This window comes from Pseudonaja textilis, chromosome 1, assembly GCF_049901715.1.
Source record: "Pseudonaja textilis isolate UNSWEBS1 chromosome 1, rPseTex1.2, whole genome shotgun sequence".
NCBI lineage: Eukaryota > Metazoa > Chordata > Lepidosauria > Squamata > Elapidae > Pseudonaja > Pseudonaja textilis.
The window spans coordinates 151,247,464-151,319,552 of NC_141990.1; the positions used below are offsets into that span (position 1 = coordinate 151,247,464).

Here is a 72,089-nt window from a genome sequence, read left to right on the forward strand (position 1 = left end):
TCCAGAAATATTTCACAAGAAGAGTTCTCCACTCCTCTACTCATTGCAGAATGCCTTATGCCACCAGACTTGAAATTCTAGACCTAGACAACCTAGAACTATGCCACCTTCGGTCCGAACTAAGTATAGTATATAAAATCATACATTGCAATGTCCTACCTGTCAATGAATACTTCAGCTTCAACCATAACAATACAAGAGCAAACAATAGATACAAACTCAAGGTTAATCGCATCAAACTTGATTGCAGGAAATACGACTTCAGCAACAGAGTGATCAATGTCTGGAATACTCTACCTGACTCTGTGGTTTCTTCCCCAAACCCCCAAAACTTTAACCTTAGACTTTCTACTATTAACCTCACCCCTTTCCTAAGAGGTCTGTAGGGGGCATACATAAGCTCACCAACATGCCTACTGTCCCTGTCCTATTGTTTCTTTTATTTTTCTTATATGTATCCATACATTCATAACTATGTTTTTACTTATACCTATTATCTTGTAAGCAATTGACAAACCAAATAAAATAAATTTAAAAAAAATTAAATAAATAAACATATGGTCTGATTGCCCCAATTGTGGTAATTGTACAATCTTATAGCCATGTTTGATGTTGGTACATACTTTGTACAATATGTTTGCTCCTCTAGTCGCACACTTAACATTCTGATACAATTTAGGGAGCACTACTTTTAAATCAGCTTGATTAAAGTCCCCCGCTATGAGATGCACAGCATCAGGATACTTATTCTGCTGATTACTAACAATGTTATACAAGAATCCCAAAGCTATGGTAGTACTGGCACAAGGTGGGATATAGACTGCGGTAATCAAAACCACGCTGAATTCCTGTGGAAGATATATGGGTCTACATTTAAGAGTCATATACCCAGATCCATGGAGCAGTGACTATCTACAGTCTTTGTGTTGATATACCAGCTTTTATTCACATAAAGGCTTAAACCTCCCCCTTGGCTCTTGCCAGAATCTCTATTCCTGTCCTGCCGGTGTAGCCTCCAGCTCAATAGCTGCATCTGGAATGAATGAATGAAGACAAGTTTCTGTGATTAGCAAAATACAGCAGTTCTTGAGGAATTTAGTCTTTTGCAATCTGTAGCCTTAATTCATCCATTTTGTTAGTCAGAGATCTTGCATTGGTGAGGAATATACTTGGAATTGAAGGCTTATGTGAAAACTTAGCCTAAAGAAAACCCCAGCATGGCATCTTCTCTATCTCTTCCTGTTCTTTCTCTGCCTCTTCCTCCTTCCTACAGGGATATTGATCCATGGCTCCCCCAGGGTCTTAGCTGCCTCCTTCAGTATGTTATGAGAATGTATAAAATTGTCCATAATAGCCTTTTCACATTTCAGTCCAATTTCTGGCAAGGCTTGCTGACTATAGATGACCCTTGTCTCACAGGATTCAATCAAGGAAAGAACCCAACACACACATCTGCCTCAAACAATCAGCCAATTCAAATAGGATAATTGTAGTCAGTATTTAACACTCAGAGGTACAATACTTCTGCGTCCGGAGTTTTGAGTAAAATGGTGATAGCTTGCATGGTTCTTCCTTTTACTCCAGGAGATATGAATGGACAACTAAGAGTTCCTTTTCTTAATATTTTTTATATGTTTGAGATTTAAACCCTAACCTGATGAAGCAGATTAAGACATCTATACTGACCTTAATGACCAAAATTCAAGAGGCGAAGACAGTCTTTTGGAATCACAAAAGTGGTGGTGGTTCCCAGAATATGGAGTTTGCTCCTTGGGTTGCAGATAGTACAATGTGAGGAAGTCAAATACCAAGCATATAAATGAAAATCTTTATGTATGCTTATTAGTAGATTCTACAGCTGTCTTTATGGGATCTGACTTTCAGCAGGGTTTTCAGTGTCATTTGCAGATGGCTACATAGACCTCACTTTAACATCAATGGCTGACAACTGTGTTTTCTTTCAGAAGTCTGTTTTATATGATTCAAAGGGTCTGAACGGCCTTAATCTCCATAATTCACACCTTTATGTCAATGTTCCATTTAAAGGCAGCTTGCTTGAACAGAAAAGGTGCTGGAGAAAATCTGCTCTTGTTTTCCATGGGGCTTGTCAAGGCAAATACTTGTTATGATTTTAAATACTTTTGCAAATATTAAAGATTAATCCCACACCCGTGATCAGAACACAAGCCTTTAGTTGACCTGCAAAGCCCAAAGGATTAGTCGGATTTCTGAAACAGATGCTGATATAATTACACAGGAAGAAACATGACTCGTTGGTTTGGAAAGATACCTTCAGGTAATATATTGACGTTCAAGTAGGCATGTTGTAATGCTGGAATCTGACAAAGTAGCTTAGAGATTCAATTGGCTGATTGTCTTTTGTTTAGTTTCTCCTATCAAGGAGGAACTTCCAGCTTTGCAATGATATTAGCATGAGAGGAACCCTAAAAATAAATAAATTACAACTGTTTAAATGAGAGATTGGTAACTGAAACTTCTCTAGTCTGATCGGAGTTGCTCTTCATTTTCCTATATAGCACGATTACATGATTTACTATTATGCATGGATTCGAATAACTCATGGTATTGAATGATGCATTCTCTGAACAGAACATTAAACCTTATGATAAAATGGAATGGCTAACACTTAACTATTATCTTTGATAGAGTGGACCAGGAGAGATGGAGTACAATGCTTCTAAGTTATGGAAAGTTTTTTCCCCCCTTTGTTTTACTTGGCTGGCTTGAATGAGAACATTATAAATAACACTTTGTTCCTCCTCGTTAATAAAATAGTATTTGTATTACTCAGCAGAAGCATGATAGATTGCTGATCACTGTTAAAAGTGGGAGATTAAGACCTGACACATGAAAATAATTGTGTGCCTGCAAGCCAGGTCTTGCACAAAACTGTATAAACAACCTGGCAGAACATTTCACTTCTTGATGTCCAAGGGAGGGGTAGTGAGGATAGAAGGGGAGGGGGTACATCTTTGAATAACTTGATAATGCATTTATTCTTCAGATTTCTTATTAGTTTAGGACCTAAAGTTACTGCTGTACATAGGAAATCAAGTTTGATTTTGTAATATAGTCAACTGAATGCTTTGAAGTGCTATGCTTGTGATCAATAAGAAAGCAGTAACTACATTTGCTTGTCATATGATGATATTGATGTAAAAACATAATGGTCAGAATTATAAAATCAATTCCATAATTTAATCAGAAATGTTTATTGTTACCATTAAAGTTGAATTCAATACCTCATGGTATCCAGTTAATTTCCTACCTGTCAGGGAAAAAAATGTATTGAAGTGTTCTGCCTTTGAACTGATCTGAGTTAATTTGATGTCAGAGGGGTGGATTAACAAACTCTCATTATTTTAATAGACACTCATTTGTTTTAAGTGAGCATTGCCAAAGGGGCCCTTGGATGTTGAAAAGATGTTTGTTACCTTGATAGCTAAAAGGGCAGACTTAGCTTTTCTAAGGATCAATTTAGCTTTCTTCCAAATTGGGGTGGTAAATGTTTCTTTTTTAAATCTTTTGCAGATATTTTAAACAAAATACTATAGCTCTGTTACTACCTTGTTATGAAAAGCAGTGTTCTGCTTTTGACTTTCCTACAGCCTGGTGACTGGGACTGAAGTGAGGCAGGAATTACTCTGTATCCAAATTACTTAATACTGAACCTGAAGTCCTATCTTTCAGAACAATGGAATCGGTTGTGAGTGAACTGAACTTTAGGCAGTGTTGCAGATCTAATGAATAATAGAATAACTGAATAACTGAATTGGAAGGATTTTGGAGGTCTACTAGTCCAACCTTCTGCTCAAGTAAGAAACCCTATATCATTTCAGACAAATGGACAGAGTCCCTATCAGAGTCTGAATCTAAGGAGGAAGATGAACAGCTGACAGGGAATGGGGGTGTGGCTCCATTGGCTGTGGAGGAGGCTGGGGAAGGGTAAAGTCTGGCTGGGCAGAGCAGGGAAGAGATAGAACAAAGGAGAGGGAGTTCAGAGGAAGACCCAGGCCCACCCCCTCTTCATCCTATGGCATGCAGGGTGTAATGGAGAAGAGAGCAACATGGGTTGATTGGCTTATGGGGGAGGAAAGGGCCCCGATTCCCTTCATTAGCCACACCTGGGATGAAAGTTTGTTAGAACTGAATGTTGAGTGAAGCAGCTTCTGGGAGCAAACATGGCTTTTTCATGTGTTGTCATTGCTTATCTGTGTTCTTGGTGTCTTCCCAACCATGTGAGTTTTGCCATGCCTTCATGTCTGGAATTCTTGCTCCTGCCCTGCCAAATTAATTGCCTCAGTTTGTTTTGTTTGGACTTAAAATTACAGTTTGTGTTGACCATGTTTTGGACTTAATTCTCTGGAGAATTTTTCTCCAGCCAGAAGGTAACCTGGACATCGGGGGCAAAGTTGGAGCTAATAAAGGGACTCTTATTGATTATCTGACTGTGTTGCCTTTGTGCCACTCCCTGGGTCATCACAGGTTGTTCAATCTTTTCTTAAAAACCTCACAACTTCTGGAGAAAAGTCATTTCACTGTTAAATTGTTCTAGTTTTCAGAAAATTTCTCCTTTGTTCTAGGTTGGTTTTCTCCTTGATTAGTTCTCATCCATTGCTTCTTGTCCTTCCTTCAGTTGCTTTGAAAAATAGGTTTACTCCCTCTTCTTTGTGGCAGCCCCTCAAGTATTGGAACACTGCTATCATGTCAATCCTAGTCCTTCTTTTCATTAAACTAGACATACCCAATTGCTGCAATTGTTCTTTGTGTTTTAGCCTCCGGTCCCCTAATCATCTATGTTGCTCTTCTCTGCACTCTTTCTAGAGTCTTAACAACTTTTTTATATTGTGGTGACCAAAACTTGATTCAATATCCTATGTAGTATTACCAAGATATTATAAAGTGGTATTAACACTTTACTCAATCTTGATTCTATCCCTCTTTTAATTCAGCCTAGTACTATGTTAGCTTTTTTGGCAGCTGCAGCACAATGCTGGATCATATTTAAGTTAGTTAATTTATTTTATTGATTAGTCTTTGGGTCATATCAAAGTGCAGAGTTCTAGACACAAATTATTACTAAAATCTGATAAAAACAATTAAAAATGGAATTGGATGAAATATGATTTAAAATAAAATTGGAATAAAATACAATAATTTATATATACATAGATAAATAAAATATGATAAAATTATATTTCGGTATCACCCCTACAATCTACCCCAATCAGTCTGACATATGCCAATCTCAACCAAATCATTTTGGTTAAGTACTGTGCTGTGTTAAATGTTATTTTCAGATTCTGGCCACATATAAGGTAAGTTGTTTTGATATGGCAATCCTAATGGGTGATCTGTTTAGTATATAGACCAGGGTATCTGTCTCTCACCCTCTTATACAGGCAACAATCAAATAGGATGTGAGCCAGGTCTTCCACCTCTGCCAGTCTGCAAATGCATAGGTGACCATTGTGTCAATTTGTTTGAACCTTGCTCATGTAAATATCTTCCTAAGATGTTTTGGCAGTTGTAACTTTAAATAGCTGTCTATTTGAAAAGTACATTTATATTTGCTCAGCCATTTCAAGTTACCCACCTTATTAAGGATAGCGATATCATTTTGTGCTTCTATATCCTTAATTCTTTGGGCAGCTCTTTTCTTAAATCATTTTCCTGTTATGCAAGAGACAGGAAGGCCACAGCTTCTTACAAAATTTGTCAGTTTGGTGATCCAAGAGATTTGTGATTGTGATTTTATTTGCTCTAGTTAACATAACTTAGGGATTCTATCAGGATCATATTTAAGTGATTGCCATTAGGACTCCAAGATCCCTCTCACAGTTATTACTACTGAGTCAGGTACTATACCATTTGATTTGGTTTGGCCAAAATGTAAAATCCTACTTTTCTCACCAGTGAATTTTATTTTGTTAGATAGGGTACAATGTTTAGGTCTGATAAGATCCTTCTGTATGTTCTGAAATGCTGGCTATTCCTGCCAGCTTGGTGTCATCTGCAAATTTGTTGAGTCTCCTTTTATCCCCTCATCTAAATCACTGATGAATACATTGAAGAGTACTGGGCCTAACACAGAGCCTTGGGGTACCCCACTGCTCACTTCCCTCTGTATAAAATAGAAGACCACACATTGACTGCATTTAGTCAGCCAGGTACGAATCCATCTGGTGGCAATGTTACCTAACCAATATTTTTCTATCTTATCAAATAGTAGGTTGTGGTCAATTTTATTAAATGACTTACTAGTGTCCAAATAAATTATAGCCACAGCACTTTGCTGGTCCATTAATGTTGTCACTCTGTCAAAGAATGCAATAAGTTTTGTCTGGCATGATCTGCTTTTGACAAACCCATGTTGGCTTCTGGTTATGACATTGTTTGCCTCTAGATGTTCACAGATTCATTGCTTATTATCTTTTCCAGAATCTTCCCAGATATTGATGTCAGGCCAATAGGTCTGTAGTTTCCTGAAACCATTTTTTCTCTTTTTTTAAGATGGGAACTACATCAGTCATTATTACATAATGCTAGATGATGCACAAGGGTTGGGGATTCCAATGTCTTCTAGAGCCTAGTCTTCTAGAGGTATAGTCATGTAATTTTTGCCCTTTATACCATACTGGAAATCGTAGCTCTAAACAGCCACACATTGCATGAGAATTTTTCACAGTTCTTTGGGTCAGGTAATTGTATCCACTTCTATATGAATAGCCATGCTTTGGTCCCTTCAGTTAAACAGGGTTATCTGGTGAGATCTCTCTGTTACAATGCCTGCCCTATGGAATACTATAGTATAGTCCTGGTCTTGCTTGATTTTTGCAGAACCACAAAGACCTGGCTGCTTCCATTTCCAGGATGTTAAGTTAAAGTATCTTATATATCTCGTGTTAAATAGTTATCACCTTGGTCAATTTGATTTCTGTTTTCAATGACTGTGACTCACCCAATCATACATGTGTGGGAATTATATCAATTGAATGAATGAATGAATAGCACTAGTGCCATTATGGGTGTTAGAAGTGAGGCAGAAATGTTCCATCTCAATGTTTGAAGTCGATTTCAAACCTGAGGTCCTTGAGATTGTCAGATATACCTCCTTATTTGAAGATTGTGGGAATTCATTTCCAACACTTTTATATTCAATTCTGATGCAAGTGCATTTTCAAATTACACAGCTCTAGTTTCATAATTTTAAAACATGCGTAATTCTGGAATATTATACATAGGGAAAACCTTATCATAAAGATCTCAGAAGAAAACTAAGTACTAGAAGCTGGAAAGAAAACCAGGTGGCTCTATACCCTGTAGTCATTTTTTAAATGATGCTTGATGATATTCTGCTTTATCTGTTCACAGATTTTCTCTGCTGAACAAAATGCATCTGACGAATGCACAAAGCAATGGGCTTAAAACATATGGATCTGTGATATAAATGGAATGCTACTATAACCTTTTGGGACATATTTTAGCAATATGGAGAAGCACTCAAAGAATCAAACAAAGGCTGGTGCAGTCAACCCCAAAGCAAACTGGAAACTCATGGAGAAGATGATGAATTATCTGGTATTTTATTACATGCCTTCCACTGTTTTCTATTGTGGTTATCACCATTTTCCAGAGAAAACAGTACTAACTGAAAGGACAAAGAAGAGCAATGAAAGAAAAGAGGGCGGAGCTGGTGTCACGATGATACGGCATGCGAACTTGGAGGTCTGAGATCGCTGCTGATATCTTTGCTCCTGGACGGTCCAACCGGATCTAAACCGTCCCAAAGAGCCGATGAATGTAAAGAGCGCATCCTGTTGATCCCAGGGACACCGCAAAGTCCCTGGTAGATCCAGGAGAAGCTCTTTTTGCCAGCGGCAAAGAGGCAGCCATTAAAGCTGCTGAAGTTGGGACAGCTCCGAAACGAAAGAGAATGGAAAGAGAAAGTGTGCCAGTTTGGTGAGAACTTTTTCTTTACTTTAAGATTTGAAAGGACACCCTAAAGAAAAGAAAAAATCTATGAAAGTTTTGACAGAAGTGATTAAGCAGTGATTTTAAACAGGAAGTAAAAGTAATATTTTTATTTTTATTTTTCTCAATGCTGGATTTTCTACACATGATTTTATATTTTGAAACTGGACTGGTTTTTTTTTTTCTTCTTCCACATATTCTTTCTCTCCTTTTTGACTTTATAATATTCTAGGCTAGAGATTCCCTTTTAGTCATCTTTTTAAATATCTTTTCCCCTTTTTAATTAATTTTTATTATATCTTGTTTGGAAAAGGAGGGGGAAAGTGAAAGCAGAAGAAACTTTGTAACACTGCCAACTAGAGGCTTGGAAATATTCTATCTTTTTTTTTTTTCTTGACCAGAAAAGCTGAGAAAGAACTGAGACTTCTTGTCAAGGACATTGCTGTTTGATAAGATAGAGGGAAGAGCATGGGAGAGTATTATTGCAGGTGCTCTTCTAGGTTTCTGTCAATAGCGGGAGTCTGGTGTTGAAGTTTATAGAAAAAAAGGTGACATGACTCTGGAGAAGAGAGTTATAAATTTTAACAAAAGCCTTGGATAACCAAACAAGGTGCAGTGTGTTCTTTTTATTTTTTTTAAGCTGGGCTATTTCTTACTTTAACAAACCCCCTTCTTACTAGCTTACTTTTCTAATAGCTATTTGGATTTTTGGCCTTTTGGAACTTGTTTTTGTTTTTGTTTTTGAAGTCTAATTTTTATGTTTGCATTTTATTTTAAAGGAAAAGCTTTAGTATTAATGATTTCCTTCCTTTTTTTTTTTTTTAAGGGAGTAGTCTCTTTTATTTTTTCTCTCCCCCTCCCTTATATCTTTTTTTTTTTGCTATTTACCTTCCATATTGGGTTTTTTTGTGGCTTTCTTTTTTTTCTTATGCATCCTTTTATACCTGAGACTTTTTAATTATATTAAGGTGTTGCAGAACCCGAAGAACTTTTCTTTTCTCTTCTTTAGTTTCTTATTTTTTACTTTTCTGCCTTTTTCAGGATTTAACAATTTTTTCTTTTTTGTGTGTGTTTATGGTCTTTTCTTCCATTTTTGAGTTTTTACTGCTATCTAACCAATCAATTGGATTAAGGTATACAAGAACCTGAAGAAATAATAATAATAATAATAATAATAATAATAATAATAATAATAATAATAATAGGTTTCTTTTTTCCCACTATTTTTACTTGGAATTACAATTGGTTATTTCACAAGTGGATTAAGGTCTAGAAGAACCTGAAGATTTTGAAGTGTCCGAAATGAGTAGGAAACTAACAGCCCCTGGTTCCTCAACCTCTATTTCTTCCTCTTCACCATCTGGAGGACAACGCTCAATACAGACGATATTACAGCAAGAAAAAGAAAAGGAAAAAGTCACCCTACAGTTGTCTATGCAAGGAATTCAAAATATTCAAATAAGAACAGAGAATATTGAAAAGAGAACAGAGAACATTCAACAAAGAACAGGAAAAACTGATGAAAAGGTGGAGAACATTCAACAAATGATGATGAAGTATGATGAGAGATTCCAAAAAATTGAAGAAGATAAACAAAGAGATAAGAAAATTGGAGATATTGATACCAGATTAACTGTGGTTGAACAAGATAAAAGTGGGATGTTGAGATGGAGAGATGGTCATATTAGAATCTTATCTCAGATTCCAAAACATAGAGGAAGAAAAGGGAAAAAAACCTAGCTGAGACAATGATAGAAATTTTGGCTGAAGCTTTGGAAATAACTAAAGAGAAGATGATGAATGGAATAGATGAGGTTTATTGAGTCTTCACAAGATATGCAATGAGAAATAGCTTACCAAGAGAAGTTCACATCAGATTTACAAAGAAAGCCATTAAAACGCAAATATTGCAAGTGGCAAGAGAGAAAACATTGAAATATAAAGACAAGGAGATTGTGGTCCTGAAACAAGTACCCAGAAGAGTGAGAGATATGAGAAGAAGATACCGATTTCTGACCAAAATTCTACTTAAAAAAGAGGTGAATTATAGATAGCTGATTGCAGAAGGTTTAATGTTCACATGGCAAGAACAGAGACATAGAATTGACTCAATTGAGAAAGCGGAATTATTTTACACAGAATATTTTGGAGGGAAAGAGGAGGAGGCAGAAAAAGAAATGTCACTAATTGAATTTCAAGAGGACTGCCAAATGGCGACTGAAAAAGAAGAAGGTGCAGTAGGCAGAAAAGTGGAAGTCAAAGAACAACGTGAACCAAGATCTATGAGAGCTGCTAAACCTAACTACAAAATGTAACCATGGAAGAGAAAAAACTGATTACAATTAACATAAATGGACTTAACTCAGCTGTTAAAAGAAGGAAAACTTTCCATAAATTAGAGAAATTAAAATTTGATATAAAATTTGATATAATCTATCAAAAAGCAACACGAACAATTGTTGATACAGCCAAAATTAGGGAAAATATTTACTTCTTTGACACAATGCAAGAAAAGAGGAGTGGTTTTATACATTAAAGATATTATCCCAGTGAAATTGATCTATACTGATGACAATGGAATAATACTAATGGTGGAAATAATGGACAATAATATGAAAACACTCCTGATTGCAATCTATGCCCCGAATGACAATCAAGAAGAATTTTATAAAAAATTACATATGAAAATAATTGAACTGGACTATGTTAATATAGTTATGATAGGAGATTTTAATGGAATTGTAGATAATAAAGTGGACTACATAACACAGAAAACAACAAAGCAAAACAGAAAGACTCTCCCTAAATGATAGATGAAATAAATTTAAAAGATACATGGAGAGAAAGAAATGCTAAGACTAAACAATACATCTTCTATTCAAATAGACATTTATCATGGTCCAGAATAGATATGATATGGATGTCAACAGAATTGTTAGCTAATATTCAAGAAATAAATATTGAATCAAGTATTTGGGCAGATCACAATCCAATGACAATTAAATGGAAAGGACAAAGAAGAAGATCTAGATGGACAATAAATAATACTATATTAAAGTAAAAAGACTTCACACAGTGGATGGGGAAAGAACTGGCTTTCTTCTTTAGAGAAAACAAAAAAGAAGATACATCAATACAGAACGTATGGGATACAATGAAGGCATATGCCAGAGGCTTGATAATAGACTATACAAGGAAAAGAAATACCATGAAAAGATTAGCGTCTAAGGTATTAGAGGATGAGTATAAAGGATTTGAAAAAGAGCTACAGAAAATGCCACAGAAAAATGACACTAAGTTAAAAATGGATATAATTAAAAATAAAATGGGTCTAATAGAAAAAGAAGAACTAGCACAGAAAATCAGAGGTGCGAAACAGAATTACTTTGAAAAACCAAATAAACCAGGTAGATTGTTAGCATATAAACTGAGAAAGGAGAAAGAATCAAGGAAAATATTGCAATTAATAGATGGCCAAGGCCAAGTTTACTATGGTAGTAAAGAGAAGAAGGAAATCATATGAGGCTATTATGGGAAACAATACACACAAGAGAATATTGATAAGGAAAGAGTTAAACAGTACTTACAGAATGCTAATCTACCCCAGATACCTAAAGAGATTGAAACAATGTTAGAAAGCAATATAACGATGATGGAGTTAACTGAAGCACTCAAGAAGCAAAACAATGGAAAGGCACCAGGCCCAGATGGACTTCCGGCAGAATTTTATAAAACACTACAAGAATTGTTGAACCTTCCATTGCTAGAAGTTATGAATGAAGTTATGTTAAAGAAGAAGATACCCAAATCATGGTCAGAAGCTTATATTACACTTGTCCCAAAAGAGGAGGCCGATCCATTACAAATCAAGAACTATAGACCTATTTCCTTACTAAATGCAGATTATAACATTTTTGCTTCAATATTGGCAGAAAGACTTAAAAAATACTTAAACAATTTTATCCATCCTGATCAAAATGGATTTCTGCCAAAGAGACAAATTAAAGACAATATGAGAGGAATATTGGACACTTTGGAATACTATGAGGCACACACTGAAAAACAAATGGCTTTGATATTTCTGGATGCACAGAAGGCATTTGACAATGTGAATTGGTGATTCATGTTATTACAGCTGGAACAGATGGGCTTTGGTAAAAAAAATATGCAAGCAATAGAAGCTATATATCATAATCAAACGGTAAAGGTAATGATAGAGGGAGAACTGACAGACTCTATTGATATAAGAAAAGGAACAAGACAAGGGTGCCCACTGTCACCTCTGTTATTTGTGTTAACCTTGGAAGTGCTAAACAGAAATATTAGAGAAGAAAAGAATATAAAAGGGATGAAAATTAAAAAGGAAGAATTTCAGTTGCAAGCATTCGCAGATGATCTGGTTTTCATTTTAGAAGACTCATTAGAAACAGCATCAAAATTGATAGAAAAGAGGTATATGGAAAGGTGGCTGGTTTGAAAATAAATAAAGATAAGACAAAGATCTTGACAAAGAATATGCTAGCAAGACAAAACGAAGAACTGGCTGATCTGTTGAAAATTCAGGTCACGAATAAGATCAAGTACTTGGGGATACATCTGACAGCAAGATGTAGAACACTAAAAGAGAATAATTATATCAAACTTAAGCAGTAGATAGTGCTAGATTTGGCAAAATGGGGAAATTTACAACTATCATTAATAGGGAGAATATCAAAAATCAAGATGAATATATTACCCAGAAATTTATATTTGTTCCAAACAATTCCAGTTGGGCTTGGAAAAGATTATTTTGAAGATTTAAACAAAATTGTGTTGAAATATATATGGCAAGGTAAGAAAGCAAGAATAAAGTTAAAACTTTTGCAAGATGCCAGAATAAGAGGAGGATTTGGTTTGCCTAATTGAGAGTTGTATTACCAAGCTGCAAATTTGATGTGGGTTAAGGAATGGATAACATTAAGAAATACTAGACTGTTGACATTAGAAGGACATGATCTGTTGTTGGGGTGGCATGCTTTTTTATGGTATAAAGGAACTAAAACACAGGGGTACTTTAGAAGACATTATATATGGGAGTTTCTGTGGTTAAACTGGGAGAAGACTAAAAGACAATGTTATTTGAAAATTCCAGTCTGGCTATTGACTATTGAAGCATTTTCTTATCCTATAATATATAAAAAGGAACAAACAGTTAGATATGGTGAAATATTGAATGAAAAGGGTGAACTTAAATCTATGCAAAAATTAGAGGAACAAGGTATAAAGATAAATTGGTTTTCATATGCGCAAATACAGTCAAGGTATGATAAAGATTCTAAAACAGAAGGTCTCTATGATAAACTGACTGATTTAGATAAGATTTTGACAGGTACTGATGAAAAGGTGATTAAAAAATTGTATAGATATTTATTAGAAATTAAACTAGAAGAAGAACAAGTTAAAGAAACAATGATTGCTTGGGGGAAGAATTTTGGATATGGGATTGATCTAGAGAAATGGCAAAAATTGTAGTCTCAAAATTATAAAATGACAATGTCAACAGCATATAAAGAAAATTTGTATAAGATATTTTACAGGTGGCATTTCCCCCCGACAAGAATAGTAAGAATGTTCAAGAACAAATCTGAAAAATGTTGGAAAAGTCATCAGACACCTGGTTCATATTACCATATGTGGTGGACTTGTGCGGATGCTAAAAAATACTGGACTAAAATCCACACATGGTTGGAAAAAATGACAAAAAAGCATATAGACTTGAAACCAGAGATATTTTTATTGGGAATTTTACCTGAAATATATAGGAAAGAATTGAAATACCTGATTGTAAATGTATTAACGGCGGCTAGGATTGTATTTGCCAAAAACTGGAAAAATGAGAAAATACCTTTGCAGGAGGAAATCATTAAGAAAATATTGGAATGTACTGAAGTGAGTAGATTGACATTTGAAATCAGAGAACAAGATGATAAACAATTTTATATCAATGGTTAGACAATAAAACATGGTAATGAAATATGTAGATTCTTAGAAAATAATAAATATATGAAGATGTATTCTTTTCTTATTATATCTACAAAATGATTGTAGATAGATTTGAGATGATAATATGAACTGTCATAAAACAAATTAAGTAAAATATGGATTATTTTGTAAAACATGAATGAATAAGAGTGTAGTCAAATGATTGATTAACAATGATATTGATGTATTTAATATTTGATTGAAAATATGAGAATATATACAATGTAATTGTAATTGAGGACTGCAAAGTGGAGGCACAAAGCAATTTGTAAACCAACTGACACACTGTATGTATATATATGGAAGATGGTTTGATGTTTTTATATTTTGTTTGTCTATGTTTGTCTCGAAAACCAATAAAATTTTTTTTTAAAAAAGAAAGAAACCAGGACTAGCCAGAATGAGCTATGAAAACTGACTTAAAAACCTTAATCTTTCAAAGGCATTTTCCATGTGGCTTAACCATGCTATATACATTTTTAAAATATGCAGATAAAGCTGCACATACATCATAGTGTCGTAAACCTCACAGAAAACATTTGGTTCTTTGTCTGCTGTGGAAATATTGTTGTGTTTTAATTTTCTGTGAAATGTGGTATTTTAGGGTTAAAGAATGGTATATTTCTCATCTTTCATCCACACACACCCAGACAGATGAATTGTACAAATCCATTTGAGGTTGGGGTGGGTAGGGAGGAAGGAGACCTGGGCCTCTTTAAAAGGGCAATTGCAGATCTTATTCATTGGTATTGTTTTATGCTGTGTTTTAGCCTTTGTTTGATGGCAACTAAAGGACCATTCATAACAATCAGGATGACTTCATTTGTGTTTGTTTTGGCTTCCCATTAATCCAAGACCAACTGTGAAATTTGCTATTTTACCATAACCAGGCCATTGCATTTGTCATCTCCTTCTGCAATGTGCAGATTGCTGGAGACAGACAAAACTTCAGTTCAGACCAGTGGAAAGCATGGAAACAAAAAATATGCACATGACCAAAAGGAGGAGGAGGAGGAGGAGGAGAGAAGGAGGTTCAGGCATCAGGAAATACTTTTCATGCCAAGAAGAAGATACCGTGCATGTAATACAAGCCCCACCATGAAAGGATGCTTAAAGAAAATGAGTCTTCTTGGTACCAAAACAGCAATTAAACAGCACCCTCAGGGAAAATAAGCATGGCCAAGTGGATGAGATTTCAGCTAAACTTAACTGGCAAAAGATCTCTGATATCTCATCTTTATGGGTGTGGCAAAATAAGTCTAAGTGGCATGTTCGCAGAAGCTACATTAGAGCTCCCCTTTTTTATTTCTGGACAGGTTCAGACTTGTAGCTCAGGGTGGTGGTACAAGCTTTGCCTAGAACAAGGCCCAGGTTCCAATCATAGAGATCGGAGGTCAACAATCTTTTCAGCCCATGGCTAGATATACACATTGAATGTAACAATCACGTCCATTTGATAGGGAAGACTTGTTCAGCTACGGATTCAATAGTTGGTATGTATGTATGTGTATGTGTATATAAAACACAATGCTTTGCATTGCATAGCCTTATTACCCACTTTGGTGCAATTGAAAAATGTATGTTGCATTTCTCTAAACTTTTTTTCAGCAATTCCATTTTTTAGCCTTGGTCTTGGAGGTATTCAGAGATGGAGATGGGGGCTTGGTTCTTTAGGAGATATGTAAACATATACTCTTATCTGGGAGCAAGAGGATTCCTTCTGAGCAACTAATAACAATAGCATTTAGCACTTAGACTTATATACCACTCCATAGTGCTTGTCATGCCCCTGTCAGAATCTGACTAGGTGGAGGAAGCTGAACAGTGTGGCTCCATTGGCTGTGGAGGAAACTGGGGAAAGAAAAAGTCTGGCTGGGCAGAGCAGGGGAGAGGTAGAGCAAGGGAGAGGGAATTCAGAGGAAGACCCAGGCCCACCCCCTCTTTATCCTAGGGCACGCAGGGAGGAACGGAGAAGGGAACTATATGAGTTGCATGGCTTACAGAGGAGGAAAGGGCTCTGATTCCCTTCATTAGCTGCAGCTGGGAACACAGTGTATAAAAGAGGAAGCTGTGCAGATAAAGTTGTTGGGAGCAAACGTGAATTTATCTTGTATCATTGCGGTTTATCTGTGTTCCTGGCATCCTCCCAACAGTGTGAGTTTTGCCATGCTTTCAAGTTTGAAATTCCTTCTACCTGCCCTGTCAAGTTAATTACTTCAGCTTGGTTTGTTTGGATTTTTAGTTACAGTTTGTATGTACCTTGTTTTGGACTGAATTTTCTAGAGTTAAAGGCTGTTCCTGGGAGAGTTTTTCTTCAGCCGAAGGTAACCTGGACATTGGGGGCAAAGTTGGAGATAATAAGGGGACTCTTATTGATTATTTGACTGTGTTGCCTTTGTGCCATGCCCTGGGTTATCACAATGTTTTACCACACACTCTGTGCGGTTTACAATATGAGCCTCCAACAATCTGGGTCCTTATTTTACTGACCTTGGAAGGATGGGAGGTTGAGTCAAATCAGGACTGAGCTTTTAGCTGAGTTAGCCTAAAATACCGCATTCTAACCATTGTGTTACAGTATGAACTTAAATTTCATGAAAGCCAAGGTTAAAATCTTAATATATTTCATGTCCATTTGTCTGCTCACTCTCTTTGAAAAGTCCCAAACAAATTTTCTTCTTGAGCTGCTGTCCAGTCCTTTTTAGAGAAATCCTATTGTTAGAAGTGGGGATCTTCCGGCTAGAAAGCATACGTGGCAACATTGAGCGATGGTCCCAACCTATGTTTTGGATTGTGGCCACAGATGTTCCCTTAAAAAAGGATTTTCTTTTGCATGGCAGATCATAAGTGATTAGTAGTTAATTTGGCTATTAATCTGACTAATCACTTTACCACTTTGTATTTTAATCATTTACTGCTTTGGAAAAAGGAGTGGTAGTACTAAATAGCTTTTTCAAATAGATTTTTTTTCCTAAGGTCTAAAGATTTCTGCCAATTTTTGAGATTAATTACATCCTAAATGTCAATTTAATGAAGCAGGTTTATTACTGAAATTTAGAAAAGAGTAAGCTGAGACCAGATTACAAATATGATACATTGTTGATTTTTCTGAAGCACAGTTGAGTGAATTGCTGTATATAAAACTGATCCATTCATTTTTATTGTCTTTTCTTTGGTCCTTAAAAAATGACCTCATTGCCTTAAAACGAAGGTCTATGGACTTTAAAAAGAATTTATTGTTGTTTTGATTCAGTTTTTCAGTTATTTTCAATATTTCATGACTTGGTGCACAAGATTTCTCAGGAACTGATTCTCTGAATTAAAGCAAATTCATGATTAGGTCATCAGTAATATTAACTAGCCACTTTGCCTTCAGCGTCTTTTTCATTTGGCTTTCAAAACATCAGAGTCTTGTCATTGACTCCTGCCTTTGTAAAATATTTAAGCTTTAGATATGTTCTTCCAGTCAACAATCTTGATTTACTTCTCCTAGTATTAAATTATATGGTCTTTTTGTGGCCCGTGGCATTCTCTCCCTCCCTCCCCCCCCCTCTCTCTCTCTCCAAAAATTTGTTTTTACAAGGGCATAAACAAATAATTATAATATTAGGAAAAGCTTACAAAAAAAAAAAATAGACAGTGTAACCTGCAGTCCAAAACCCATTTGCTTTATTCCTTTTCTTTAAGTCAGTTTAGGAACATTTTCCTTAGCATCACTCAAGACACTTGTGATTGGCTACCTCACATTGCCTTTATTTATAGGTTCACCATAATCTATCTTCCCCTCCATTGCCCTCTGAACATCAATTGACTAACCAATAAGCTAATTCTCTCAGCCTCATCCTGAATACCATGAACCTGTGCCAGGATCTTCTGTGTAAAATCCTCTTCTTGAGCCACCTCACCATCTCCCATCTATCTAATCGATGTCTGTCTGTCTATCTATCTATCTATCTATCTATCTATCTATCTATCTATCTATCTATCTATCTATCATCTTTCATCTCCATATTGCCAGGATATGTTTTGTACCTTAAAAGATGGGAAAATAAGGCAGTGGATGTGTTTTACAAATATTACCTTCTTCAGAAATAGCCACTGGCTATTCCCCAGCTACTATGGCAATGTCAACGAGAGGCGTTTAGCAGGTGAAGGAGGCTGGAGGGGGGAATACATTCCATGACATTTAAAACTGAAGCTCAGTGAAACTCAAAACTTCCCTTGATAGTGAATGCATTATCTCAGCAGCATATTACAAATTACTGGGATCACGTTTAATTATTTCTGTAAAAGAAAAGAAAATTAACTTAGAGCAGTTTTGTTCGGCATGGTATCCATCATATTTCTCTGTTTCAAGGATTTACAAGAGTATTGTTTTCTGTCTAGCTTTCCCTGCCCTCCTCCCCTTTGGAATGTATGAACATGGTAATCTGAGAAATTCATCCTGGGTAATGTAATAAATTATAATTGAGCAGTCCTTTACATTCCCCATCATGAATTTAACAGAAATCTCAGTGGAATTTTTGGGCAGTTCTTGATGACTTTTCAACAACTGGAAGCTCACAGCAAATCTATGCAGATATTATACCAAGAAAGGCACATAAGCATTTAACAGTAATACAATATAAAGAAAATCATAATAAACAGATATGGGAAGTATTAGGTGTGAGGAACACCCAGACATCAGGTGAACAAAGGGAAGATTATGAACTATCCATAAGACAGGCAATTCGGTATTTCATAAGACTACAAGGATTTTTAAACACAGTTGTTTCATGTATTAATCCTTTTAAAATAAACCTAAAATTGCCCTGGCTTGTTATGATTATTTTCCAAAGTATCTTGTATGTATTTATGGACATCAAGAGTCAATGATTTCATGATTGTGAGATGGGAACTAACAAAGGACTTGCAGCCAACTGCTGCTTGATTTTTTGGCCAATAGCAGAGCATGATCAGCCAATCAGTGCTCAGTTATTTACATTTTCAAGCAGGTAAATATTCATTAGCTAAATCAATCAATCTATCTATTTCTGTTTATGACATTATTTATTTATGGAATTTATTTGCCACCCATCTCATATCCAATGTTTCTCGTGGCTTACAGCATGAAAACATTAAATGATCTACATCTCTTGTAACCCCACACAAGAAGAATAGCAAATCATTTGCTGATATCTCCCCACTCCCCACAGTGCATATACAGTATTTGGGTACATATATTTGTGAACATTTGTTTATTACTAAGGATTCCAGTTGTACTTTGATGGGACTCTGTATGGGAGGGAGGATGGCTATTAAAAATACATAATAAAGGAGGGGACTTTCTTTTCCCAAACATTGTATAAAATTCTCTTAGAATTTCTAGACCTCACTATTAAAGGAATTAGATTGTATATATTTTTAAAAAATTAGGACTGATGAAACAGTATCCATCAAGCCCATCCATCGTATCCAGAGAATATTACTACACACGCATGCACATGTACACAGACACACACAGACACACCTTAGATGAAGTGCTAGACGTCAGGGAGATTGCAGCCATTGTAGAGGGTTTGCCCAAGAAATGTCAAAACCCTCATAACCCACCCATCTGCCACCACATCACTCAGGTGAGTTTGAGAAGGCTCACCCCACCAATGAGATTTTTAGAGCTCTTTTTTCAAGGAGGAAAAAAAGAGGAAGAATACTTCCTTCTTAAATTTATTTGAAGTACTTCACACTGACCTACTTAGAATAAATTTAAGAAGGAAGTATTCTTTCTCGGGGGAGTGGGGGGCAGGCAGGCAGGCATTTTTTTTTTTTTTTGGTATAGTACAAGTTTAACAACCTTTTTAAAGAATCCACTTTTGAGAGGAAAAAGGAAGTCACTGGAGGAGCTCAGGGTTTGGACCATAAAGATAAATCGTCATTAATATGTCATGTGAGATGCATGCCATAAATAGCACTAAGGAAAATCAAAATGCAGTTCCTCCTCTCACATATGCCAGCTTTATGAAATTGGCTTACCTTAGGCTCATGCCAGCAGCAAACTGGTACAAGAAAAAAAGTATATAACTGGAGGTTCAAAAGAAATCTGAAGCAGCTGTGTGCATTCTCAGTAAACATTTGCAATATATTGCAGGTTTTAATATAGATACAATATGCCAAGTGTTGAATTAACATGTCCTTGCCTATATTTTCATTATAGTTGGTTGAACAGTCAAACAGATGTTTGGACTGGATTTTTATTCACTTATCAACTCTTTTTCAAGAACCTGGGTAGAAATAGATATTGTTGCCCAATGGGCATGTTAAAGGTATTGTCACAGAATGTAAGCTGTTCCAAGTAAAGCTGCCTTTTGCAATTGACTGATGATGATTTTGTCAGTGCTGATGGTGTTCAAGTGATGTTCCAGATATTTTGGATTTCTGATGGGATGGCAGTTGTTTGTCAATTTAAATTTTAAAATCCCAGGTCTCTTTTGCTTCTTCATTTTCCATAATGTTGTGAATTTTATGGTCTCGCCACTCCTTGCTTACATACAAATGACATTTCTTGCAGACATTCCAATGCACCATTGTTACTACTTTGTCGTTCCATTGTTTGTTGTTGGTTGGTGTCATCTTCTTGCAGCAGCTAACTAGATGATCCAGTATTTCTTCAGCATCTTTGCGGAGATGCCATATGCTGTCTGTTTCTGTCTTTTTGATGCTGACTTTGTATGCACTTCTTCTTAAGAGTTGGTCTTGTGCAGCCAGAAATAGTCCTTCAGGCTCTTTCTTCAATTTTCCTCTCTCAGCCGTTGCAGGTTTTGTTATCAGACTGCTATTTTTAAATTAGTATTTAGTTTTGTGACAACCACCCCATTCCAAGAAGCTCTGGGAAGTTGTAACAAATCTTTAAGTGGAAAAAAATATAAAGCAGAAAAACAGTACTTATAAATAAGCTATACATTTCAATTAATCAAATAATACCTCGTGTAATTGGAACTCACTTATACACAAAAAACACACAACCAACTCCTAAGATATTGAATTTTGCCGAACTACACAGTCTATTCCAGATTTCAATGGGATTTTTCTCCTAAGTAAAGTTATAGCTGATTGCTATTTTGTATGAGGCTAAATGCAATCCTTATCATCTTACGATATTTTTTAAAAAAAATCCAAGAGTTTAAGGGACTTACTTGCAAGCAGATAGACATAGGATTACAGTTGTAAAAATATGCAGAAATTATCAGCTTTCTTTCCTAGGAAACATTAAAATATGGTGCTGAATAGATAATAACAATGGTATAAAAATGTCCATTGCAAGTCAGGACGGACACAACAAATGGTGAGAGAACATATCAAAGAACAACTGTGGCTCAAAAAGAAAATAGACAATTTATATATTTATTTGCATACATTTATATATTACATCCATCTGGGCAGCTTGCAATCACTGACACATGGTAGAAAATGAAAACATAAAGTCATATAAAACCAAACTATATTATATAAAAACACAGTAAACAAAATAAAACTGCCAATAGGGAACTGGTTTGGCTTAATGGTTAAAACTGCAGGCTACTAAAACAGGAAAATGTGAGTTCTAATCCTGCCTTAGACATGAAAGCTTGCTTGGTGCCTGTGGGCCAGGTAACTCTCTTGCTCACCTCACCTCACTGGGTTATTGTGGGAAAAATAGGAGGAAGAAGGAGTATCACATATGCTCATCCCCTTGAGTTATTTATAAAAACAATAAAGGCAGAAAATGAATGAATGAATGAATTAAATAAATAAATAAAAATATAAATGCCAACAAAACCAAAACCCTACACTCCACAAACTGGTAATGGGAACTATATAACTATATATAAAAATAAAAGAAAGATTTTTTACTTACTAAATTAAAACATATCCCAAGTTCTGTATAAAATAAAAACAACTCCCATACCTAATCAAAATATCTACTAGATTAAAATGTTTTTAAATGAGCTTCATATTTGTTTTCAGAATTATTTTCTCTACCTCATCAGTATAGACCACAGTGGAGATGTCACTCTTGTACAAAAAGGGCATTCACTGTCTTCCACTGGAAGCTATCAAGGTTTTAACCATCATTAAAATGTTCTTATTTAATTGGGATTAACCACAGCATATATATGAGCATCTGGTCAAGATGTGCTTTTACAGCAATGAACAATAAATAACCTGACTGACTTTGTTGGCCTATAATGATCTATTAATTCCCTCTGCCTCTACTTAGTGTACATAATTGAAAACTTTATTGTGATCTTCCAAACTATGATTTATTTGCTTCCTTGCTTGTTTATCAGTTCATTTCATGTTAAAACCCTTGGTGGAAACTATTTCCTATCACTGATTTATATTTATCTTTCCAATTCTGCTTTTTCTTTCCGTTGCTTGACACATTTTTTGAGATGGAATCAGGCTAGTAAAACATTTGTCCTTGCAGTCAGGAACACCTACTTCCAAATTTTACTAACTACTCCCTCATAGTCCTTTTCTATTTCATTGTACTTTGTAATCTTCCTCTTTACCTACAAAGGTCCTGATTCTGTTTTTCCAAGATCTGGTTTATTTGGGAATGCCACATTGCTGTCTACAAAAGGTAAGATGTAAATCTATAAGTAATTGCATCAACAATAAATGAATTGTCTATTCCACATTCTGTTTTTCTAAGCCTCAGTATGGAAAAATTTGAAATCTCTAATGGAGTTTCAGCCATCAAATAAGGCCATTTCACTGCTCCTGTTTCCTGCTCAGTGAAATTAAACTCTCATTTGAAGGCTGGCCTTGCAGAACTCAGGACATGGTTGCTTGCTTATCTTTTACATTTAAACCATAGCATATAAATCAATTCCTATTAAAATCCACATAAAGCAACATTTTGCTCAGTAAAGTTTACACTCTGAAGATATATCAGAGATGCTGGCCCATTTAACACATTGGTAGGCGCTCTTCAAGGTATGTGTATATATCATAAATAGCTCTCCAAGATGACACAGTCCTCGCTACTGCTTGGAATCTTTACATTTTTTTCCTGTTAGGTCAGGAAGGCTGTAATTCAGAAAGTGATCCCTGAACCTTATTTAATGCAGCAAAACACAACTGGAAAAGGGGATTGAACTTTAGTGTCTGGAAGTGGAAATGTAATAACTTTCCCCCATCTTTTCTGTAAAGTGAGTTGGGCCATGCGATGAATGCAGAACCTTGGCTCACAAGGTTTTCCTGATATAATACACTTGTAGCGAATAAGGTTAGAACCTTTAAAATATAGCATTTAGTAATATGTTGGAAATAGCTTCTTCCCGATTCCTTTAAAGGTCACTGCATTTGCTTTCAAGTCGTAATTTTAGTGCAGGTCTCCAGTGAGTGGAACTAAGAACATGCTAGTCAATGCCCTCCTCAGTTTCTAAGGACTGAAATAAAATGACCTAAGAAGTTCATCTATTGCATGTGTGTCTCTGTTAGATACTTACAAGCTTTCATTAAAATCCTACAGAGAAATAGAAATGGGTAAATATTATCTGGGTGATTCTGTGGTTTCTAAACATTTCCAGGACCATTTCTTCACAGATATTGGTAAGCCACTCTGGGAGCTGTTTTCGTTAAGCAGCAAGGTGGAAAGGTTTAAAGCAAAGAAACGATATGCATAAGTCATCTTGATGCACTTTCAAAAAGATTGATGTAACTTTGGTCAGTGTAATTGAATTTTCTGCATGATTTTACAGAACTGTCCCATTTGATTCCTGGTCTGAGAATGCTACCTTAGCTGAAAATGATGCCTTAGCTTGAACAAAGTGGAGTGCAAGTTCATGAGTGGACACATTCATGGAAGGTTGGATGTATTGCTTATCTGTGCTTGGAAGCTAAGAGGGTTGGGTCTTCTTAGTACTTAGGTGAGACAGCATCAAGGAGTCTCAAAGCTGTGGGTTAGTCTGGGAAGCTAAAAAAACACTGCTTAGAAAAAAGTAGTAGCAAATCAATTTAATCATGGTCTGAAGAACACTATATGGATGTGTCACCAGCAAGTTCAGGTTGACTTGAGAAGATTGACTTTTTTCAAGCTTTTAAAAAGATTTACTGGGATTGCATATTTCTCAGAATTCATTCATATTCATTCAGTGGGTGAATCTCCTAAAATGGAGAAAGGGAGGGAAAGAGGTATAGAGAGACTAGAACAGAGTTGTGAAGCGATTCCTTGTGGCAAAATGGCAATGGCAACAGATTAAAAAATATTTTTAATGCAGCAGCACTAATCAGATTGATCTAGAAAAAAATATTATCAAAGAAAATGGAAGTTACTTTAGAATGTAAAACTGCATACAACTGCATTATTAGTGGGTTTCTGCAGATAAGAATTTTTCTATTCACTCAGCCATTCACAAGGGATAATTAAACTTCTAGAAGTAAAGTAAAAAATAAATTGGTTAGATCAGGTATGTTCAACCCAAATGGAAATCAATCCTGCCACTCCACATTGTTCTTGCCGCTCTCCCAATTCACCCAGGAAATAGAAGGAAAAACCATCAATTTGTGGAAATTGAGTGTGACTCTTTCTATTTCTCTCCTGTCAACTCATAGTTCTTTGGATTCAACTTAAGTGCTTTCTAAATGCTGTGCTACTCTAGAATTTGAGTGTGTTATGCACAGTATTCACATCTGTGAAATGTTTGCAATAATAGTTGTGGTGCAAATCAGTGCAGATCAGTGCAATTGATTTTTAAAAAAAGAAGATTATACAAAGTGTTACATGAGAAAGATGTGGTGCCTTCATATTTAACACCGTGGTTTCAAAGTATCTTATGAGTACATAAAATCAGCCAGCAATGCCAAACAGTTACACTGGGATCACTACTGAAACAGCAGTGTGCACCTAGGAGGTTATGGTTAGTATTTGCATGCAAAGCTTTTTTCTTGTTCTTGTGCCTAAATTTAGTAAAAAGCACGACTGCCTGGAATCTTTATTTAAAGAAATAGCATTCAAGCCAGAGATTACAAACAAATATAAATCTGCTGAAGAGAGTGCTAACATAGTTCTGAATGAACTGCTCATTACATGGAATTGCGATTATCTGTGATATTCCAGAGATGGTGCTTGGGGAATCAAGATAGTTCTTGGGTGCCGAAGGTATTGATTTTGCTGTGCTCCAGCATCCTCCAAAATACCTAACTATGCTGTTTAAGTGTGTGTTAACCAAACATATCAATAAACATAAAACATTTTTTAAAACCCTAAAATCTCCTCATAAATAATAATCAAGGATTGAATTATTATGGTACCATAAGTGAGATTGATGACATTATGATTCAACTCCACAATTTATCCTTTCCCAAGTTTTAAAATGCATGAAAGCATCAATCAGGTTTCTCTGCCCACCCCCACCCTAAACAAAAAGGAAGCAGAAAAATAACACCTCCCTGTTGCAGTTTATCTTGCTTAAAAGGACAGTTTCCATAGCTGTTTCATTGGCAGAGGTACCTGCAAAAAGCAGATTGCATTTTCAGTGCTTTATTTTGTTTTAGCATGTTTGCCTATTTTTGCAGTGATTAAAATTAATGGGAAAGGGGAGAAAGTTTTCTAGGGAATTACTTCTAGTGTGCCACTCCTCAGAGCACAAGCTGCACTATACCTATAAGTGAAGACTCAGCAGCAATTCCACACTACTTGGAGTAAATGGTTGGTATGTGCATGGAAGATGGGTAGTAGGAATTTTTCACTGCAGTAAGGAGGTGGCCAATTAAACTTTTCTTCATTGGTAAATTATCTCTCTTTTTAACTATTGGATATCTTTCTTCATTGGCGATTTTAATATTGTTGCCCATTTCAATGTGAGAAATATTTCTTTGAGGTTCATTACTTTAAGAAATACTCATCCACTCTATGCTTTCCTCCTTCCATTCTTTTTCACAGAGCATATTTGTCTTCCAAACTTGCTATTACCCCGCTTTTTAGTAATTTGTGGCTTGGGTTTTCACTACACATAATCATGGGTATCGATGGGACGGCAGGGAGAGGCAAATAATCAAGTGGATGTCACTCTGTTGCTGCACAGACTACATATCCAGTGGTGGGATTAAATTTTTTTTACTACTGGTTCTGTGGGTGTGGCTTAGTGGGCATGGCAGGGGAAGGATACTGTAAAATCTCCAGTCAGTAGTGGTATTTTCTGGTTCTCTGAACTACTCAAAATTTCCACTACTGGTTCTCCAGAACTGGCCAGAATCTGCTGAATGCCACCTCTCTACATATCTGGTGTTGGTATGCAGGTATGAAAGCTAGGGTTCATGTTATAATGTAGTGATGCACATTCCATCATTTTTTTCTCCTCACCTTGGTTTATATCGGACATCTGTGTGTTCAAGGACATGAGAAACAAATCAGCTTTGGTCATGGAAAAAAACCAAAAGAATCATTTTATACAATTATGGGAGGTGAGGAATGAGAAAGTGTTCAAGAACTGCTTAGTGACTCCTGCAGTCAAGCTAACATTTCTTTCAAGTCTAAAAATAGTTCCTATGTGCAGGTTAAAAGAGGTAGCATAAATTAACATATATTGTGCAATTTTCAAGAAAAAATGCCAATTATCATAGTTAATTAATATATTAACTCTCAATTTTGTGTTTGCTTAGTCACACCTACATACATGATTGCTTCCTGAAACAAAATAATATTCCTGAGATAAGAACTTTGAATAAGTTATAATACCATTCATTCTTCTCAGCTGTCTGAACTTGCCTTAAGCAACAGAAAAATCTGAACCATATCTCTTGTGGAAGATAAATTGGGCCAAGATCAGTTTGAAGTCAGCAAAAACTTAAAATGGAGTTTCCCAGATTGCATGTGGCTTTGAGCAATGTTCAGATTTTGAATAGACATCACAAGAAACATATTCTAATTTTATCCTGCTCTGCAATCTAGGTTGATCTGCACTGAAGTAGATGTGTGTGGTATTTGAAAGCAAACAGAGTCAATAGTTTGTCAAAAACTTAAAACACCACAACAACCTTCAGACAGCAATTAGAAAAGTTGATAGTCCGAAGTCCGGATCACCTTGGATTTCTGGTAGGAAACAGAACAGAATAAAGATGAAAAAAAGAGGTTAGAAACCTTGTGTCAAGCACCAGGGAAATCAGGAGATCCAGGCAGTTCAAATGGGTATAAAGATTTATTGCAAGCTTAAGCTCTCTACAGGAATCTATTAACCGTCAAAGCAATTTGCTGGTAAATAAGGGATTCAAGGTGGGTTGGACTTAGGTCTCTTGTGGGTACAAAGGGAACTCATGACTGATGATGCATTTGACCCTGTCTTGGGCTCAGCCTGGTCATCTCCTACATCTTGATCAATAGTCACTTAATCATCAAACTCAGTAATGCTAGGCCATAATTAAAACGACACACCTATTTACTATTATCTACTTTACTATTGAGGGCTGCAGTGGCTCAGTGGCTAAGACATTCAGCAGTTTGGCAGTTTGGATCCCTAAAACTGCGTAACGGAGTGAGCTCTCCTTAATTGTCTCAGCTTCTCCCAGCTTAGCAGTTCAAAGGCACATAAGAAATGCAAGTAGAAAAATAGGGACCACTTTGGCAGGAAGGTAAGAGCGTTCCATGCACCTTTGGCATTTAGTCATGGCATCCACATGACCATAGAGATGTCTTTGGACAGCACTGGCTCTTTGGCTTTGTAACAGAGATGAGCACCACCCCCTAGAGCCAGGAATGGCTAGCACATATGTGTGAGGGGAACCTTTACCTTTAGCTTACTTTACAATAACTAGCACTGATGATGTTACATAGTTTGGGTAATGAAATGCTTATAAGAAAAAGTTCAGAGAGCACCTGGAGCCCTCATTTCAACCCTAAGCTACAAATATTCTTCATTGAATCGTTCCAATATAAACTGGGGTTTTATAATCCATGTAATTAAGAATAGATTTCCTGATGATCAATTATAACAGGATTGTCAATCTCGCAGCTTGTGGGCTGGATGCATCACATGCTCGCCACATCCATGCCTGGTTTAGCGAAGGTGGGAAAAGTCACAGTATGTCATGTGACAACACTATCATGATGCGCATTTGACCCCCTGAATTACAATATATGTGATTATGCCTTGTCCTTCTAAGGAAGAGTATCAAGAAAGAATCTTCTGAATTTCAGAGATTCTCTTAGAAAGTATTATGGATAACTTTATATTCTGTTTTGAACCTGTATTTCTGGTATGGATACACTATAGAGCAATGGTCACCAACCAGTGGGCTGGGGACCACTGGTGGTCCGTGAGAAAATTTTGGTGGTCTGCAGAGAAATGTCACCCCCAGAGCACCAGTGCTGGCATGACAAATCTCACAAAGACTCATTTCTGGAGGAGTTTGGATGAGAGAAAGACTTCTGCTGCTTCTGCTGCTTTCCTTGCATGAAGCCAAAAGTCTCTCTTTCTCTCTCACTCTCTCCCCCTGAGAATGGAGCTGGAGCTGGTATTCTGCGATCCCAAATAAAGAATAATCGATCGGTACAAAACGGGGTGCGGAAATTTTCTGCAGACTTTTTGGGGGATTTTCCCAGGGTCTCTGGTCCACAGGATTTAAAATTATGAGTTTGGTGGTCCCTGAGGTCCAAAAGGTTGGTGACTCCTGGTATAGAGAATATCCAATGCTGCAATTTAACTTACACCGCAATTTAACTTAACTACACTGGCTCATAGGCTAGACCCATGTCATGGGAGTGGTGGGCCAAGATTTGAGGGACCCGCTTGTTTTAGATAAACTGGGCTACACCATTCAGAAGAAAAAAAATGTTGGAGGAATAATCTCCCCACCTCCTGCCCCACCACCAGCTTGCTTCCATAGCTGAAGAAAGCTGAAAGAGGGATTGAGTGGTTTCAATATGACGGGCTAACCAATGAGTCTTACTTCATCATTCAACTCTCAATTTATCACACCTGTTTTGGAAAGGGAAGTCCAACATTGCTTCGGGCTTTGTTTGCTTCCTCATCTCTCAGTTTATTGAACACGGCAGCCACTTGCCTTTCTTTTGCCCTTTCTTTTGTGTAAACAGAATGTTGGAATTCAGTTCAGTTCCAAACACTCTGAATTTTGGCTTCAGGCTGGCAATGAAAACTTGTCGATCAAATCAGCCTAATTGGGGGAAAGTTAACATTTCTTAGCAATAGAGAAATTGAATGCCAGGCTAACAGAGACATTGCCCTAAAAGTTCACTGCTTTGAAGAATAAAAATAACTTTGCACTTGTTTTGTCAGCTTTTGTCTCTGAGGTCTCTTTCTCTCTCTATGGTGTTTTATTTCCCTGTGCTAGCAAGGGATTTGTATCAGAAAGATTTTCTTTAGGGACATTTGACCAATGTATGTATTTCTGGTATATATACGCTTTGACATGTATTTATTAAAAAAAAATACTAATTGTTTTTCTGTTCAAAGTGAATAAAAAAAATAGTATTTTTTTAATAAATGGAAACAGTTGGATTTTATGAAAGCACTTGGACTTAGAAGGATAGGAAGAATATCAATACCTTTGAATTCTGGTCTTGGAGAAGACTCCTGAGAATATGGACAGCCAAGAAAACAACCAATGGATCATCAAATAAATCAACTCAGATCTCACTTGAGGCATGAATCACCACACTCAAATGATCCTACTTGGGCAATTTATGAAGAGACATAATTTTCTGGGGGAATGCTCTAATATTGGGAAATGTGGAAAGAAAGAGAAGAGGGTGACCAAGGTGGATTAGCTCTGTTACAATGATGATAGGTGAACTGTTGGAAGATCTGGGGCAGATGTCCAGATTGTCATGGAGAAAATCTATGTCATCTCTAAGAGTCAGCATTGACTTAGTGATACATAATCACATAAAGAAAAATCTCTGCAGTGTTTTCAAAAGCTCTAGAGACATTTTCTCTGCCCTGGAAAATGTGAACCAGTGGTTTTAAACCATACTAAATATTTCTTTTTCTTGGCTATTGCCTGCTCATCTCTGCTTTGTTTGGAGTCCTCCTGTCTAAGTAGAGCTTTAAGCATTGCCCTGGCAATACTACCTGCTGTGTCAAGATTTGCAGCTCAAGATTTAAAATTATGATTTTTTTATAACAGGACCACAAACATTGCTATGACTTATAGCAGAATTTCACTTTAGATTTTTTTTTCTCTGTCGTTGATATGACCTCAAGAATAATCTCTGTGAAAGTTGGCTAGCTCACCTGAGTGCATAAAACATTTTCATTAGTTTTATAAAAATATGCTATTTAATAGGCATTTCCATACTGTGTCCCAAATGAACAAAATGGCTGATAGTACAAGCGTGAACAAGTCTACTCACAGGTGTTCATTCGTTTTATAAAATATGCTGCTTAATAGGCACTTCTGTGCTGTATTTTAAGTAAACAAAATGGCTGACTGTACAAGCGTAAACAAGTCTCACAGATGTTCAATGGGACTTACATTCTGCTAAGTGTGCATAGTTTTTGTAGTTAATAGTGCAGTCTTTTACATGCTTAATCAAATGAAAATCATTTGATTTCATGTCATGAAATAAAGAGCAAGAAAAGGAGAGGACTTGAGATTATCCACAAGTATTTCATACATCTGCTCTTCATGAGGTGACTGCAAGAAAGTGATTTCCTGTGGTTTTAGTTCTGGGAGACAAGGGAATAGCATCTAGCTGAAATATTCTGCAACTTTAACACTAGGTTTGATTACTTCTTTTTTCTAATCACTTAGATAGGGTTGAGATAAATTTCATGATTTATCTAAATTTTCATTCTAAAATGTATTTAAATTTTCAGGAAACATAATTTTGAAATTAATTATAACTACCCTTCATATGGAAAGATGGTTTTGTTTTGAATTCTTTTAAAAAAATGATAGGATGGGATGGGACTTTGAAGGTTAGGTACTAGAAGAAACTAAAAATTACAATTAAAGAACAACGTTAAATTTGACTTATCAATACAGACCAGAGCAAAAATACTTTGACATTCAACATATTGAATGATATTTTTGAACAATGGATATGGAAGCTAATTTTGAGAGTATCTGGCATTATAGACTGATTGTGTTTTGCAAGTTTTACCAGAGAAGACTAAGACTGATCTGGAAGTGTAGTTGAAAATGACAGGTTAAAAGTATAATATGGAAAATCATCCACTGGACCAGTGGTCGCCAACCAGTGGGCCACGAGAAAATTGTGGTGGGCTGCAGAGAAATCTCACCCCAGAGTACCCCCCCAAAGCAATTAAACCAGGCTGCGCAGAAACACAAGGCTACGCTACCCACATGGCCTATGGGAACCCTCCCCGCCCATTCACTCCTTACCCAGCAAACTTGCCTGCTAAATTGCTATTTTTCCTTCTTCTGACCATCATCTGTTCTGCTGTGCCAGGAGATTTAGATTAGCTAGGAAGCAGGAAATGGTTGGATTTCTTGCTTTCTAGCTAGTCTTTAGATCTTCGGCCCTGCTTTTAAGCACAGCCGAACCTCCCTTAGGACTGAAGGTTCTGTTATTCAGTGCAGACTCATGGCAAGCAAATTTGAGAGACTGAGCTAGACGATGGTAGATAGATAGATCACTGAATGATTCTGTGAGCAACTCAATCTGCCTGCCTGCTTTGCTTGATTTTGAGTAAAAGTTGCTCTTTTTTAAAAATAAAAAATTCAATATTTATATACATGGTGTGTTGTGAGTTAATTTTGTGAGTTTGCTTGCTAGCAAATTTTATGGGACAGACTGAGCTAGCCAATGGCAGATAGATAGATTTCTGAATGAATCTGTGATTCTGTGAGCAACTCAATCTGCTTGCCTGCTTTGCCTGATTTTGGGTAAAAGTTGCTCTTTTTTATAAAAAATTCAAAATGTATATAAATATTTATAATATTTACATACAAGCCATGCCCAGCCAGTTACATCCAAGCCACACCCACAAATTAGGCCATGCCCACAAAACTGGTTAGTGGTCCCTGGGATTTAAAATTATCAGTTTGGTGGTCCCTGAGGTCTCAAAGGTTGGCGACCCCTGCACTAGACCAGGGGTGTCAAATTCAATTTCACTGAGGGCCACATCAGGATTGTGTATGACCTCGAGGGCTGGGATAGTTGTGGCCAGGGTGGGCGTGGCCATGATGTCAGTTGTATTGGGTGTGTGTGCCTGTGGTGGCTCAAATACTCTGCCAGTGAAAACAGGCTCCCAAGCTCCATTTTCACTGGCAGAGGTACTGTGGACCAGTCCTTTGCTATTTCCAGGGCTGCCCTGCAGGCCAGATCTAAGCACATCATGGGCCACCCCGCAGGCCTTGAGTTTGAAACCCCTGCACTAAACATACAAAAGAAACTGGCTAATGTCTTAATAATTAAAAGGAATTTACAAATAACAATGAAAGAAAGTGACCCAGGTAACCTTCCTATACTGAATTTCCAAAAAGAAAAAAGAAAAAAAAAGCTTGTTAAAGCTTTGAAGAATTTTGTGAGAAAGGACAAAATAAAAATGAAAAGAAAATATAGTTTAGGACATTATTTAAAGGACAAAAAACTAAGATTGTTATAAGTAAAAGAAATGAATATAAAGTTGGATTATTTGATTAAGTGTGGGCTACTTGCTCTAAGATATGCTGGTAAAACATGGACACTAACCTTACCATCAATACAAAAGCTACAAGTGATATGAAGAACCATGGAAAGATACACGCTCAGCATTACAAGACAAGATAGAAAGACCTGCACATGGATTAGAGAACAAATGAAATATAAGATCTCACTATGAGAGTAAAAGAATTAAAATGGAAATGGTATGGTCACATAGCGAGAAGAACTGATGGCAGGTGGACCAAGACAGTCATAGAATAGATCCCACTTGATAAAAAGCATCCATGAAAGAGACCTAAAACAAGATGGATCAATAATATCAGCAAGTATAGTGGGCCCAACTGGCAAAGAAAAGCTCAAGAAATATACAGAAGAGGCCTTCGTCCTGCAGTGGATAGACATTGGCTAAAATGATTTATTTATTTGTTTGTTTGTTCATTTGTTCATTTATTTATTTATTTATTTGATTTATATTGCCGTCTATTTGCCCATGGCGATTCAAGGCTTACACAATGTAAAATCATATTTAAAACAAAAAATAAAAATGATAAGAACGAACAAAAAGAATCAAATAAATTAGTAAAGTGCAATAGAACAAAATTTGGGAAAACAAAACAAAACAAATCAAAAACAAAAACCAACTCCCACCCCCCATCCCACCCCGACGACAGGCGGTCAAACTAGCCATCTGATGGATTCCATCCCTCGCTGGGTTCCCCAGGCCCGCTGGCAAAACCAGGTTTTTATATATATATATATATAAAATTTTATTTGGGTTTTCACAAAACATAACACAAGTAAAATTTCTTTTTTTGAGAATAGCATGGTCCTGGGTTATCACTTCTCCATACAGACACAAATTCAATTTCATATTCATCTTTGTGTTCTATTCCGTATCTTATTACTATTTTAACATTTTCTCAATAATTTTTCCCTTCCCTTAGTTTTCTCAATCTTACTTTTAATTATCTCATTCCTTTCTAAATTCAATTATATATATCTTTTTCTAAGTTTCAATACCTTTCTAGTCATCATATTTATACTTTTGTCTGTCCTGTTTCAATTTCATATTTTCTTTTCTCATTAAACAAAATTTTCCCTGTAGTTACTAATTGGAGTATGACACCTTTGTATCTTTTAATTTTTATCCATTCAACTCTTATTTAAACTTCAATTTATGCCTTTACAATTATAACATTCAATATAACACATAACTTCCAGTCAAATTCTGCTTGGTACATTCTTAAAATATGCACTAAGTTCTTAAAGAGAAAATATATATATATATATATATATATATGTTTTCTTAAGTTTTCGCGGGTACTAACATTTATCGCATTCAGCTTTGTTCGGGTATTTTCCCACGTCATTGTAGTACAACAATAGTAGTAAAACAATAATAAATAAAATACTTATTCTATTCCAATTCAGCTCTATCATTAATGTTAGTTACAATCTTGACATCTTTAACATTTCTTTTCAATAGGATATCATACTTCTAGGAACACTTATAATATTTCCATAATTTTTTCATGTTTCTTTCATATTCCTCTTCACTTAAATTTTTATAACACATTTATAATAATTAAAATGTTCCCCCCCTTTCCTAATTTCATTCTCTCATTCTCTTTATTTCATTTATTTATTAAACATTCCATTCCATTACAATGAGTATTTTATCTATCATTTTAATCACACTTGTTTCATATTTTCAAAGTTCATTTCTATTTCTAATATAACAATACTATCTTATGTACCCTTGCAGAATCCCCCTTTCAATTAAGTTTTTATCCATTATCTCCGTGTCTTCTAAATAGGCTTATACCCTTAATCCTTGTCCATTTTCCCGGTTTCTCTATGTCCTGTTTCTGTCCTTTATAATTTATTTTCCTTTCCCTCTTCCCCCTCTTCTTCTCCCTTCCCTTTTTGACCCCTTCTCTCTTCTGTAATCCTCTCTTCTGTTTCTTCCTAATGTTATAAGTACTTTGCAAACTATTCTTTTGGGGGGTTGTTTTTTCAGATCTTAAATTTTTCACTCTTTCCCCCTGCTTCCCTTTCACAAGTGCAATCCAATCCAGAGCCTCAGTCACCTTTTTATTCCAAACAGTGACTAAGAGCTCAGCTGGACTGCATAATAGATCTCTAGTTATAACCCCCAGCTCCCTCTGGAACCTATCTTGATCCATTAGTTGATGGGGAGAGACCAATCTAATAGGTCCTGCCTCCCTGCGGGGGCCTGCAGTTTTTGAGAAACTCATTGCCACCAGACTGTGATTTGACCATGACAAGGGGAACAAGGAGAGGTCTACCAATTCCAGGTCACATAGTCACTGCTCCGACAAGAATACCAAATCAGGAGTGTGACCACTATTACTAGTCGGGCTCTGGATAATCTGGGACAGGCCCATGGAAGTCATGGTTTCTATAAAATCTCGGGCTACCTCTGATCCCAACCCCAGAGAAGGCAGGTTGAAATCCCCCAGAACTATAAGCCTGGGGAATTCTACTGCAAGTCCTGCAGTGAGGTCCAGGAGCCCAGGTAGGGAAGCTGCCATGCAGCAGGGAGGCTGGTATAGCAGCAGCAATCCCTCCTGATCCCTTGAGCCCAATCTAAGAAAAAGGGTCTCACAGCCAGGGACTTGTTGAACAGCGTCTCTGGAGGCTACTAGAAATTCTCTGATAACAACAGCCACACCTCCACCCCCGCCCTGAGGTCTAGACTGGTGCCATGCTCAATAACCCACTGGGCACATTTCTGCAAGAGGAATGCCTCCCTCTGAGCTCAGTCAAATTTCAGTTATACAAGCCAGATCAGCCTTCTCTTTGAGGATCAAATCGGCAATAAGACTAGCCTTCTTGCAAGCTGATCTCACATTTAAAAGCAGAAGTCTAAGACCAGGGCCTCCACAGACCTGCTGACCAGGAAAATGAGGTGAGTGCAATGGGGCAGAACATGAGATTGGTACTAAACACTGAGGTTGTGTTCCCTGTGCCTGCCTTCTCCCTTGTCTCCCATATCTCTTGTTCCTCGACATCACTGAAATAGGATGTCCTCTTCTGCCTTTCCCAAGAACCATTCCATCCCCCATCCCCAACATACTTCTTTTGATGTTGATGATTTGATCAAGATTAAAATAAATGTTGTCTCTGGTAACTCTTATGAGACTTTGCTGATAAGGATTGAAATTACGAGGGTTTTTTTAAAAGGATTTGTTCATAGATAAGAGATGGATATGAGAATATGAGATAATTTCTTGTATTTTAAAAGAATATGATAAATCATTAAATTTTTATCTTGTGATGATGGAGGCAGTGAATTCTTTATATAGTTTTTCTATTTACTATATTCACATTTTTTTCTTTTCTATTTTTTCCCTTTTCTGTACCTTTTTCTTTTTTCCTTTGTTAGTTTTTTTTTCATTTTTTTTTCATTGTAATTGTACTTTTTAAATAAAATTTAAATAAAATTATTATTTAAAAAAGAGAAAACAGTCTCATTGGATTTGTTGCCCCTTCCTTGTGATCTGACATAGACAATAGGGCTATTTTATCCAAAGGCAATTCAATATGACAATATCATAATCAGCTGGTGAGTATAAATCATATATTCATTAAATGCAGCCATTGTCAGGACTCACTACTATTGTTGAACCAGACTCCCAATGGCATAGCTAATTCTTCAGGCCTTTTCTAGAGTCCAGAAGGGTAGATTCAATCCAATCTCCAGGAGGAGGATGTTTCAAAGGGTTGGTGCCATGTCAGAAAAGGGTCTCTTCTAGATCCCATCATATAACATTCCTTAGTAGAAGGGGGTCATAATATACCTTTCCTGCTGGATCTGATGGCTCAGGTAGATATAAACAGGGAAAAGCAGCTTGTCTAATACACTTACCCCATGCGACATTGGGTCAGATCATTACTAGCATCCTGAATTGCACCCAGAAGCACTCTGTAGACAATGGTGCTCATGGATAAGAAGTATAACATGCTGCTCAAGGAGTAGCTGCCTGAACTGCTGCCTTTTGATCAGTTTTAGTTAATGGGTGTCATGTAGCTATGGTGATACTTATTTGCCAGCAAGTAACAGATAACAGATAATCAGAGTTGGAAGGGACCTTGTAGGTCCTCTAGTCCATCCACCCACCCCGCCCAAGCGGGAGAAGTTTCTGAATGCTCTTCAAAGGCAACTCCCTGTGCAGGATATTACAGTAGTCCATTTAGGAGGTAGCCAGCCAGGACACGAGTGTGGGAGAGCAGAATCTTCTTTGCAATTCCTAGGAAAGAGTGCAACTGGAGCATAACACACAACAGTGCAAAGGCCCTCCTGGCCAAGGCTGTCACCTTTTCTTTGAGCAGGAGTTGTGAGTCCAGGAGAACCCCCAGATTGTGGACCGGGCCTCCTCATCCAGAATAAGAGACGGTAAATCTCTGGAATCAGAAGGTCCCAAAACCCAGAGCTACTCAGTCTTGACAAAGTTGAGCTGAAGCCTGCTGTTTCCCCATCCAAACCCCTTCAGCCTCCAGACACTGAGAGAGGGCATCCGCAATATCACTTAATTTGCCAGCAGTATTAATGGATATTGGCATGGTTACTGGGAAATAGATTTGAGAAATTACGGTTTTAAGCTGGTACAATGCAGATGGCTCAAGCCCCTTTAGACCTCTGGCTTAATGGTTTGTATCCAGAATGAATACAGAATAAGGTGTGTGTCTCTGTGTGGGGATACCATCTCAGTTTGAATTTGTAAAAAAAGAAAAAAAAAGAAAAAAGCAAAAGACAAATAATTGCACCATCCTGCTTTAATGGTATTTGCCATATTGTTCACAGTCTGTGGTAGACTTCCTTATAAGTTTATGTCATTAGGATGTTCTGGCTAATTTATTATTCATCTCCTATATAATTAAATATTTATAGCTATTAAGGTTTTTTTCTTTCCTAGCAGTCACGGTGTTAACTTACAGTAGTGACTTGGTCATTTGTCAAGTGGTCATGTGGCTGTTACTTTGTTACTTCATTAACAGTGTCCTGAGCCTGACAGAACTAATGATCCTCCCCGCTCTATTCAAATTATTTATCTGTTGATTTTTTTTGTCCACTATTAATCCTCAGAAAATAGCAGATTAAGCTAGCCAATTAAATAAATAAATAAACTCCTAAGTACATGAATGAATTACACATTTTGGATTTCCTCAATTATGGGAAGCCACCCAACACCTCTATGAGTTGATATCTATGGAGTTTTCGAGCCATCTAGGACATGGTTGTGCCAAAGGTGTTTTTTTTTCAAAAGGCAACTGGACTTTCTTGGCTTTTTCCTTGAAAACTTCTTCAGTTCTGGACTGTCAAGTTGCCTTTGAAACAGCACCTTTGGGGACCTCTATGGCTTCTTGTCCCAGCATCAGTTATGTCCACCAGGAAAAAAAAAAAGAATGGTAAATTCAACTAAAATGGAGTTAGCTGTTCTTGTTGGAATAGTTTGAAATAGGTTTATGCATATGCCTGGTCTGGGAAAGGAATTGTCTTTAAAGCTAAAATAGAAAACTTGATAATGTCATAGATTTCAAAAATGTAAGTGGTATTACCATATTCTTTTTTCTTTTTCTATTCTGACTTCAAGTCAGTGTTGACACGGGGCAACTGCCTGGACTAGTCCATGAAGTTTTCTTGGCATGGTTTCACAAGTGACTTGCCTTTGCCTTCTTCTTCCTAAGGCTGAGAGAGAATGACTGGTCCAAGATCACCTAGCCAGCTTCATGCCTAAGAAGGGATTAGAATTTAGACTTTCCTGGTTTCTAGCTGGTGCCTTAATCACTAGACAAAACTGGCTCTCTGTTGGCATTTTATTCATAGGATAAAATGTGTAATTCTTTCTGAATCAACTGGCCAAAGGGTTCAGTGCTTTTCCTCCCTTCTCTAATCCTCCCTCCCTCCCTCCCTCCCTTCCTTCCTTCCTTCCTTCATGCTTGGAGGGGAATCTCATGAAGAAGGAATGCCTGGCTATAACAGGATGATCTGGCATAAGGTGATAACCCTATTCATTTCAAAGTACTTGATTTTCTTGGAAAGAGAATCCATTTATTCCCAGAAGACAGTTTGCTTTCGTGTCCTGAGTAGATTCATTTCCTCCATAGCCATAGAGTAGAGCTTTATACCTCAGCTGTTTCTCAGCCTTCAGTACTATTTCTTTTTGTAGTACTAGTGGATGTATTTATAACAGAAATATGACAGATTTGAGGAACAGCTCTGGTTCTAAGGCAGCTTAGCCTCTTGTAGAAGATGAATGACTCCAGAGGCTACTCTGGGACTTTCACCCCACGCCACTTCACCAGATGCAGCCTGCTCCTTTCTGGCCAGCAAATAGCTAATCATATCCCTATGTGCTCAATATGCACAGCTGCACATCTGACTTGTCTGATTCATCTGCAGAAGGCAACACACAGGCCAGCTGTTGGACTATTGCAAAGAATCATGGTTAATGAGAACATTCCTGGATAAAGGAACCAACTTTCCCTCCTATTCATTCTTAGTCTCCATTCTTTAAAAACTCTTCTACCTTCAGTCTCTTGGGAAAGTAAGAGTATTTGCTAAAACTTGCTGAAAGAGTGACAGTTCCTGCTTTTGCAGGCGTGAGTTACTTTTCCAGGTGAGTTTCCCCCACTTGTTGCTATCCTTACATCTCCAGATTTCCTCCGTCCCTGCCTGCCCCTGCTGAGACAGTATGACTCAGAAAATTGGCTGGCCACCATGTGCCTTTAGGCTTTCCACACCCTTCTTCGCTGGCTGACAGAACCCTTGCTTCCAGCATAAAGAATTGTTCTCTGGATCTCTCACTTCCTTCTTTGGCCTGTGTCTAATAATAGGTGTTTCCAGAAGACCAAAAAGACCACGCTTACATGGAGCTACCTTGGTTTCACTGCTTCCAGCTCACCAGGGTGGGCTGGAGAGGCTGACTGGTGATGAATTGGATTAGGCTGGCCAAGTATCCCCCGCCCCCAAAACCATCAGAATGCAATAGTCAGGCTCTTGTAAGCATAGCCTGACCATCTGCAAAGCACCCCAAAGGTCCCTTTGAAGTCAAGAAGGAGACCCCGAGTGGATAGTCTTGACATAAGCATATGGCTCATAAGTCTTAAAACTCTGGCATCTCTTCCAGTGTGAAGTGTCATGTCTTTATTAAACACTTTCAAGGGACAGCTCATGTTACATTTAATAGGAACTCAGCTCGCTTTGTGAAGCCAGGAGACTCAATTAGAAGTCCAACCTGCTCCTGAATCACATTCTTGCAAATATCTATGGAGTGGCTAAATAACTTAGAAGTGATTCTTAATCATATTATAATAGGAAAGGTTTCCCACTCGGTTTATTTATTAAAGCAGTTGTTGAAATGGGATTTCATAGACATTCCCAATCTTTGGCTTTTGAAATTATGTAACTTTGGAAGTCTGGGAAGCATATACTGTACATTTATAGAGAAATGAATTAAACCTTTTAGTCTTAACAAGACAATGTTAAAGGACACTCCTATAAATATCTTTTTAGATTTTATATCTATGGAGATTCTCAATTATCCAAGTCAAAGTTAACACAGAGGTGCTTTTTTCCCCCAAAAGGCAATTGGACTTTCTTGGGTTCCTTTTTCCTTTGAAAACATTTCACTTCACATCCAAGAAGCTTCTTCAGTTTTAACTTACTTGCTTTGGATTTTAGATTTTATGCTCCATACAAGCTACTACAATTAAGAGATTAAAAATTTGCATTTGTTGGCTATCAAATTTAAAGCAAGGAAAGCTTTAAAGTGAATATCTTTCCCCTCTTTTTCAACTGCATGCAATTTGGCTTTGATAGTATCTCATTTGATGGCTTACCTTTTCCTTTGCCAAATAAACTAGTTATGGCATGACCAGCCAAATCAACAAACCCTATCTTTTTTCAGTGTGTAAAAAGTCCTACATGGTTAGGTTCTATTATATAAATGCAAGCATAGGCATGTCAAAGAGTATTTGTATGAACAATGTTTGTGGAAATCTGTTCTTATCAGCTACGTGGATAGAAATGTTGGTAAAGAAATTGTTTTATGGACAAATCCATGGAATTGATGAACGTGTTAAACATCACCAATATTAATGGGTTTAACAGTGTTTAAATCTTATGGATTTTCCTAGAGCTGAATGCTTTATTTTTACTAAAGTTTGAGAAAAATTGCACCTTTAATGTGTCATGAAGAATTTCCAAAAGTCAGTATTTAAAGGGTAGATGGGCATATACTCTCTTGGCAATAGAAGGCATTCTGTAAGTAGAAAATTAGTTTTAAAAAAGTTAAGATGCTTCAGTTTATACATAAGGGATTTAGAAAGGAACCCTTTACTCTGCCATTCCAATAAGTAGAATAATGTTAGAAGTATTTAATGAAAACCAATCAACTGGTTTTGAACAACATACCACGATAAAGTGATTGACTATAGACAGTGACACTGACAAGTAACGGATGTTTAGCATTATTTTCCTTTGGGGAAATTTTATTATTTAGCACCAAGATAGAAAAAAAAATCATACTTTAAAAACAACAACAATGTGGGATCATTTTGCAATATGGATTGAATACTTGTCCTCCTTTGATAAAAGAAAAAGCAGAGATGTTTAAAGTTTTCTGGTAAAGCATCAGTTTGATCCTTTCTCCACCTGCTATTCAACTGTGGTAAAAAAAATAATATCAAGAGGTATTTTCCAGTCATTCACTTATTCATAAACGTTTATCATCTGACTGCAATTCTATAGTAGACACTCCAGTACAGAAAATGGAAAAGAGTACTGGCTAAAGCAGAGCAATATCTCCATCAACAACAGAACCTTCTAAATTTTTAGATCAAAGCTATGTGTCCTAAAAGACTCCTGATTCTCACTGCTTGCTCCAAATTATTGCAGTTGTGTGCCATCCTTTGCTTTGAGTGTTAAATCTAGGTAAAAGAGGCAGTGAACAGACTCAAACCCTTGATTTTCCTTTCCAAAATCCCCTAAGCATTTTAAAAAGCTGACTCAGCCAATCTCAGACTCATTGCAATAGATGGAGGGTCTTAAAGAGACCTTAGACTGTTCTGCATAATTATATTACTCTTCAGTCCTAAGTAGATAGTATGGAATAGACCAAAGAACTCCGATCAAACTCTGTGGCCATATTGAGATATTATTCCAGCTTCTTAGATGCCTTTGATATGTCAGGTACATCTGGTCCCCAGGCAATGAAACTTAATTCACAACCTCATGCATTTCAAAACATGGCACCAGAATCCACCAGAGGTTTGTGCCATGTTTATTTGGGAAGTCTTTGAAGAGATCTGACCAGTACGTGACATCACTTTTTAGAGAAAGGAGTATTCGAGGTTCATTTTTGTTACATTTAGAGGTTGTGATTTGTTCTTTGTTTGATGGACAAACAAATCCCTCCTTAAAATGCCTTTTTTGCAGTTTAAATTGGTTACCCCCCCATCATACCATCAAACACCACCATTTTACTGTGATCCTATTAGGTTCTGGGGGAACGAAAATGGAGTTGGGTATCCAAATGTGGCCTTTAGGCCACAGATTACTCACCCCTGATTTATACCCTATTCCAAAGCACAAGAGAGGTATACTTGATACTACTAAACTGTGTACCATTTAGGCAGTGTCTCGACTGATGGCTAATACTAAAAAAAGTGTGCCTTTACATCAGTTTCCAAGTCTAAAGCTTGTTCTGAACCAACATAGTTGGCATATGAAAATTATAAAGGGGTTCTTGTCAAAAAGCTGGACTAGCCATAATGTTTCCTTCAATTTTTGACATTATGAAACAGAAGGCTGGTAATGTTTCAAACAGAGGAATGCCCAATTTTGTAGCAGACATCTTCCAAATGACAGAAATAAAATAAAATATTATTTTTTTAAATATCCTTTGAAGATCATGAACATGCATTCTCATGATGCCAGTAGTGAGTGAGTGCTTTTTTGAGGGTGGGTGGAAATTGGAAAAATAAATTCCCTCCAGGTTAAATGTGACTTTCTTATTTGAAATTTTTAGCAGTGATTTCTGTGACATGTTCTCACTGTTTTTCTCATTCCAAACAAATATATTTTGTCTTTCTACATGGCAATATTCAAGGAAATTATAAATGTGGCCCATTATGGATGCATATTTGGTATCTGCTTAGGCAGTTCATATAGGATTATGTTAGTTATGCAAAAAACTAATCCATACCAACTAACAATTCTTTGGGAAATTCCCTCCTTCCTTCTCTCCCTCCTTCCTTCCCTTTTACAATTCACTAAAAGGATGCTTTTTAGAAGGCAAACTCTAGATGAAATTTGAACATTACAAATAGAACATTTTATTATACCAATTGATTTCATGCAAAAATATCTATACAGCACACCAGGCTCTGTTACATGCAAAATTTCTCATTATTTTTGAGCTAGTTAGCAAATGCTGAATTGATCCATGCTACAGGTTTGCATGAATTAGGGAATTTGACTTTCACAGTTCATTTTCTGAACTGGTTTCCCATTCAGATGGCATCTGATCCACTTTTGGTGTTCTTTAATAACTCCAAATTGGTGTTCTGGAAGGACAGGGCTTTGAAAATCAATGCAAACTTTTCTTAGATAGGTTATGTTGAACTCATCAGTTTCTAGTTTGAGACATCCATCTTTTTATTTAATTGAACAATGGTTTTCTGAAGTGAACAAGTCCATTCATATGATTACATTATTTCAAATTTCACACTAAGGGAAATTGGAAACCCAAATAATTATCTGGAAATAAGACTATGGCAGTTCTGTTGTATATATCTGAAGAGAAAGGAAATGTTGAGATACAACTGATTTTGCATAAAAAGTCAACTTATGCAAAATCAACCATAGTCTAAACAAAAAAAGAAGCCCTACAACTTTAGAGAGTGATCTAGTTTCTAGTCCAGTGTTTACTTTAAGATGTGTGAACTTCATCTCCCAGAATTCCCAGCTAGCAGTGAGAAACATTCACCTAGTCCCTTTCCTTTTCTGATATGTGCTTTGCATCTTCTGATGAAAAGATTGAGCAAGGAAGTAAGCAAGGATGAGAAATCCTTAGCAAGCAGGGCTGAGGTGAAGGGACGTAGACTACCATCATGTTCCATCTAGTTCTAGACACTCACAGAGAGTCAATAAACATATCAGAATTGTTAAAATGATGAATGGCCCAAGAGTTGAAGGTAAAATGCCATCAACAGATATGTCATCATTGATCTCTCCTAGGCTTAGCAGCTGAAAGATGCTTTCAGCTAGCAATCGTTGATGGAAACCTAAAGGGAAACAACATACTGGGACAGACAGCTGACAAATTCGACCTAGGCCCCATTAAAAACTGGTGATGAATTTGCCAGGAAAGCATATATTTGTGTAAGGGGTGAGCTGGTATCTGTCATAAATTTGTCAGCTGAAGCTCTGCCTTCATAGGCCTGGCGTGAATAATGCTCGGAGATTTGTCGCCTTCCCCTGGCGAAAGCACCATCAGTCACTCCAGGGTTATTTACAAAGCTAGCCGTCTATCTGTTACAAGGACATGACTTTGCCTGAAAAGATAACAAAAGAGGAAATCAACCAGTGGCCTTCCAGTGAAAAATACATCTTCTGACGAAGAAGCTTTGGAGTGGAATAAATGAGAGGGACAGCGATAGGTCCTTCCTGGCAGAGTGCCTGGCATGGGTTGCATAGAGCACATTTACCCCTGTTGATTAAATTAGAAATTATTAATAGGGGTCTACAGAGTAGAGCAAAGGGGTCATGGAGAGTTTAATTCTGTTCTCGGATAACTTCATTTCAGCTGATGGGGTTGTTATTGGCGCAGGTTTTATATGTTTATAGGAAACAATATACTCCATAATGAAGTCATGCATCCTTCCTGCAAGGTCAGGGAAGCTATTGTGCAGCTGGATGGGAGCCTTTGCCGTCATGTTAATTAAGCAACAGTGATTTGACGTTACCATCCTCATAAAAGTGTGTTTAAGAGGTGGCGAAGAACTGCTGAGAATGTAGTCAGTCTGCTGGGCTAAGGAGAGCAAGGGCTAAGCAAGGAGGCATCTGTGAGCACAAAAACCGCTGAACAGTTCTTCGCTACTCACTAGGTGTGATGATACAGATCAGAGGGGAAGTGTCCTGAAGATACCTGTTGTTGTTGTTTTTTTAAAAAAAATTCACACAAGCATAACAACCACAATTATAAACACTCCTTTTGGGAAGGAGGATTTCATAAAGCACTATGGAATGATAAATAAGTGGTAAGTAATTAAGTAAATAGTAAGCAAGTTGTAAATAAATATGTAAATAAATAGTAGAAGTGCTATTGCTATTCCACTGAAGTGGCTTATTCTGACCTGAAATAGGAAAACATTAATGGTATCCTCCATTTTTCCTAACATGTAGTCACAATATTACTTTTATGTAGGCCGATTTTCTGCAGCTGGGTTCTTTCCAGATGTATTGGATCACTACTCCCAGTACCCCCACCTATAAGGAAGGAAGAAGAGAAGCACAATGGTCATTGCAGCTTGACAATAAAGTTACATCTGCATTTGCGTTTCCTCCTAGGATCTGTGTTCTGATTTGAAACCTCGAGGGCGCTTGGCCAAGATCCATCTTCTTTGTCTTCTGCCTTATTCCCTGTTGAATCGTACAGCATTCCATTGTGTTCTGCTCTTGCTCTTTTCAAGGCTGCAACACATGAGAAATTATGCAGTTTACACTACATTATTCACACCTAAACGCCATTCAGATTCCAAAGCAGCAGCTGAAAGAAAAACATAGCAGAGCAATGGAAGGATGGGGGAGGAAGAGAACGGATGCCAGGAAAGTGGGGGAACTCCAGTCAAGCTGCAGTCATATTGAGCTAACCATACATGCTATTCATATATGTTGGAAATAAAAACAAAGGGCTCCCTTTCTACACTCCCCCCCCCGTGCCCTCCCACCATTAATTGTTACATCAACATCTCACCTTGAGTCAAATCCACTCAAAGTTGAGTAGAAAGAAAGCCTCTCTGTGGTTTTTGATATTAGAAATCTAGCCCTGTCTGCAGATTAGCCAGCGGTAATTTATCAGCATTAATCAACGGTTCCTGTACATTACAAATAGGCCACATTCTCCCTCCCATTTGAAAAAAAGGTGTTCTCTGTCTAATGGCAAGAAAGCAAATTTCTAGCAAGCCAATTAATGAATGGGAGGCAATGTTTGGTGTGTATAGCCGTGGTTGCCAGATGACTAGCAAGCTGGAGGCATTGCCTGGCTCTTAGTACAAGCCATCAGGTGGCAAATTCACCAAGGAGTCAGCCAGCTGTTTGACTTCATTACAGTTTATCATTATGTCGACCTTCTTTTTTATTCCTACATTTAATCACCTAATATCACTTTTATTGGCTTGTCAGGATGTCAGAGATTGTGGCTGGGAATTCACTTCAAACCACCCCAGCGTGCATCCACTTTAGTAAAATATTACAGCAAGCTGATATCCATCTTCTTTGAAAAATAGGGTACAAGTGAATTAATTAGGTATATGCCAGAATTTGGATCTCATCTAATTGGAGAGGGGGGGAGAGGGGGAGAGAGGGGGGAGAGAGAGAAAGAGGGGAGGGAATAGGGAGGGAGGGAGGGGGTGGAGAGAGGGGGGAGGGAGAGATTTTGTTTGAGGTCCCAAATCTTGAATTCTTCACCTGGATTGACAAAAGTCAATTGTTGGAGAAAGAAATGCTGTATAGTTTGGTATTGGAAATTGGTTTTTGGAGTAGCGAGCTTGGTCCAGACAGATGAAGGGATAGCTTTAATTTTTTTTCCCCGGGCGATTTATTCATTTATAAATTGGTATTGGGTATTCAATAACTGTATAAGTATTTCTGCCTCTCTCTGCTTGCAGCAGTGGGATACTTCCCAGAGAATAATTTCTCCTACATCACTAAAATGTATTTTCTAAGAAACATTGAGTGGCAGTTCATCAAAGAACTGTGGGATTTGCTGATTTGAAAAGAAGCAAAGCTCAGAGTTATGCCTAACTTGGTTCTTTGGTTCCTGACCAGAATACACTGTTACGCTGTTTCTTCAGCAGCTGTGGAAAAACAGGACAAGGGGGGAAAACAGGACAACCCCCACCCCTTCCAATGAAGCAGTTCATCCTGCACTACTGTTGCTTAATATAAGCAGCTAGTAGAACTTGGCAGCTTGGAAATTAAGCAAATTTAGGCCTGTTTAAATAATTGGATGGGGAACCACTAGGAAATGCTAAAGAAATGTAAAAATATAAGAAAGAGGGGAGGAGGAGGAGGAGGAGGAGGAGAAGGAGAAGAAGAAGAAGAAGAAGAAGAAGAAGAAGAAGAAGAAGAAGAAGAAGAAGAAGAAGAAGAAGAAGAAGAAGAAGAAGAAGAAGAAGAAGAAGAAGAAGAAGAAGAAGAAGAAGAAGAAGAAGAAGAAGAAAGTTCTTCTCTATTGTTGCTAGAAATAGAAAACTTCTCTATTGTTGCTAAGATTTGTATACAGAAAATAGGACGGGGTAGGTGTGTCTTCCCTTCCCTTCCCAATGCAAGCCTATTGGCTATAATATCAAGTGTATTATTATTATTCCCATTTTGGAAACCACCCTGCGGATGGTGTATGGGAAGTTACTTTAATATCTCTATGTTCCTCATCTCAAGTAGAATAGAAATTTGAGAACAGGAAATGGATGCTGTTACTTCCATACCCAAGCACATAATGTGAAAAGGGAGGGGTGTTGTAATCTGAGATCAAGCACCAGAGTTGTGTTCTATCATTGAGAAAAGGTGGATGGGGGAAGGAGATGGGTGAGAGCAAGGGGGAAGGAGGGAGGGTGGGGGAGAGAAAGGGAAGGATTCCAGCAATACATGATTAGGAACCATGATTTTGTCGTCCCAGATTCTAATTTTCCTGCACTCCTGCCTCGCAAGCTACAATTCCAGATATATTATTTTATTCCCCTAATGTCTCTCTTGTTTTCTACTCAACTCAATTTGATTTTTCTTTCCAGAAAAAAACACATGGCTTCATGACAGTAGTAGGTGTTTGTGCATTTGAAATATTTTGTATATTTCTAAAGATTCTTTGCAAAATCTATATGTAGTTTTCATCATTATTTTCTTCAGTGCATTTTTTAAAAAAGACAAAAGAAGAAAATATTGCTTTGATGAGAAAAAAAAATGTAAGAAAACTATGACAATTTCAAAAATATTTGGAAATAACCAGGTTTAACAGAGGCTTCCTAGAATGAAACTGTACATATATGCAATTTATGATGAAGACCGATGCAACAAAACAGTGTGAAAGTTGGGGAAACCAAGGCTAAAATTCTGCTTTGGCCATCAAGCTTCTTAGAAGTTACTTTTTTTTTTCTTAAATCACTTCGGCACGTGCACCAACCTTTTGCTTTTCCTTTGTGGCAGTTTCATGGCGCCAGACAACTTTCCTCACCGTTGTGCTCTCTCTCTTACAGCTAGCACACCATCTCTCTTTCCCTTCCCTTGTTTGCTTTGGCACTGAGGCAAAGATGTTTTTAAACCCCCATCCAGCCATTGTGAGGGGCAGCAGCCTTTCCTTGAAGGAACTGGGGGAAACAGCCAAGATGGTGCAATGCCTTGGCTACAGGACAGAGGGGAAAACTGCTAAGGCCTGGGAGGTGACTGGAGCAACATTCCTGCCAGTAGAATACAGGTACCCCACAGCTCCAACTGGGATGTTATAAATCTGCCTTTACAGCATTTCCTCTGAAGCTTAATCCATCCTTCATTAGCTTGACTTTCCAAAGCATCATTCAAACCCCCACAACATGGGCAAATTGGCACGGGTCACATTGGTGGTGGGGCTGAGTTTAATGTACTTGCTCAAGTTATTCTAAGGGGAAATGAGTAAGAGTGGGATTTAGGGCATTTGAAAGAACTTTTACGGAGAGAGAGAGAAAGAGGGGGAGGGAAGGAGGGAGGGAGGGAGGGAGGGAGGGAGGGAGAGAGAGAGAGAGAGAGAGAGAGAGAGAGAGAGAGAGAGATTTTTCCTGTTTTCTTTCAGAGATGAAGAAGAGTCTAGATTGGTACCAGGCACAAAGCTTCCTTTAGCAATCATTGAAACTTTATTTCAGCTACCCACTCTTCCATCCTTGCAGAGATATTCCTTCATGGTGTCACAGCTTAGTTATAACTAAGCTACAGGTAGTCCTTGATTTACAACAGTTCGTTTAGTGGTGGTTTGAAGTTGCAATAGCACTGAAAAAAGTGACTTATGGCCATTTTTCACACTGCACCATCCCCATGGTCATGTGATCAAAATTAAAATACTTGGAAACTGACTCACATTTATAACCATTGTGGTGTCCTGGGGATCGTGTGATCCCCTTTTGTGACCTTCTGACAAGCAAAGCCAATGGAAAAGACAGACTGACTTAACAACCATGTTACTTAACATTTGCAGTCATTCACTTAACCACTGTGGCATAAGATGGGACAAAATTCACTTAACAAATGTCTCACTTGGGCTCAATTGTTGTAAGTTGAGGATTACCTCTATAAAGCTATACTGTAGCTTGGCAACTGTAAGGACCATCGATTCATTTTCCAACAAAATAAATTGATTAATATTCTCAAAAGTTGAGATCCATATTCTCCCTTATCAAGTATTCCTGGAGAATCTACTTCCCATTCAAGAGTGCTGTGCAGTTTGGATGTTTTCCTAGATTCACAGCTGCTTCGCGATGATCATGTGGCAACTGTGACCACAAAGGCCGTTGTGCAGCTTTGTGTGTTCCACTAATTGTGCTCTTTCCTAGATAGGGATGCTCTTTGGACAGTCACTCACACTGGTCATTTCACAACTTGACTACTGCAATGTACTCTACATGGGGCTGCCCTTGAAGACGGCTCACAAGATGGCATGGGCAGTAACAGGCATGCCTTGATATGCCCAAGTAACACCTTTGCTTCTCAAGCTATGCTGGTGGCCAGTTTGCTTCCAAGACTAAGTGCTGGTTATTACCTACAAAAACCTACATGGCATAGGGCCTGGTTAATTGAGGGATTGCCTGTTTCCCATAATATCTATCAGGCCAATTTGATCTGGCAGAGTTGACAAACTCTGGGTTTCTTTAATTAAACAATGCTGTCTTTTGGGACTCAGCCTTCTCTACAGCAACAACACCTGCCCTCTGGAATGAAGTTCCCCCTGAGTTCCCAATGGCTTCCACCCTGCAGATATTTCAAAGGACCTAGAAGATCTAGATCTTCATCCAGGCCCTTGGTCAGAAGGAGTAAAGACTCCCTTTGATTGGGTGAGTTTGTTTTTCTGTTGTTCTTTCTATTTTCTGTTGTCATTGCCATCTTTTACTCTTTTTATTTTTCCCTATTACTGCGTTCATTTTGTTCTTAATGTTTCTACTTGTGAGCCAACCCAGAGTTACTGGGAGTCGAGCATCATGCAAAATTAATCCATTAATTAATTAAATAAGTCATAACTTGGAGAACAAAATCTCGAGCCTCGGCATGCAAGAAAGTTTGCCCTCCATTATGATTAATTACAATCTGATGATAAACGTTTCAAAAAAAGGAAAGAAAAATAAGGTATTTGGCATCACTTAAAAGAAGATAGTTTTAAATGGGTCAGAATAGTTTTAAGAGGAATTGTCCACCATCCAAAATAGACTAACCCTCTGAGATATGTTTTAGGACAGATTTCTCTCTGAGAGTTCTCCAGTTGCATCCCACTTGGAATTTGGAAAGATTTGCTCTGGCCTGAATTCTTTTTGATAGATTTTGTGCTGTTGCTCAATAAAATGGGATTAAAAACATCCCTATTTTTCTTCCCAAGCAAACAACAAGCTATAGATTAACATTTGGCTGACCCTTGTGTCAGATACTATGCACGTTTAGAGTCACATGTACATCCTATGCTTTGTGAGGAACACATTTGGAAGCATATTACCATGAGTTTTACAAAAAGTTGGCACCCCATTTCTGGGCTTCTAAGGACCAACACCAGTTGCCAACAATCTTGTTGTTTTAACGGCATTGGTGATTGCCTACAATTGACCTCTTTCCTCTCAGCAAGCTGATTAAATATAATAGCAATGAATCATTTAGAAAGCTTGCAAATCCAACATCCAGAAATTTTTGTAGTGAACAATACATTGCGTGTATTAATAAACCATGTAAGCAAGATACATCCCTCTATCATAAATGAAATATTCATTAGGGTTTGCCATTTTTCCCTTATTATCTAGACTCACAATCTAATATGTGTAACCACAATATTCAATAATGTGTCTGTGAAAGACATTGCTTTGGTGCAGGCCGGCTATGATAAACAAGCGTAACTAGTTTCAAGAATTGCCACAGAGTAAAATTCTAATTTTATTCTCACTCCCAGAACAGATGTACCTCCAAGTCTATAGACTGCACTGCTTAACTGCAGCTACTCAGCTGTGACCTTCAGCCCCAGGCTCACTGCTATAAAATTTTCATGCAACCATATGGAAGAATATTTTAATAGAGATTTACTGTCAGTAAGTGTCCCAGAGGAGCAAATAAGGAAGCTGTAACATATTGCATACAGTAAATCAAGGGGACTTCAATGGAAAAATGAAACCTCCCTCAGGCAAGCATCTTTAAAATTACAGGCAACACTTTGTACAAATATGTGTACAAAGGACAAGAGATGCACTTGGCTAAGCAGCTCAGAAATGCTTCTGATCCATATATCTAATTATTGGAACACGTGCATTGCATTGGGTAAGTGGTGAGAGGCGGCGGATTGGGCCAAGGGCTTGCCAACTACGATGCAAGTTGTTAAGTATATAGCACAACATAAAAAGAAGGCAAATTTTGGTACAGGCTGAAGATGAAGTAGATGGATCACTTGAGATGTTCAGAGAGGGAGAAGGAGGGAGGGAGGGAGAGAGAGAGAGAGAGAGAGAGAGAGAGAGAGAGAGAGAATAGATCCTGACTTTTGCTTGTTACATTCCCAATCTAGGGTACTCACCACTTCATGACTGCAGAAATGAATAACGCTGTCCTCCTCTCACTCTCAGCTAATCAGAGATGTGTTCCTTATCCATGTTTTCCATCTTCAGTCAAAAATGTCTTCCTGTCTGAGTAGTCTTGAACCCTGCATTGCATCTGAATACAACCCACTTCTGATTGGCTGCAGGGCAGTGCCTGGCATGACTCCTTCCCTCCAGTGGCTGGTTACTGCCCTGGGTAGCATTTTGTCTGACCAACAGAGAATATAACCAAGCTGTTATATTCTCTATTGGCCACCAGTTACATTTTTTAAAAAAATAATCTTGGGCTTGATCTACTGATGGCCTGTTAGAGTGAAGTGAACTATCCTCAAACATAGAAGCTTACACCAGATTCAATCCTTACATCTTCTAGTAGACAACTTCGTACCAATAAAGGAGAATATCTATAGCACAGGGTTGAAATGAGGGGTCCTTGGTGTCCTCTGAGCTTGGTTATTTTCTTGCAGATGTTTCATTACCCAAACTAGGTAACAATGCTAGGATCCCTCAGAGACCCTTGTGTTTCTGCTCAGGTTGGGTTAAGCTTGCTTACCTTGTTTTCCCATCCCCAGCAAAACCTTCCCATCCCTTCCAGTGAGTGAGTCAATGAATGAATGAACGAATAAATATATTATTATTTTATTTCGATGGAACTGAACTTCCTTACACAAGATTTCCATGGAAATCTTTCCATACAAGATTTCCATACAAGATTGTAGATATGAACAATCTGTTCACCTACTGCTTTGATTATTGTAGCACATAAAGAGTAAAAAGAAAGGATTTATCTTAGTGTTAAAGAGGAAGAGGTTAAATCCATTCATGTCTACAAACTTTTGGGAAAGCAAAAGAAAAATATGAAGACTAGCAAGGAGACAAAATCTCTAAAAAGAAAAAGCCAATACAGATACCTTGTCTTCCCAGATATCAGCCAGCCAGGATTTCTGCCTTTTATTGTGTGTGCGTGGGATGAACAAGAAGCAGAAGAGCAACCAGTCAGGTCCTGTGGTGGCCATTGTCCAAACTGGGGGACAGCTCCGCCTTTGGAGTACAGACTGGATTTTCTGATCTTGGCTCAATAAAGAGTTGGGAGCAAATAGTCACATTTTCCAGATCAAAAACAAACACACATTCTAAACATCTGAAAGGAGATATGTAAACAGTGAAAGTAAGATTTAAAAGAGAGCTTACACCAGTAAAATCTGCATTTTTAAATGCCTATATCAGAGACTAGCTCTATACCCTTGCTTCGCTACAAAACTATGTGATCGGGGCTTAGCTTTTGGGGAGGAAAATAAGGGGAGAAAAAAAATCTGCCTCTGCCTACCAGCATCCATTGGTATTCATCTGGCTAGCGTCCTGTCAGTGTGTGAGAGAGTTGAGGGCTGTTTGGAAAGTGAAACAGGATTTGCTGTGTGAGCAAGAAGGAGACAGCAAGGGCGTGGCTTAGCTCAACTGTTCTGTACTAAAGCTGCTTGGTGCTGTGAAACTAAAACTGAAACTGAAACTTTTCTCCTCTGCTTGTGTTTTGCATTTGGAACAGATTTCTTTTCAGGTAGGGAGTGGGAGTAGAATTCTTTAGCATCAGAGCGTGTTAATAATAATATAGGAAATACTAATGCTCTTATGGTCATTTCAAAAAATCCTTTCTTAGTGAGCACCTAAAAGCCAAGAGGAATATATATATATATATGTGTGTGTGTGTGTGTGTGTGTGTGTGTGTGTGTGTGTATGTATGTATATGTATATGTATATGTATATGTATATGTATATGTATATGTATATGTATATATATAAAATTAACAGGCTGAAAGGTTTAAATTGAGAAAGAGAGATCTGGAGACATACAATATAGAACATGAGATGCCCGATATGTATATGTATATATATAAAATTAACAGGCTGAAAGGTTTAAATTGAGAAAGAGAGATCTGGAGACATACAATATAGAACATGAGATGCCCAGAAGTTGTGTAGTATTTCCTACATTGATGTAACAGTGGACAAATCTTTAATCACCAAGGAAATATGAATATTGACATAGAGGAGACACTTTCTGTGGAAGCTCATAAATTAAAAAAAAACAAACAGCAAAGTGACAGTGGTTTTATGAATCAATGGATGGCAAAAAGCAGAGGGAACCCGGGCTACCCAAATGAAATACTGGGCTCTAGTAGGGCTGAAAAGTCTGCCATACATGTTTCGCTTAAACTGAGCTGTCATGTTTGTGTGTAATGGTTACAAGCCACAACATTGGAGCAATTAATTCATAAACATAATTAGAGTAAATTAGCAGTCATTATTATTAGTGCCATTAATCAATTAAAGCAAGCGAAGTTCCTAGATAAGAGTGTATAACTTTTCTACTAAAACATATCTGTTATAGAGCTAATGAGCAAAAGCATTGATTGTAAAGAAGAAAATTAACAAACTGTATTATAAAGGAGGGAATTTTTTTTTCTACTATTTGATATATATGAGTGATCTGTAAATACATCTCCCCACACATTACAAATAAAGATAATGTTGCAGGATCCAATCTGAGTTGATCACCAGGATCAGAGGTTTAGTCTTTCGAGATTTCAGACTTATGCTGGAGCCCATCCTCTACCGAACATCTCTCTACCGAAATGTGTATAGAGACATTCTGGTATAGAGACATTCCAGTAGAAAGAAGTTGCCCGAGGATGGTCTCCAGAATGAGTCTGAAAGCTCGGAAGATTAAACCCCTTCTCCCGGTGACCGACCCAGATTGGATCTTCACACATTTTCCACATAGACCCCACATATACAAATACACCATTCAGATGGTGTGTAACAGATACCAGATAATCAGAGTTGGAAGGGACCTTGTAAGTCATCTAGTCCACCCCCCCACCCAAGCAGGAGACCCTACACCACAAATGGCAGTCCAATCTCTTCTTGAAAGTCTCAAGTGATGGCGTTCCCACAACTTCCGAGGGCAAGCTGTTCCATTGGTGGATTGTTCTCACTGTCAGAAAGTTTCTCCTTATTTCCAGGTTAAAGCTCTCCTTGTTCAGTTTCCATCCATTATTCCTTGTTTGGCCTACAGGAGCTTTAGAAAATAACTTGAACCCTTCCTCCCTGTGGCAGCCCCTCAAATATTGTAAGACTGCTATCATGTCTCCACTGGTCCTTTTCTTTACTAGACTAGCCAAGCCCAGTTCCTGTAACCATTATTCATAGGTTTTAGTCTCTGGTCCCCTAATCATCCTGGTTGCTCTTCTCTGTACTTTTTCTAGAGTCTCAACATCTTTTTTATAATGTGGTGAACAAAACTGGATGCTATATTCTAGGTGTGGTCTTACTAAGGCTTTATAGAGTGGTATTAGTACTTTCCTTGATCTTGATTGTATCCCTCTGTTAATACAATTTAGGATTGCATTAGCTTTTTTGGTGGCTGCTGCACACTGCTGGCTCATATTTAGCTGGTTGTCCACTAGGACTCCAAGATCCCTCTCACAGTTACTGCTATTGAGCCTGGTTTCACCCAGTCTATATGTGTACTTTTGGTTTTTCTTGCCTAAGTGTAGGACTTTACTTTTCTCTACATTGAGTTTTATTTTGTTAGATATGGCCCAGTGTTCTAGTCTGTCAAGATCCATCTGGATCTTGAGCCGATCTTCTTGGGTGTTAACTATTCCTGCCAGCTTCATATAATCTGCAAATTTGGTAAGTTCCCCTTCTATTCCCTCATCTAAGTCATTAATGAAGATATTGAAGAGTACTGGGCCTAAGACGGAACCTTGTGGCACCCCACTGCTTACTTCCCTCCATGTAGACTTAGACCCATTTAAGACTACTCATTGAGTATGGTTTGCTAGCCAGTTGTGAGTCCATCTAGTGGTGGTGCTATCTGTTCCACTTTTTTCTAACTTACTAAGAAGTAGGTTATGGTCTACTTTGTTGAATGCCTTGCTGAAATCTAAATATATTATGTCCACAGTATTTTGCTGGTCTTCTAATTTAGTCACTGTGTTGAAGAATGAAATGAAATTGGTTTGGCATGATCTGTTTTTAACAAACCCGTGCTGAGTGCTAGTTATTACTTTACTTGTTTCTAGATGTGGGCAGATCTGTTTTTTTATTATCTTTTCCACTATCTTCCCGGGTATTGATGTTAGGCTGATTGGTCTATAGTTTCCTGGGCTTGTCTTTTTTCCTTTTTTGAAGATGGGAACCACATCAGCTCTTTTCCAGTCCTCTGGTAGTTCCCCGGTGCTCCAGAATTTTTGAAAGATATGGTGCAGTGGTTCTGAGATGACCTTTGCCAGCTTCTTTAAAACTCTGGGATGTAATCCATCAGGCCCTGGTGATTTGTTTTCATCAAGATCAGACAGGTGTTCTCTTACTATTTTTTGCTTATTTTAACTTTTATTTCTGGTCTGTCTTTTGCAGTTATGTTTTTGGTGGATTGAGCTATAGTTTCTTTTTGCATGAAGATGGATGCAAAGAATGAGTTAAGCAGTACTGCTTTCTCTCTGTTGCCTGTTACTTCCTTGCCAGCTTCTCTCTTTAGTGGACTGACTGTTTCCTTGATTTTTTTTCTTGTTGTTTATATGTTGGAAGAAACTTTTTTTATTATCTTTGACTTTTGTTGCAAGTCTTTGTTCGTTCTGAGCCTTTGCTATTCTGACTTCGTCTTTGCAGATTCTGGCTATCTGCTGATATTCTGCCTTAGTTGTATGTCCTTCTTTCCATTTTTTGTACTTGTCCTTTTTTTCTTTCAATTTGCCAGAGAGATCTTTGTGCAGTCATGCTGGTTTCTTCTTGGATTTCTTGTTTTTCTTTTTCAGTGGTATTGTGCTGGTCTGGGCTTCTATGATCATATTTTTCAGAGTTTCCCAAGATTCTTGCATTGTTTTCCCCTTTAGGATTTTCATCCATGGAATCTTTCCCAAGTTCTCTCTGAGTTTATTGAAATCAGCTCTTTTAAAATCCAAGACTCTGGTGTCATTATGTTCTGTTGCTTGTGTTTGTGTGATTACATAGTTTCTACTGATGTATAAACCAGTGGTTAGATTCAAAATTTTGTACTACCAGTTCTGTGGGTGTGGCTTGGTGGGCATGGTGTGGCTTGGTGGGCATAGTGTGGCTTAGTGAGCATGGCTTGGTGGGGGTGGCAGGGGAAGGATACTGCAAAATCCCATTTCCTTCCCACCTTACTAACCTGCTTTCCAGCTCCATTCTCTTCTGCAGGGCAACCAAAGAAGACCCAGCTGATCAGCTGAGACTCGGGAGGCAGAGAATAGATGGGGGCAGGGCCAGTCAGAGGTGGGTATTTGCTGGTTCTCTGAACTTCTCAAAATTCCCGCTACCAGTTCTCCATAACTGATCAGAACCTGCTGAATACCACCTCTGGTATAAACTGTATTGTTTGATTGTTTGAATAAAGGTAGGAGGTATAAAATATTCCAACACACACACACACAAAACCCCAACCAACCAACAACAACAACAACAACAACAAAAGCAGGTAAGGGAATACTCTTATCAATTTTCCTTATTTAATTTTCCATGAAACCTTTGTCAAATATTCCCCAAAACAATTTAAGCTCTCATAAGCAAATGCATGTTAGTATTTATAACTCAACGTTGATTAGCAGTTTCATGGACAAGATATTCCCAAACTCCAGCTTTACTGTCAGTCCTGAAATCCAGGAAAATGAGAAGTTCTAACACCTCTTCTTGTCATAAGACTCAAGTAAGTAAGTGTCAGGATCTGAGTTTTGACATAATGATTCCCATTTCTTTATTTGCTCTTCCTGGATATCTATGTACCTTGGCCCATTATTTTCCAATATTGCACTCCAACCAATAATAACTTCTTAGCCAAGAAGATATTTTTCAGCTTGTAGACTAATCAACTTTTAGCTGCAGAAAACCAAAAGGATTAAACCAGCTATATGTGTCGTGTAAGATATATAACTCTTCATACACTTCCAATTACTGGTTAACCTTAGTGAGGTTTGGTTAGATTAAAAGTATCTATCCCATCTTTCTTTGCCAGACTTAAAGAACAGAATCTGTCAGAAACCACCTAACTAGACAAATATTTTAAAATTTGGTAATTTTAATGTTATTTTGGGACTCCAACATTTATGTTTTGTATCTCCAGATTTACTGCCCAAACTAACAGTAACAGTAACAGTAATCTCACACTACACAATCTCTACTAGGGTAGTTTGCCTGAGTTGCATCTCATTCCTGTGAGCCAAGAAGTAGGAATATTCTAAAGTGAAACCTGGATGACACTCTGCCCTCATCCCCATTCTTTACTCCCTCTGTTATCTTTTTAAGGGTAAAAGGAAACAGAGGGAAGCCAAAAATGATTGGGGAAATAGTGTTTTGTCTTCTGGAGGAAGGAGAAAAATCCCAGACACATGAAGCAGAAGAAAGCAGAGTTTCCATCAAAGCGAAGTTGCTTCATCTGACATTTGAGAAGTTATACGAAATTTTTCATCAACACATTTTCCTCTGGAACTTGAACTGAGGAAATTGCAGATAAGATTCTTGGAAGCCTATCAACATAAGGGAAATGCACAAAGATTGATTTCAGGTTGACTTGTCTCTTGCACATACCTACAGTGGTATAAACAAGTGATTCTTTGGAAGAGACTAAAGGCCTGTAGTGTAGATTCCCACTGTGGCATAGTAGATCCCAGCAGAAGGCCCATAAACAGCAAGGAGTTCCCACTCAACCATGAATCTCCATCAGTCATGAATTTAATGGCAGAAAAATTCTCTGGTAATCTGTCTTTAAATTCTGATTTCTTTCTTTCTTTCTTTCTTTCTTTCTTTCTTTCTTTCTTTCTTTCTTTCTTTCTTTCTTTCTTTCTTTCTTTCTTTCTTTCTTTCTTTCTTTCTTTCTTTTTTACTGTTTAACTATGTTGGATGATTCCAGCTTTAAAAGAGAGAAAGAAAAATCACTCATTTTCTCCTTTTTTCTGCATCTTCTTCAGCTCCAGAATCTTCTTATTGGGATGGGAGGACCAGAATTATATATATATATATATATATTATGTTGGTCTGCAAACATAGCAGTCAGTTTTTAAAAAACAAAGCTTGATTTCCCTATAAATAATCCCCTGCATTGAACCTACTCTTCTAGCAACAGTTACAGGTTTCTTTCCTGTGACAGATTATCAGTGCATGTTTGCACTTTATCAATACATATATAAACATGTGCAAAATGTGGCTCTTCAAGAGAACAAGCTTGCTTTTTTAAAATGGGGATTGTTCTAGCATGCCTTTCTAATGTTCCCCCTGTGTATCTTTCTTTCTGAATGAACATCTCAATAACTGATTTGGGTGACCAATGCATTTTGATTGGGAAAGTTGAGTTCTACTATCTTTGTGCAATAATATTGTCATTTTGGAATGAGTTATTATTATTGCCATCTCAACTCTCAGAATCTGGAAAGATTGCTAGAAACATCCATGACAGAGCCTCTTAAAAAAAAAAAAAGCGAATTGCTCTCAGCTTGTAAGAATCACAAAGGACATTCTGTTCTGGTTCCTTTAATCACCTTCTAGTATGCCAATTATAAAGAACAGAATTATCATCCCAATTAAGCAGCAGCCCGAGCCACACAGTATCATTAAACTTTTAATTGGGTTCCTTGGGAAAGGTCCTGATTAAGTTGATTACCTGATGAAGCATGTCCCAATTAGAGAGAATGCTGTAGATGGTTCCAGTCACTGCATTTTAATTCCTCTTATACTTCCTGATCCACTTTAAGTAACATTAGTAGAATTTAACTATTCTTAGATTTTAACTGTTAACTAGTGGATCCTGAAGTGCAAATATTTACTGTCAATCAAACTCAAGAAAAGGAAAACATATGCAAGAGATCCTCTGTGCCTAGTGAGAAATTCCCTCAGACACCCCCAAGCTCTCACACCTAAGTGCAAGAACAAATAATTTAGATTTGGTTTATTATCTTTTATTTGTAGAAGGATCAAAATTTAGTCACTTGCCATAATTAACAGCTTTTCTTCCCTCTCACTTTCCTTATTTCCATGTGTTGGAAAGCTTGTGGTTGCACACTTGCTTGAAAATTATGAGTTTCCCCAACTTGATCTTAAGTTTTGAGATACATAGCAAGAGCTGAAATACTGACTGACACACTGAAGAAAAGTAGCCCTGTGGCAAACAATAGCAATTTCTTCAATGAAGCATTCATGCCACGCAGGTGAAACTTTCCCCCTTGTCAAGGCAGGGAGATGTCACAACTTACATCACTGAGATACTTCATGTAGTTCCCGTTGGTTTCTCTAACACATCAAGTGGTTAGAACAGGCCTCTTCTAGAACTGCTGTCAGAAATCATCAAAATGACATGAAAAGAAACAACACTGCAGCATCATTTCTCTCTTGATAAAGAGTGAAGCCAGATTACTTCACAAAGCAGCTTTAGATGGATATTTCATTCTGAACACTGTCTAGGTGAAGCTCCCATTTCATTTATGAACAGAACTCTAATAAAAAGGCCTGTGGCCTTAAAATGTCATTGCCTCCTTATAAATCAACACTGGTGCCCAATTCTGATAATCATATTTCAATTACGTATTTTCCTTATTGTTGATTTGCATTAGGCATATTCATACCTAATGTGGGCCAGCAATAGCCTTTTGAATTTCTCCGTGGCATTTATGGGGAGAGAAACTAAGGGGAAATTTCTCCAGAGGAAGGAATATTTTCCAACAGTCTCTAAAGGAATTCTACCTTAGCACGGTTAGTAATGTTGCTTCTGAAAACTCAGTTGAAAAAAAAAATGATTCATGATGTTTTCCTTCCAATTTAATTGTAGGATGAAAAACTCAGGAATCTGCAGACACTGGAGCAATGTTTGTTCAATATAAGAATTCACGTAGACCCCTTGGCTACCTTTTAATAAACTTAAGCACATACACCATTTTCTCCAGAATCCTTTTCTCCTCAAAGGAATTTCTAAAACAAATTCTTGTTCATTGAACTGATTGAGCATTGGTTGAAAAAATAGGTAGGAAAATTCCTCCATCTGGCACGATTCCCAAGGTTCTGCTATGCTGATAGTAAATGAAGGTTGAGAGTCAGGAGTTTCCAGATATACAATTGGATACAATTGGATTAATATGGGTTTAGTTTAACTATTAAGCATAGCTAAAGTATGAAATGTCTACTGATGTAGTGATGGAAAATACATAAAATATCCAGGGCGTAATTGCATCTGACTATTACTTTTTTAGTTTTGCATAACAGTATTTTATTTCTGTGAAACATCTTATTTTTCTTTGGATATTAAACATTTTCCTGCAGTGCTCTGTTAATTTTGAAAATCTTTACTCTTTCCTAGGCTTATAGATATTTGAAAATAACCAGTCAACCAGAAAACAGAATGAACTCTGAGGAAGAATGTGTCCCCAAATGAAGCAAGCACCTGAAAGTAAAATAATCCTGAAAAATAGTGCAGGCAGAAGGTGAAGCAAGTGGAATAAAATAGAGAGGGAAGTAGCCTCTAAATAGAGAGGAAGAGGCCCTAACTTACAAAACTGAATCACTCCTGTGTGGCTCTGGTTCTTCTTTATGCTCCATTCAAAGGATTGCCGTAAACGCATTTTTTATTCAAAAGTTCTACCTATGAGCATTCCTGCACTAACAACTGATAGTATCACCCAGCTATTCCTCTAGTGATATAAAAGTTATCTGCATTAGTGATTTATTGCCTTAGGTGATCCTATCAATCATGATTAAAAATTGTTTAGACTGTGTTTCTTTTGGGCAGGGAAAGTTATGGAAAAACTACCAGGAATCTGCACGAATTAAGACACTTTAGATGCAGTCATTCTGGAGAAATTGTAGAGATTATAAAAGTTGTGATCAAAACTTCTGGAAATTAACCCTACTCTTGCTGACCCTACACTTAAAGTTAACAGTTGAAATAGTTCAGTACTCAGTGAATTGTTAGGGTCATTGAATGAGATTTATGTTCTAGCCCATTTGTGCTCAGCATCTGGAAGATTGCACATTGCTCCTCAATTAGGCTGATATAGATTCTTGTAAAATGTTAGGTTTCTAAATCACTGATGGATAAGTAGAACCCTAAGTTTTCTTTTCTTAGAGATATTCATTCCAATTCACTGTGAGCAGGGGGATGGTGATGGAGGTGGAAGAGATTAAGTGCATAATCCCCCTCTCTTCCTTGTATTCAGAAAAAAGAATTGGGAATAGTCCTGTATGGAAATCAAGCTCAGAGACCAAATAGATTCCATTTGTATTTCAAGATGGGTGGAACTAAAATTGTAGTTGCATACATTTCAGAAAAGTAAGGGTGTGGTCAAATAGTCAAAATCTTACATTAATGTCTGACCCCCCTCAATTCCCTCAATGGGCTCTGGACCCTCCGTTTTAAAGAGCAGCCCTCAACATCTTGTGTATTTTTCTCTGGATAGATTATTAATCTGACTTCCATTACTTTTATATATACTGATGGAGATTTTGCTAGCTAAATTCTTACTATGATTTCGGCTCCTTTAAGTTGAATTTATTTCAGGTAATTACATGGATATGGCCATATAGTTTTCTTGGCTAGAATGTAGTCAGAATTCTTTCAGAATGTTTTTTTTCCCCCCAACTTCCTAATCTGATCTACTGAACTGGCATTTCAACGATTTCATTTTATACTACTACCCAAATACAAATTTTCAATTTTAATAAATGAGAGGAGCCAAGGAAAGTTGTATGGCCTAGTGTCATATTCTTCAGCTTTCTCAAGCAAAGTATCTTTTGTGAAAGTAAAGACATGCCCAGATAACTTTGAAACTGAAAAAGATGGGCAGCAGCATCTAAACTAAGCAAAACTCAATTGAGAACTCCTAGTTTCAACCCACTGGTGCTGTTGACATTCCTGTTAGTCCATCCACATTGAACTTCTGATTATCTTCCTAACAATTTGTCTCCTGATCTTCCCAGCACCTTCCTGCTGTTACTTTTGATTTTCCTGTCAGCTGCATATTGTATGTGTACTGCAAAAATTGAGATGTAACTTGGGAAAAATATTATAACTATTTTGGGTGGACTGAATGTGTTTGATAAAATTCCTCACCTATAGACACTCAAAGTCCACGAAACCAATCAGGATCTGTTGCTTTCAATCTTTGGAGGAAATCAGGTGAGAGGCTGTGATGGAAAAGATTCAATAGAGGCGGGATAGGGATTGACAAACAGCACAACAAATTGTAAGCCAAAATAATTATTTCTAGGCAACTCAGTAATAGGGTAATGCCCTCAGTGAAGAAAGCTGAACCCTCTTGCAAGGAAGTTCAGGTTTTTTTATTTAAACAATATACTATGTGAAAACTGACTAAACAGTAGATATTTTCCCCCTCTCAAAATAGTAGTGTTGGTTTTCCTGGAAAGACACATTAATTTCTTGGCTTTTTAATAATATTTTGCTTCCATTACACTGTCAAGAGTACACTAAAACAATCAAGTAGTCCTCAAGGGACAGGAATACGCAACCAGAATTTCTATGCTTGGCAATGTTTGCTGCCCTTGTGTCTACAGAGTTGGATGCTAGCCAGGGAAATATCTCCATTTTTAAAATATCACTCCCATATTCTATTTTAGAAATTCTAGTATGGACAGGTCAGGCCTGTCCATTTAGTTTAGACACTGAATTAATTGCCATACCCTGATCCCCCACCTTCCAACAGAACTAAGAATAGTTATTTCATTCAATAGTGGGAGTTGGAGAACAGGTTAATTTGGAAATACTATTGACTGTTCATTATTTGGATGCAGTGCCAAAGAGCTGAGAGCCTGTGCGCTGTTAATGTGATCTTAAACATTACTATCTACGGTAAATCAGAAACAGGGCACACAAGTACTATAGCTGCTGTTTAATGATGTATGAAAAAGCTGCCTGGTAAAGTGCACCATTAAGAAAAGCTAAAACTGGGGCTCAACAAAGGCCTGATGAAATATTGATATATTTTCAGCCAATGTCTTGGTTTGCTGAAGACAGGCAGGTTTTATTTCCCTCCTTCCCTCCCTCCCTCCCTCCTTCCTTCCTTCCTTCCTTCCTCAGCCTATGATAGTGAAGCTAGAGCCAGGAAAGTCTGGGGGGGAGGAGAGCAGAGAAGAAATGGAGCTAAAACTTAAGTACATTAAATTTCTATTAGTCTATTAATAAGAGGCATACTGTACTTTTACCTCTGTCTCAGGAGGTGAATATCACAGCTCCATTAGCACCAATCTTGAGTATGGAAAATTAGTCAGAGTTTTCCTGTTATGGTAGAAAGAAGAAGGAACATTTCAAAAATAAAGCCTCATGAAAAAAGGTCCACCATTCGACTTGCTAACAGTGCTAGAATCCAACTCCATCCAAGTGCCTTGCCTTGCCTTGCCTTGCCTTGCCTTGCCTGTAAAAATATGGACATTGCTTACTTAGATGTAGCAGTCACTTTGATGTGCTTGCCTCCACTTCTGCACAACCCTGTTTACCAATCTCCTTTTTATTTCTTGATAGGTGGCCTGTATTCTACTCAGTAATGCACCTGAAAAAGGGTATCCTGGATGAAACAGAAAGGAAAATGATTATCTTGTGGTTTGGATGATTAGAAAAAAATAAATGATAGAGGGGAAAAAAGATTGGATTTTCTAACCATAGGGTAGAGATAACTTTGCATTTGAGAATCTGTGAATCAGAGACTGGATGCTCCTCTTCCACCAGAACCTATTATAACCATGCTGATATGTTAATAATTACACTGAAACCAAAATAAATACTTTGGGAAAACTTTCAAGTTGACCCAGTGGCAGCCTGCTGGCACAAAGATACGTTGCAGTGGTGAACTTACACTTAGAGTATTGTTTTAGTATTTATTTGATTTGTCAATCACTTACAAGATAATAGGTATAAGAATAAATATGGTTTTGAATTCATGAGATAGATACTTATAAGAAAAATAAAAAACAATAGGACAGGGACGATAGGCACGATTGGTCCACTTATGCATGCCCCCTACAGGCCTCTTAGGAAGGGGGTGAGGTCAATAGTAGAAAGTGTAAGGTTAAAGTTTTTGGGGTTTGGGGAAGAAACCACAGAGTCAGGTAGAGTATTTCAGACATTGACCACTCTGTTGCTGAAGTCGTATTTCCTGAAATCAAGTTTGGTGCGATTAACCTTGAGTTTGTATCTATTGTGTGCTCTTGTACTGTTATGGTTGAAGCTGAACTATTCATTTGCAGGTAGGACATTGCAATGTATGATTTTATATACCTTTTTTAGATTGGACTGAAGGCGGCGTAGTTCTAGATTTTCTAGGTCTAGAGTTTCAAGTCTGGTGGCATAAGGTATTCTACAATGAGTAGAGGAGCGGAGAACTCTTCCTGTGAAATATGTCTGGACCTTTTCAATTGTGTTAATATCAGATACATGATATGGATTCCAGACTGATACGCTCTATTCAAGTGTAAGTCTAGCAAATGTTTCGTATGCTCTAGTTAGTAGTGTGATATTACCAGAGAAGAAGCTACGTAGGATTAGATTAACAACTCTTAATGCCTTTTTGGCTATGTAGTTACAGTGGGCTCTAGCACTCAGATCATTTGAGATGAGTACTCCAAGGTCCTTGACAAAGTTTGGATCCTCAACAAGGTCTTCACTATTTAGCTTGTATTTTATTTTCTGATTTTTTTTTCTGCCAATATGTAAGACAGAGCATTTATTTGTTGAGATTTGAAGTTGCCATTTGATTGACCATGCTGATATGTAGTCAAGATCTTTTTGGAGGGTAGTAGTATTGTCTGTGGTGTTGAATAGCTTTATATCGTCAGTGAAAAGAACACAGTTGCTCTTAATATGATCACAGAGGTCATTTATGTAGAGTATGAAGAGAGTTGGTCCTAAAACACTGCCTTGGGGGACACCACTGTGGACAGGTACAGCATTTGATAGGATACTCCTAATTTTGACCCTTTGTTGTCCGTTTGACAGGAATGCTTCTATCCAGATATGCAGGTGTCCAGAGATACCATAAGATTTTAGTTTTAGGAGTAGTTTGTCATGTACCACTGAATCAAAGGCTTTACAGAAGTCTGTGTAGATTGTGTCTATTGTTTTGCCCTTATCGAGTTGTGTAGTCCATATATTTTTGCAGTGTAAGAGTTGCAGATTACAGGATAGTTTTTTCTGAAACCAAATTGTTTATTAGAGAGTAAGTTGTTTGTCTCTAATTGGAGGATAATGGATTGGTTAATAATTGATTCCATGACTTTACAGGTGATGCAGCATAAGGAGATTGGTCTGTAATGTTCAACTAGGCTGGGGTCTCCCATTTTGAAGATGAGGATGACTGTGGCTTGTGACCATAGTTTTGGCAAGGAGCTGGTCCTGAATTTTTTTTCAAAGATTATGCTTAGAAGTTTGGCTATGGCAGTGGATAGCTTTTTTAAGAAGTGGGCACATATTCTGTCCAGTCCAATAGATAGAGATGGTTTTAGATTGTGTAGTGCTTTTTCAACAATATTTTCTGTAAAATCGATATGTATTAGATCATTGTAATTGTCTTTGGTTTGACTAGGAAGTACTGGGCATGATCCATTGCTGTTTACAAATACTGACCCAAAGAATGTGTTAAAGAGGTTGGCTTTGATGGTGTCATCATTGCAGTCTTTGCCATTAGGTCCTTTCAGGGGTGGGATGGACCTTGAGTCTTTTAGTTTGTTTTTTACAAAATTGTAGAAAGCACGGGTGGAATTTGTGTGTAGAAGTTTTTCCTCTTGTTTAATGTGATAATTCGTGCTGTGAAAATATTTATAACATTATTCCAGGAAAGTGGTAGACACATCACTCCCTCCCCAACACACACACCACACCCAGCTCCTTGCCAGGTTGATAGGCTGGTGGTATGGTGGAGGACCGTGGAATGAAGCAGGATGATTATAGGCAGAGAACCAGCTAAATCTAACATCCTGAATCGGTGCCTCCTTTTGGGGATGAAGATTGATAGCAAAATTTCTATGATGATTGATGGCTTGAACTGCTCCTGAAAGCATCAGTCCATGTGATTGCTTGTAGTCACTATATATCATACCAGTCTAAGAGCACAAATCAAGACTGTTATGGAGAGCAGGGCCTACTGACTAGAGGAAAAGGGTTGGGAGGTAGGCACCTGGCTGAATTGTCACTGCATTTGTTGCAAATATATCAGAAATTGTGCAGACAGCAAGACAGTCAAGAGAAGATTTAAAGTGCCATTTTGAGACTGGATCAGCCAAATATGAAATGAGGGAACCTTAGGTATAAGCTGGGGATGAGACAAAGGCTATGTCAGGAGAACATGTCCCGAAAGAAAGGTTAGCAAGGCATTTTTCAGGGAATTAGGGAGATTCCCTTACAACTACAATATGTAGTTTCCATACTCAATAAAATGACAAAGGGAAAAAATGGCAGGTAGGGTAAGGTAAAAAGTAAGGAAGCAAGAAATCTAAGTAAAAGAATGCTGAAAACCGAAGGGTCATGATTAGATTGTTGAAAGACTTTGTGGCACTCTCTCAAGATGCTACTGACATAAGAGAACTCTGTTAGTCTCTGATAACAAAAAAAAAGAAAAAGCAGAGGGCATTATTTCGGGGGGGGTTGACTACATAATGCAACATATCCTCAAATAAGGCCATAATGTATTTCAAGAAATGATAGAATTCTGCACCGAAATATGGGCTAGCATTTCAATACAAAAGAATCCCCAAAACCTAGTCTTGAAAGCCAAGCCAAGCTTGCTTTTAAAAACTCAAATCTACCAATATTGCAGGTTCTCAAGCAAAAAAGAAAGAAGTGACCAATTTCAAGGGCATTTACAAGTTTCAAAACAAAAGGGCAGAAAAGATTTAATGTCTCCAAGGCTAGCCTCAGGATGGGACACAGCAAGAAGATCAATAGTTTAATTCTGGTAAATGAAAAGAAACCTCAGGAAGGCTCCTAGCTACCTGATTGAATTAAAGTGTGCTAACTGAAAAGCCATGCAGTTTGAAACAAGTATCTACCACTGTGTCAAGAGGTTTCTTCTATAATAATTCACAAATATCTATGTGTGATGCAACCATATATGTGGACCTTTCAAGAATGTGTTGTGCCAAACATGCACATCAGTCATACAGAAGGAGAAAGGAGGGGACTTAAAGCTCTGGAAAAGTTTTTGTGTTAAATTTGAGACAAAATATAAGAAATAAACAGAACACAATTAAGAAACAAGCTCCCCAAATTCAGAAGATATTTCAGGGTGTAATTATACAGAATTCATTTAGAAACGCACCACTTCACCTTCAAACCTGCAAAACCTAGGATCCATGTTTCATGAATTTTCACATGTGCCTGGTTTCTCTTTGTTTTTTTCTTCCTAAACACTATTTAACTTTTTGCTGTTATTACTAACACGTATCATTTTCAAATGACATAAAAAAAAAAAAAATGTGATCTTGCTACTGGAATAACTCGATCAGGGCATCCCTTCATTGTGGGTTAACTTGAAGGCCGCTGGCTTAATCCATTTAAAGAAAAGGGCAATTGCTATTATATCACAACCCCTTATTATAATGGCCACATAGAATTCTCCTCATTATTTTCTCTATTAACTGAAGTAAAAGATAAAGCATTCTGTAGGAATGCATCAACAGGAAAGAATGAGCTTCCAGCCAGTTAGCAGGCATGCCATCATGTAATGAGGTATAGAATCTAATCTAGGGAAGGTTTTATAAAATTAATGCAATGTATTGATCAGATGGAGTCTTCAAAATGTACAGCAATGGGGAGGGAGGCATTGATTCTTTCCAATTCTGTTAATGTTTCATCATGCCATATAATAAGGTACCTGAGAGAAAATGTAAAACAGAGATATGAAAAATTAATCTGAGTCATATAACTATCTTGTCACAGCCTCACCAATTTAATTCTACTTTTATCCCTTTAAAAAAAAAACATTGCTAAAAAGTTTTGATTTCTATGCATCACACAGTGGTTAGAATTGCAGGTTGTTTCTGCCTACTAACAGGAGTTCGATCCTGAGCAGCTCAAGGTTGACTCAGCCTTCCATCCTTCCAAGGTAAGGAAAATAAGGACTTGGATTGTTGGGGGTAATATGCTTTGTAAAGAGGGTTGTAAAGCACTATGAAGTGGTATATAACGCTAAATGCTATTGTTATCACCTAACTATTGAAGTACTATAATATAATGACATTTCAAACTAAAACCAAGCTGCAGATTTATATAGGGTTAAACCACTTTGGATATGTTAGTGAAGACATAGCACTTCAATATTTTCTTAAAACATCTGTACAATTGTGTTCCATACTAATTTTCAGTTCTGAATCATTTGATTTCAATTTTGCAGGACAAATTTCTACTCCAAAAGATTTAGGTCCAGATTTGTTATGAAATTTCAGGACTTAAATTTTTTTGGCTGTTTGTGAGAAGAGATATATTTCCATCTGCAAATACAGAAAATGAGATATGACTTTTGGCTCTCCATCCCCCTCCTCCACAGCAATAATGTCCTGCCGAGTTATGCTGTACATTTATGCTACAGCCTTTGTTTTAATTTTTTTTAAAGCTCCCATTTCTTTAAAGAGGGGGAGGGGCGGCTTTACTCAGATTCTTCTTTGCAGAGTTCTTTGGTATAACTCTGTGATCACATAATAATGCATGGATTCAAGGTCATTTTGTGCTATACCAACCTCTAGCATGGGGTAGACTCCCCAACCAGGACTCCCCAAAATGGTCAATATCAAACCGCAGAGACTGTTTTTGTGGTATTATTAGTTGAATAATGAATATTATTGGTATTCATAAAATTTATTTTATATAATAAATGTTTAAGGGTTCATGAACCATCTGAAACTTCATGAAGGGGATGATTAGCTGAAGAGTTGAGGGACCCCCTAGTCTAAATGGACAGTTCCAACTATATGATTCTATGATAATTTCAGAAATTATTCAATCGTTAAGAAAACATGTATTGTCTTCCTGTTTTCCTTCATGCTCATATCACACATTTCTGATTATATAAGCAACTTCTGCTGAAAAAAGAAACACAAAGTCAAGAGCCCAAGTCATCTTATATATCAGGACAAACTCTCTTGAAATTTCATTTATGCCAATGTTCATCCTACCAAAAGATGCAAATACATCCCTTGCAAGATTGGTAACTAAATCCTTTGATACCCCTATTTCTTAATCTCTTCACTTTACTTTTGTAAAGGGACATTGCCCTCATAAATTATCAGCATATGTGGCTGTTCCACATTTGTCCCTTTTGCCCATGATCTATAATACAAATACCTTTGTTTGGCTAATTTGTTACTGAGCTCCACTTTGGCTTGAGAAGTTGCTTATACTAGAAAAGTACTCATCTTTTTTCAGTGAATTTTTAATGAGAGCAGACATCTGTGGATCAGTATAAAACCCATTCATTTTACTGTTTATGTTAGTAGGGGGATAGTTTGATCTTTAAACATATTCTCAATGCATTTTAAGGTATCTAGTTTTTAAAATGCAATTTACTTGATAATTTTTACTCTTTTAAAAAGGCAATTCCTCTGGTTTCTGAACCAATTGCTCTTTTCCAAATATCTCTTACTAAACCAAGTTGAGTTTGTGTTGCATGCTCCTCTATATGAGTGTTTACATTTACAACTCATGCTTACATTTAAGTGGAGAAAAACAGATGTTAGTGGGCTATATTCTATTGATGTCCATTTTAGGGGATCTTGGAAATTCACTTCCATAAAAATCCATAAAAGTTGTTTGGGAACTACTTTAATTACCATTCCAAAAATAAGGATAGAAAGTTGTAGATGTATGTTTACCAGTGTGGATTTTGCATGGTGAAGTTTATGGTGTAGGTACCATATGAATATAGACTCCTGTGGGCTAAGTCTCCACAATAAGCCATTCATGTCCATTACCTGATGATCCAACATCAGCAATTCTGTTACAAGCCCTCAAGTGCAATCAATGGATGTCCAAACATGTGAAAGGCAGAAAGAGAAAGCAAGAATTTAATCAGTTGGGTGGAGAAGACAGTCTTATGGCATATCTATTCTCCCTTGCTCTAAATAGGTAAGAAAATTGCTGTAACTGGTATGATAGGTATTGTATATGCAACATAGAATTGTGTAAAAAGAGCATGAATCATTAACGCAATTTCAATAAAACCCAATTTCTTGGAATCTCTCCACCCCACCCTTTGAACATCTGTTATTCATATATGGATTTATACTGAATTGTTTTGTTTGGGCAGAGTGTCTTCTTTGGGCTGACCTTGCTTATGTTTGGGTTGCAGCCCCTGGCATGCCTCTCAAAGATCAAGCACAGCCTCTAATAATAATATTAATTAATGCCCCTTCCCCTCTGAGCTACAGCGATAATTAATAATGGGGAAAATTGTTGGCAAAGAGTGGGAGAAAACAAGCTAATTACCCAGGCTTGCTAGTTCACTTTTTTATTTTTATAAAAATACTTTATTAAACAAATTTATTCAAATACAATAAAATCAAACTTTACGCTTATTGCAACTTAAGCAAAACAGTGTTCACACAATCTGACATCTCTCAAATTGTGTAAAATATTCATTCACGGTTGTTATTTTAAGCATGTAATACAAAGTTTCATTTAATTATGCATTACAAATCTAGTTACATATAGTGTTACTAGTTTCTGTCATACCTTTTTATTTGACTTTGTTTAATTAATTTCATGTCTATCTTCCAGTCAATTGTACCAACAACTCTTTGTTCTTAAATTCCAATGATAGCCTGTCCATTTCTGAGCATTCCAAAACATTTTTTATGATCATGAAGTCAGGGGGTGTATTTTCGCATTTCCAATTTTGGGTAAAGGTGAGCCTTACCACTGTTAATATGTGAAGTATAATATATAATATTTTTTTATTAATTTTTGGTTTTAAATTCCCAATAGAAATATTCCTGATTTCCATTCAATTTTAACTTTAGTGATTTCTTCAAGCCAATTACTTATTTTCCTCCAATACATTTTTGCTTTTGGGCAGGACTACCACATATGATAGTAGGTGCCCTGTTCATATCCACATTTCCAAAAACTTGCCAAATTATAAGGAAACATTGTCTTGTTGGTGGTAGGTGCCGGTGATAAAACATTTTGTATAAATTCTTCTGGTAAGTTGCAGATAGAGTTAATTTATAACTTATTTTCCATAAATTTTCCCAATCTTCCAAATTTATGCTGTATCCAAAATTTTTAGCCCAGATTATCATTGTTTCTTTTACAGTTTCAACACATACCCCGAGATACTTCAATCTTTTTGTTGTTTGAATCCCTAATTTCTTCTCCAGATCCTCCTTCATTCCTTCAGATAATCCTTTGGATTATCTTTGCTGTTTGAGTGGTATA

The 72,089-nt window shown here is 37.3% G+C and overlaps 1 pseudogene; it reads right to left on the reverse strand.

Annotated features, from left to right (window-relative positions):
* Positions 1-2,396: 2,396 nt before the first annotated feature.
* LOC148127868 (uncharacterized) lies at positions 2,397-35,643 on the reverse strand (annotated as a pseudogene).
* Between the last annotated feature and the right edge of the window lie 36,446 nt (positions 35,644-72,089).